The sequence below is a fragment of the Triticum aestivum genome, chromosome 4B (assembly GCF_018294505.1).
Source record: "Triticum aestivum cultivar Chinese Spring chromosome 4B, IWGSC CS RefSeq v2.1, whole genome shotgun sequence".
NCBI lineage: Eukaryota > Viridiplantae > Streptophyta > Magnoliopsida > Poales > Poaceae > Triticum > Triticum aestivum.
The window spans coordinates 644400811-644472899 of NC_057804.1; the positions used below are offsets into that span (position 1 = coordinate 644400811).

At 47.8% G+C, this 72089-nt stretch overlaps 2 protein-coding genes and 2 pseudogenes across 2 annotated transcripts; 1 reads left to right on the top strand and 3 right to left on the bottom strand.

Moving 5' to 3' along the window:
- Positions 1–5352: 5352 nt before the first annotated feature.
- Positions 5353–7998, top strand: LOC123093814 (post-GPI attachment to proteins factor 3). Its single transcript, XM_044515869.1, has 5 exons — positions 5353–5743; positions 6487–6748; positions 6853–7052; positions 7137–7324; positions 7469–7998. Exons 1-5 carry the CDS (start codon positions 5622–5624, stop codon positions 7753–7755), a joined length of 1059 nt encoding a protein of 352 aa, XP_044371804.1. The 5' UTR covers positions 5353–5621; the 3' UTR covers positions 7756–7998.
- A 789-nt stretch (positions 7999–8787) lies between these two features.
- Positions 8788–13746, bottom strand: LOC123093815 (cyclin-dependent kinase A-1). Its single transcript, XM_044515870.1, has 8 exons — positions 13531–13746; positions 13221–13405; positions 12762–12882; positions 9900–10073; positions 9559–9722; positions 9365–9452; positions 9196–9249; positions 8788–9117 (listed from the first exon to the last, which is right to left on the bottom strand). Exons 1-8 carry the CDS (start codon positions 13537–13539, stop codon positions 9028–9030), a joined length of 885 nt encoding a protein of 294 aa, XP_044371805.1. The 5' UTR covers positions 13540–13746; the 3' UTR covers positions 8788–9027.
- Positions 13747–26921: 13175 nt separating this feature from the next.
- Positions 26922–30943, bottom strand: LOC123089567 (eudesmanediol synthase-like; annotated as a pseudogene).
- A 4720-nt stretch (positions 30944–35663) lies between these two features.
- Positions 35664–38806, bottom strand: LOC123090335 (uncharacterized; annotated as a pseudogene).
- Between the last annotated feature and the right edge of the window lie 33283 nt (positions 38807–72089).

Sequence of the window (72089 nt, forward strand, 5' to 3'; positions counted from 1 at the left end):
TGGTTGAGATCCTAGAAATCTGAAGCAACTCAAGGACCCAAGGAGAGAGTTGGAGGTTTCACAAATTTTCATGTTTGGATTTATTTTAAATTTGAAAAGAGGATCAATTTGAATTTAATATTTTCTCTCCAATTATTTCCAATAATAAAAATAAATGAGAGAAGATAATACGACTTCTTCAACAGAAGAGAAACATTGGAGAAAGAATTTTAAAATCAAACTATTATTTTATTTGTATTTTATTTGCTATTTTATTTGAATTAGAGAAAACATGCATTTTTGAAAATTGCATTTTAGTCCAGAAAAATGTTCTTCTTGTCCTAAATATTAGGTTTGAACGGTGAAAATTGTTTCAGGAATTTTTAGAATTTTTTTATATTTTATTAAGATTTTCTCTACGGTGAAATTATAAAAAAAAACTTTTCCCAGACCGAACTGGGCCGAAGGCCCAGCCGGCCCAGCGCGCCGCCGCCTTCTCCTCCGTGCGGGAACCGGACTCGCGGGAGTCCGGGTTCGCCCCGCCACGCTGCCCGACCCCTCCTCCAAGTCGGAGGAGCCCCCCCTTTTTAAGGCGCCGCCCCACACCCTCCTCTCCTCGTCAAATGCCGCCGCCGCTGCTACTGTTAGTCGCCGCTGCCCCACCTGGCTGCGGCCCCACCGCCACATGTTGCGCTGCTCGCTGCCTCACCGGAGCCACCACCGTCGTCGATCCAATCCAATCAGCCGAGCCGCCGGTTTGTTTTTTTAGAACCGGTAAGAACGGCCTGGTTCGAACGGTTTTATTTACGATTTTTTCGATTTTTAGGGTTAGATCGGTTTAGTTTCCGTTTTAGTTTAATTAGTAAACGTTTTCTCGTTCGTTCGTTTTAACAAATGGTTTTCGTTCGTTTAGTTCTGTTAACGAAATGATGGCCGAGCGTTTCCACGATGACGGAGCGACGGCCAACGGCTTTGACCGCCGCCATCTCCATGAGTGGGAGGCGCGCCTTCTTCACGAGGCGGACTACCCGGCATCGCCCGACATGCATGTGTTGGGCTCGTGGAGGCTCGGTGCCGGAGGAGTCCCCGTACCCCCGCCGTGCCGAGATCGCGTAGATCCGGTTGGCGCTGCCAGAGGAAGCGCGTCAGCAGGCGAGGTACGCCCCCGACAGCACCAACCTCTGGACGACGTACTTCAAGCACCGCCACGCTGACCTGCTTGTGTCGACGAACGGCGCTCCGGCACCACGGGGGCCGCACAACTCCGACGGTGGCCGCCAGTGGTGGGTAGTCCCCGGGTGCACTCTCCACGCCGTCCTCGAGCACATCGAGGGCGACAACGCGCCGCGGATGGAGTACCTCCGCGCCATCCTTCTCGCGTCGGAACGATAGCTCGTGGCTGCCGAGGCGCATGGCGGGCGCGTCCTCGTCTTCCTCCGGCTCCCACTCCTCCGGCACCCCGAAGCCGCTCGTCGCCGTCAAGGCCGAGCCCCAAGAGACGTTGGAGCGTCGGCGCAGGGGCAACCTCGTCATAAACGAGGGTCACCGCCGCCAACCTTCTCCTCCTTCCTGCGGCCATCTTTGTCTGGTCAGGCCGAAGAAGGAGCCGGAGACGCCGCCTGCCGTCGTCAAACAGGAGCACCTCGCCATGGCCGCTGACCTCGAGACCGGCATGAAGTGGGCGCGAAATGACTATGTCCGGGAGGAACTGGAGCACCAGTGCCGCGGCCGCGATGAGGACGACATCGTCATCCTCGACGACACTTACGAGGAGGCGCCGTCGCCGTCCAACCCCGTCTGCCTTGGCGACCCAGGGCAGGGCTGCGGCGGGCGGCGGCATAGTTTTAGGGTTTAAATCATGTATTTTAAATTATGTACAAATATGAATGAATTTCGTCTAAATTTCATCCAAATACTTCAAATTTTAGCCAATACATGGGGGCTAACTTGGGGCGGCGGGTGGGAACCCGACCATCCCCACAAGAAAAATAACACCGGCTCGCCACCAGAAGGCACTATTTCAGCCCCTGAGAGTGTCGAACGAGTGGAGATGCTCTAAGGGCAACTCCAACGGGGCGACCCATTTCATCCGCCGCCGTCCGTTTGGGTCGGGGCAGACAAAAGTGGAAGCCCAACGCGCCAACCCAAACCCAAAACGCGTCCGCGCCGACACATTTGCGACCCAAATTTGCGCCCCAAATGCGTCGGCGCGGACGCGAAACGGACGCCACGTGCGCCTTCCCGATGTCCGCCGCGGCCCCACCTGACGGTCGCCCAACTACCCGCCCCCTCGCCGGTCAGCTTAATTTATGACCCCGGGCCCATGCGTCAGCGACGGCGGTCGTCCTTTTTAAGCCGACTATGTGGCGGGGCCGTCCTCATCCACTTCCCGTCCCCATATAGGCCACGCTCGCTCCCCCGTCGCCGGCAAGCAAACCCTAGCCACCCCAGCCACCCCAGCCGCCCAAATGGGGCTCTTCTCCGGCAGCAGCAGCAGCAAGTCGAAGGGCAAGGCCCCCGCCGTCCCCTTCCCCACGGAGTTCACCCCGCCTCCGCCTGCGCCGGCTCGCCGGCAGAGGCAGCGGGTAAACGTGCCCGTGCACCAGGCAAAGTGGCACTGGTGCCACCGCGTGCCGCTGCCGTACCCCGACGTGACGCTGCCGCACGACTGGCATCTGGATCAGGAAAGGATCCCAGTGCCGGCGGCGCCGCGGTCAGCTAGGGCGCACGCGGAGGAGGTGCGTCACCGGCGGGCGCTCCTGACGCCGGAGCAGCGCGGCGACGAGGCCTACGCCTACGACTCGCCCAACTGGGCGCGCTGGTTCGCCTTCGAGCACGAGGAGGCGAGGCGGCGCGGCGTGCGCGAGGTCGACCGCAGTGTGCCGCCGCCGCCGCTCATCATCAAGGAGGAAGACCAGGCGGCAGAGGACGCCTACCAGGCGGCCCTTGCGGCCGTCTACCGGGAAAGCAAGGAGGACGAGCGGCACAGGGCGGAGGCGGCAGAAGAAGAAGAAGCTCGGTACGAGGCGGCCATGGCATTGCTCTCTCCGCAGCCGGCGACTGCGTGGTGCTGCCGGTGGCCCCGCCGTCCCCTCCCCGCCGCCTCGCCGAAGCCAAACCGCGGCCGAAGCCGGAGCCCATCGAGCGCTACTCCTGGACAGGAGTAGTGCGCGAGTGGGTGAGGGCGCCGCCATTCTGGATGCAGGCCACGCTGGAGCAAGAGGTGGCGTACCTCGAGCACTGGCGGCAGATCCAGGTGGACAGGAGCGCCGCGAGGGCGAGTACCTCGAGATGCTCGAGCGCGACGCCGAGGAGGAGGCGCGCCAGGCCGCGGCGGCCCAGGCGGCGGCATTGCCAGCGCGGCACAGCCCGCGCCCGACATGGCCGCGCTCTGGAACACGGCGTTCAGCTGGGCCGGTCCGGCGCCGACGCTCATCGACCTCACTGACCCCGAGGACGACGACGACGATGCCTAGGGCAGCGCGCCGGCGCCTAGTTTGTAGTTTGTTTTTAATTTTCTTAAATGCTAATGTGGATGCGTGGACTCCCGCCGGCCTTCATGGGCGGCTTTAATGTTTAATTAATTCAATTTTTATGTTAAATATGCATGCATTTATATATTTCTTTTACGCCGTCAAAATGGGTCGCGTCAGTGTTGGGCGAACGCGCCGATCCAAACGCGGGAGCGGACGCCCGTGTCCGTCTGGCCGACCCAAACGGACAAAAAACAGACAAATGCGCCGTCTGTTTGGGTCGGCCCGTTGGAGTTGCTCTAAGGCCAACTCCACCACGCGACCCTATCCTATCCGCCCCCGTCCGTTTGGGGTAAAAGGGACAAAAGAGACGGCCCAGCGCGCGGGCGCAAACGGACTTTGTGTCCGCTTTGTGTCCGCTTTCGACCCATCCCCAGCCCAAACTTGCGCTGGTTTTGGGGTGAAACGGACAGCGCACGGACGGGCGGGACGCGCGCGCTTGTCCTCCCCTGGCCCGCCTGTCGGTGGGAGAAACCAAACCCCCCCCCCCCCCCCCCCCGCCCATTTGGCGCCATTTGCCTCCATCCCGGCACAATGACAAGCCATTTACTCTTACGCATTGTTGGACGCTCATCAACAATTGCCCCAAGTTCAAGGACCAATACCGTGAACTTCAAAGAAAAAGAGGCAAGAAGACGGCCAAGTTCGCCGGAAGTGGGGATGGCGAGGCATTGAAGAGGCCGAGGGACAAGACCAACTCCAAGGTGGACGACATACGTGACGCCTCATCCATGGCCTTGCATGAGACTTTGCATGGCATGATGTCCCAAAAGGATGTGAGGGACGAGAAGAAGCGGCAAAGCAAGGACGAGCAAATGAAGCAATACCTAGACCTTCAAAGACAGAAGCTTGAGAGGGAGGAGGCGGCCAAGAGGGGGAAGCTCGACATGGAGGAGGCGGCCCGGCAAAGGCAGCTCGACATGGAGGAGGCGGCCCGGCAAAGGCAGCTGGACATCGAGGCCGACAACGTCAAGGCCAGGCAGAGGCAGCTCGACATCGAGGCCACCAATGCCGCCACCAAAGCGAAGGAGGTGGCCCTTGCGATCATGAGCGTGGACTTGTCGAAGATGAGCGACAAGACGAGGGCTTGGTTCGAGGCCAGGCAGAAGAAGATGCTCGACGCCGAAGGCCTGAACTAGGTCATCCGATCGGCGTGGCCGTTCTTTTTTAGGCTGGCATGGGTGCCGCCCGCCCGTCGGGGCCGCTGGTAGTGTGCCGGCGAGAAAACATTCATTTTGGAGGCCGGCTGTGTTGCCGGCCGCTGGCTGTGTTGCCGGCGAGGAGAACTATTCGTTTTGGAGGCTGGCTGTGTTGCCGGCCGCTGGCTGATGCCGGCGATGGACGTGTAGGGCGGCGTGATGAACCGGGGACGCTGGCTGAATTAGTTTTTTAAGTGGATGCGGACAGGATGGGGCAAATGGATGCGGCCGCGCGTTGCGCGCACGGCCACCGCATCCCAGGACACGCCCGGACACGGCCCCAAACCCCTACCCAAACGGACAGAATTCGGACAAAACGGACGTTCGTTTGGGGTCGCCCGTTGGAGTTGCTCTAAGGACGTACGGAGGGGCATGTGAAATACAGCGAAACGCGAGGGGCGGCGTGCCCGGTATCCCCCTCGACCTGCGCTTGTCAGCTGGAGATTAGTTTGTTTATACGTTGCTCCACCTCCTCGCCGGTCTCGTGGGCGGCTGGGCCAGTGATGAACCAAACCAGATCCTGACACGCCAAGAAGGCGCACGGAGCACGCACGTCCATCCACAAAGCGGGCGGGTGGGGGGAGAGGAACGAAAACTCGAGTAAATATCCCGAACAAAACCTGTTGCCATCGCACATCGATCAGGGGGCCTCCGTCTAATCGTCCTCCCTGTCGATTTGCTCCCCCCCACACACGCGGAACAGAGAGAAAAACCATACCCACCACCCCCTAGCGCGCCTCGCCGCGCCAGTCAATCAACCATCCAGCCAGCCAACCAATCACCCCCATCCCCCTCCCCATCTCGCGTGGATTAATGGATCTCCGCCCCGCCCCGCTCTCCCTCTAGCTGCTGCTTCTGCTGCTCGCTACTCCGCGTCCGCCCCGCCCGACTCGGAGCCGCGCCGACGGACATGGGGCTCCGCGGGAGAGGGCCGCCGCTGCTGCTGCTGCTGCTTCTCGGCCTGGTGGTGGCCACGGCCTTGGCGGCGGACTCCGCCTCCGCCTCCGAGGGCGACGCCGATCCGCTCTACAGGTCAGCCTTCCTCCCTCCCCGAGATTTCCGCCCTCGTTCCCTCCTCGGCAGTTGGGGGCGGTTCGTGTCCCTCCCGTGTCGGACGCCGATTGCGTACGGTACAACAGTGTTCCGGACAAGCGATGCATCTTTCACCGGGTACTGTTGATTGCTTGATTAACATTGATACTGGTACACTGGTACTGCCGAGTTTTCTAGGGAACCGGAGCTTCAACTAGTAGTAGTTTTGTTAGTGATTAGAGCCGGGAATATTTGCCCGTCCTGTTGAGGGTGGGTGTCATGGGGACTGGAAGCTCCAGAGAGGACCAAGAATCATGGGGGGCCGTGGATGTATGCTTGCCTACTGCGGCTCGGCCCATGGTAAGGTTCGCGTGATCCGCAGCCGCCGATGCGAGATCTCGTGTTAAGATTTGATTACCAGCATTGGACCTGGAAACCTGTCTATAAACTAACTATCTCTTCAGAGATCGAATCTATCCCTATTCCTCTGTGGGGGGAACATTGGTTTGCAGCCACGCCATCTTTGAATTCAGTAATATATCTGAATTCCGAACTCAGCCATCATTCAGGAACATCAGCAGCAGCAAACAAAAACTCTGTACCATCATCTTTTCATCCCACTATTTGGCTTTGTGAAGATGTGCTGATTGTAGTTTGTTCATGCAGTTCAAGCTACTGACTTGGCCAGCAACCAACCAGCATGCTAGTAGTTACTCATGTTTTCCTTTCTTTCTTATTACCAGAGCTTGCTTCGAAGAATGTCAAAGGACCGGCACCCTGAAAGAGGATTCTGTCAAACACTGTATCGTGCCGACCGATGACCAGCCTGCTGACAAGGCATGGTACGCGCATGAGCCGTTGTACCTGCAGTGGAAGGAGTGGAACTGCAACAGCGAATGCCGATACCATTGCATGATGGAAAGAGAGCAGGAAAGGGAAGAGCTTGGGCTAGGGCCCGTCAAGTATCATGGCAAATGGCCTCTCAAACGTGCTTCTGTGTTTCAGGTACCTCTAGCTCCATGTTACTCTTTATGTCTTCATCAGTACCACAGTTAAAGAATTTTCTGTCTCATGTTCACTTACATGCTGGCTATTGCTTCATTTTTCAGGAACCTCTTTCTGCAGCTCTGTCTGCCCTGACTCTTCTCGTGCAATTTAACGGATGGCTATCGTTTTTCCTCTTGCTTTCTTACAAGCTACCTCTCAGGCCGGAAACTCATGCCACATACTACGAATACACCGGATTATGGCACATTAACGCGCTCTTGGCCATGAATTCATGGTTCTGGTGTGCCATATATCACAGTTGGTACGTTCAAGTCTAGCAGTCTACGTTTTCAGATATGTCGTCTGTCGACAGTTAATTAATCCAGCTTGGCCATCTCTGTTACAGTGATACTGCTTGGACAGAAAAGCTGTACTTGTCATCAGCTGCTGCTTTTCTTGGTTACTCCCTCATCTTGGTCATACTGCGAACTTCGAATCTGAGGGATGAAGCTTCAAGAGTGATGGTTGCAGCTCCAATTCTGGCTTTTGTGACAACCCACATTCTGTACCTCAACTTCTACGAACTCGACAAAGGTATTCCAAATTCATGATAACTTGTTTTGCTTCTGCACGATCATTGAGAAAACTATATGCAGTTAAATTCTGAGATTGGCACTTCCTGGTGATAGTGCTGGAAATTAAAAGACTTGGCTGTCCTAACCTCTTCTAATTCTGCAGGCCTGAACATGAAGGTTTGCACTGTTATTAGCGTTGCGCAGCTCCTTTTGTGGACAGTGTGGGCTGCCATTACAAGGCATCCTTCACGCCTGAAGGTCGTCTTCGTTGCTATCGGCGGTGTCCTCTCAATATACCTGGAAGCCCATGATGTCCCTCCGCGATGGGGATATGTTGATGGTCACGCAATCTGCCTCGCCATGGCTATCCCCCTGTCCTACCTCTGGTGGAGCTTCGCCAAGGAAGACGCCGAGATGCGCACGGCGGCAATTATGAAGAAGAAACGATAACGGGCTTCGCCAGACCAAATACTTGCATCTTTGGTGGTGAATCTGTGAAAACTTGTCTCCACTCATCCAATGTAAAGATGGGTTTTTCATTGTAAATTTAGGAGATCTCGTATGTGAATTACTGTTTTTTCCATGCTACTTTTTGCCTCAGCTCAGGAGGTTTACGTGGTTTGAAACTTGTGATAGCCCTTTGTATTTCTCTCATTTACAAGCCAATTGAGTGGTTTGTTTTCATCTCTTTTAGATGCACTGTACTGGAAGCAGTTCTGATCTGGATTCGATACCGTAACATGATCTTATGGACTGCATACAAGCACACTAAGGGCCTCTTTGATCCGTGGGATTCTCAAAATGCAGGAATAGAAAAATTCTAAAAATGCAGGAATAGAAAAACAAAAGAATAGTGTCATGTCCTCTTGTACCCTACGTGATTTGGAAGAATGTTTGATAACATAAGGAAAAAACAAAGGAATCCAACAGAGAGGTTTGAGTGGATGATTTTTCTTCTCCAAATGTACTACAAATGAATCCTATGGAAAACTCCGAAGGATTTCAATCCTACAAATCACACGACCATCGTAGGAAAAAAAATCCTAAAGATCCAAATCCTCCAAAAATGCTATGAAATTTCTTTGTATGAAAGGAGCCTTAAAAAGCGTCTACATTTATTACATATGTCAAATCGACGAAATTGTATTATTATTATTATTTTACCTGATTATGTAGACAAGGATTGCATTTAGACATGTACAAATCCACAGCGTGAGCTAATTTTGTTGTCCCCACGTAGGCTTTTTTCTAGAACGGCCACATAAAGACTGGTTAGGCTTAGCACTGAACTACATACAATCAACCTAAATGTGTAGAGATAGCTAAAGACGCAGCCCGTTGTACTCCCTCCGTCCCAAAATCCTTGTCTTAGATTTGTCTAAATACGGATGTATCAAGTCACGTTGACAAGAATTTTGGGACGGAGGGGGGTATAACTCTAAATATGTTTAAGTGTTGAGTAAACAAGAAAACTAAAAGAGAGGAGCAAAATAATGGATGCCTCATTGAAAAATGAACACATGACAATATTTACGTTGAACAAAATAGAGACCAAGATGGTAATCTATTTAGTAGCAATCCTGAGTGCACCTCAAACACACCAGATCTGAAATATTCAGTTGACAGACAAAAATGCCGAAAAGGGGAAGGCAGAGCGTTCACAAAAGGAATGAAACGAGCAGCTCAGCTCATACATATGCCAGTCACTACCACATAGCCAGCTCACTGTACCATCTCCATGTCCTTGAAGTACTCATGCTCAAGAGCCTGCCTAGCCGTGATCCTCTTGTTTGGCTCGAACCGAAGCATTTTCTGCAAAGAAACAAGAGGATATAATACAGTTACATTACATGATGTCCACGGTCGTAGATGGGTGTCTTCTTGACTTACCGAGAGAAGGTCCAGGCCAAGAGGTTCAAGATTGGGGACAACGGTTGCAAGGTCCTGGAGATCATCAGTGAAGGTTCCAAAAGGAATGTCAATGACATGGTATATATAGGCCATTATAAACGTACTTGCCATGAGCGTCTAACGGAAAGTTTAAGCGGTGGTCTCGCACCTCTGCCTGCCACCTGGGGAAGGCGGACTTGTAGTCTGGCAAGGAGCTCACGCCTGGCCAAGTTTGTTCATTTGGAGTGCCGAGTACCCTTCATTGGATAACCAGAACGCAACACACAAATCAGATGAGTAGGTAGGCAAGAAGTGCACTCAGAAGATGAGAAATTGAATAGGAGGGCGTGGCGAGATCCGAACCTGAATATCTTAAATAGTTCATCAATCTCAGAATCGCCAGGGAACAGTGGTTTCTGGTTCACCATTTCTGCAAAGATACAGCCCACTGACCACACGTCAACTGGTGTGGAATACTGCCTTGCTCCAAGAAGGATTTCAGGAGCTCTGTACCATAATGTTACTACCTGAAAATACTTGGTCAGTTGACGTGGCATGGAATTGGATAGATAGAAGTATGAGCTTGTTTAGATGCAAAATCACATGTACACAGTAAGAGCAAAATAGCATCAACAAATTTATGACAAAGATCGCCCAGGACAGTTTCCATGGCCCCATGTAAACAAGTAACAGAAGAAAAGTACCTCATGAGTAAATGTACGGACAGGAATTCCAAATGCCCTTGCTAAACCAAAGTCTGCAAGCTTCAGTGCATTAGTACGCCGGTCTATCAATAAATTCTGAGGTTTCAAATCTCGATGAAGAACTCTATGAGAATGACAGTAAGCAACGCCGCGGAGTATCTGATAGAGATATGACTGGAGAAAGAAGAAAACAGTCACATACTCACATACCACCAAGATGTAACCAGAAGTTAATGCATTTTCTGAGTCAAACATGAATATGCTTGAATGAAGGTGCAAAAACAGCAAAACAGGATGTAGCGCTTGCACTCATTCTACATTTATTACTCTCTGTATAAGAGTATAAGTATCTCAATAAAGTGATGTTGCATGAACTTGATGTTTACCAACACAACTCGGTTGATCTAAAATGTGTTGCAACAATTCATATTGTAAGCAAATTCTTAACATTACCTGCAAAACTATATGCCAACGAACAGGTAATACTAATCAGAGAATAATATGTCAAGAAATGTGCTAACTACTTTGATCAAAGGACCACAGACCATGGCTGTCAGAAGTGTTTGTTGAAGGGCACGGTGCCAGTTCTGTGTGCAGTAAGTTGTTACACAAAGACAGCAAGCATGACACAAATGGTGCCCACATGGAGATCATACAGTGCTGGGGTGATGGTGGTGGTGCCACACTGCCAATCATTTATAGCAACAAACTACCTACTGCTAAACAGTTAAGACATGTTTTATTTACAGCTTGCAGGAGTTACTGTGGAGTAAAGAGTGTTGCACAGTACATCTAGTTTGAGGAGATAGGCTCTGCTGGCCAGCTATCCTGTTCAGGTACTAGAGCCCATCGGCAGTCCTAGAAAGCAATACTGATTATCTGTTCCTATAGTGTAACCATGTTACCCAGAGCCATGTACTAACATTGTTGAAAGTTTGAGACAAGGTTAAAAAGAACTCCAACGTTCACTTTGAGATCTCAGAAATTCCCACATTAAGCAGATAAAATAGAGAAAGATTACAGCATTTATTTTGGTTGGCCCAGTTAATAACAGTGAAGACGATGCAACAAATATTGAAACGATTACATTTGTAGAAGAAATACGACCTACATTTCCAACAACAAACATGCATTTGTAAAGCAAACACAGCTCTGTTTTCAAACTATTTTTAAATTGGGAAGGATTAGCTAGTTCAAGAATAATAAAGTCGATTCTTACCACAACAATGTAGTTACAGGTACTGTAACTCTAAATTAAACATACATATATGCCCAAACATCACATGTGCATAAAACCTAAATACCAGTGACATTCAGTGCAACAAGTTCAACAATGAACTAATGTGCACGCATACAGACAAGGGTACCTCTGAGTCAGACATGAATATGCTTGAATGGAGGCAATAAAACCAGCAAAATAAGATGCAAGGCTTGCACTGGTGCTATATTTGTTACTCTCTGCTGTAACAGTGTAAGCCTCTTAATAAAGTAACATTACATGAACTTCATGTTTACCTATACAATTCGTTTGATCTAAAATGTGTTGCAAGTTGCAACAATTCATATTGTAAGGAAACTCTAACATTACCTGCAATACTATAATGCCAAGAAACAGGTAATACTAATCAGAAAACAATATGTCAAGAAATGCACCAACTACTTTGACCCAAAGACCACAGGCCATGGCTGTAAGAAGTGTTAGTTGAAGGACATAGTGCCAGTTCTGTGTGCAGTAAATAGTTACATAAAGACAGCAAGCATGACAGAAATGGTGCCCACATGGAGATCATACAGTACTGGGTTGATGGTGGTGGTGCCACACTGCCAATCATTTATAGCAACAAACCTACCGGTAACAGTGAACACATGTTTTATTTACAGCTTACAAGAGTTACTGTACAGCAAAGAGTGTTGTACAGTACATCTACTTTGAGGAGATGGGTTCCATTTGTGTGCCAGCTATCGTGTTCAGTACTAGAGCCCAAGGCAGTCCTAGAAAGCAATTGTATGTTCCTATAGTGTATCCATGTCACCCACAGCCATGCACTAACATTACTGAAACAAGGTTAAAAAGAGCTCCAAAGTTCACTTCGAGATCTCAGAAATTCCCACATTAAGCAGATAAGATTACAGCGTTTATTTTGGTTGGCCCAGTTTATAACAGTGAAGATAATCCAATAAACATTGAGATAGATTACATTTGTAAAAGAAATACAACTACATTTCCAACAACAAACATTGCATTTGTAAAGCAAACACAGCTCTGATTGCAAACTATTCATTTTTAACATCTGTTGGCACAGGAATTCAGCTAGTTCAAGACTAATAAAAGTCTGATCTTACCACAACAATGCAGGTACACAGTACCTCTAAAGTAAACAACACATATATGTCCAAACATCACATGTGCATATAACCTACATACAAGGGACATTCACTGCAATAAGTTCAACAATGAACTAGTACACACGCGAGACAGACAAGGTTGCTTTTCCCCAACTGTGCATACAGGTTTACGCTAAGTGTGGCCCTAGTGAACAGCAAAACGGGGACTGTCCTGCCATATAAAACACAGTGACATAAGAAGACAGGTGATACACCATATACATAGGGCACAAGGCATAATGTGGGTTCTGTATGTGCCTTGTCATGAATAATTGTACAACATATGAGAGCTAATAATTCTTTTACACGAAACAAGAAGGCACTCTTATTGTTCTACCACTCCCAGCACTACCAAGTTGTATGACATACATAATCATCGATCAGTAACAAACGGACAAACAAATGTTCAACCAACTAAATACGGAAAGCAATAGAACCAAGTCACGGTCATACGCACGACAATGTCACATTGCTCACCTTGATCAAGGCGGGACTCTTGGCAAACTCTGGACAGGAGTCCATGAACTTCTTCAGGTCCAGATCCAGGTACTCGAAGACGAGCCATATGCGCTTCTCGCTGTGGACAACGTCGTGCAGCCTGCAAGAGATGAATTAGCAAAACTTCTCAGCGTAGCAACAATGCATACCACCTACTAACACTCACCCTATAAATAGATGGATAAATAAATAGCAACATCACAGGCAGTACTAGCACATTTCATAGGTTCTAAATCCGCCTGTTCATTTACTGTTGCATAAAAGCGAAGGCCATCCGTCCCCATCTCCATCTCGACTTAATGCCCAGTTCAATCAATCAAATGATCAATGAATCAAGCAGTTAATCCGAGCTAGTTGAGGCAAACCAATGCCAAATCCTAGATAAATCCGGAGCAGGTAGGAACAGAGTGAATGCAAACAACAAACAAACAGACGCACTTGACGATGTTGCCGTGCTGCATCTCCTTGAGGAGCGAGATCTCGCGGATGGCGGTGGAGGGGACGCCCTCGTCCTCCTGCTCGAGGCGGATCTTCTTGAGCGCGATGGTCTCGTTGGTGGCCCGGTCCCGGGCCTTGTACACCACCCCGTACGTGCCCTCCCCGATCTTCTCCACCTTCTCGTACTGCGCAAACACACCACACGCGGTTGAGAAGACGAGAACAGAAAACGAGATCGGATCGGACGAGCCGAAACCCTCGCGCCGCGTCCGGACGGAGGCGGATCGCCCGTTCGCGCGGCGCCGGTTACCTGCTCCATCGGGGGGGTCGGCGTCCAATGCTACGGCGGCGCGGGCGGCGGGAATGGACGAGGAGGCGGGAGGCGGGAGAGGGGGGAAGCGGGGGAGGGGATCACGGGGAGGAGCGGCGGGGGAGAGCGGCTGCGGCGGGCGAAGCTGCTGCTGCCGCCATTGGGGGGGTGGGGGAGGGGTCGCGGCGTTGGGGGTTGGGCTGGTCCTCCTCGCTCGCTTCTGTTTCTCGCTTTTATCTGCTGTGTTGACCGGAGCCTGAAGCTTTTTCTCCTTCAGTCCACCCCTCCCTCCTTGGCTGGCTTTTGGTGCTTTTCTTATCAATCTTGGTAGGGTTTTGTGGGGGGTTTCTTTTTCTTGGGATGGATCTAGTGAGGCTCCTTCTATTTTTATTCATTCAAGTTGAATAAGATTAGGAAAATTTGGCGGAGTCTGAGCCGTGATGTCGTTGTTATCGTGTACCCTCGGAAAAAATTTGTTGTTGTTTATCGTCTCCTGGACCCTCTTATGTGCTACCATCTGCATTGTTAAGCATGATATGTCACGTCTTCTTGCTTGCATTGTCATGGCGTGTTGAACTTGTGCTCGGCTCCATTAGCAAGTAGGCATTATAAATTGATTGGATTTGCGTGGTTTTAGTGGGGTCTCGTGAGGCTGTTTTGTGCATTGTTATGTCGTATTGTTTTATTGATTGTTGGGGCCTTTTTGTGTTATTATCTGGGTTGTCAAGATGTCTACTGGATGGTGCCAGTAATGCATGTTACCTGTTCTTGCATTCATCGGTGGTGTATTGAATTTGTGCCCAGTTCGACTATAACACTCCTAGTAAGTGTTATAACTTGACTGGACCACGTTGTTCTAGCGGTGCCCGAAGCTTGGTAATCATTGGAGATGCCTCACGTGGAATTTGTCTTCTTTCTACAGATCGCTCCCCCTTCTTCATCTATTGCAAGGTGCGTCCTTCGTTCTCGCCGTAAAATGTCATATTATATGAATGACGAAAACTACAGTTTGGGTAACAACGACAAACAAAGTAACTCAATTACACTACTGAAACAAAACAAAAAGTCTGGCATCGACAATGCCATTGTTTTTTCCAGGAGCAGGCCAAGTTTCCTGCCATTACTTGCCAAAAAAAAGGGAACACTTGTGTATAGTATACATGTCTGGAAAGCGATGGTCACCAATATGTTAAGATGCTAGAAACTCACAATGCATTTTTGCAAAGTTTATCCAGGCCAAAGCCATTTCGGCAAACTGTCTAAACACAAGAATGTATTTACCTTGATTCGTAAATAGATAATCTTATAGGAAGTGTGCAATTAGATTATCTAATTTTCTAACGCTTACTGTTTTTTTTTGGCAAGGTGTAAATATTAATCATCAGAATTGTCATGGAAAATATATGGACAATAAATATTACTAACTTTGTCAGAATATTCCAATAGATACTAGTGATCAGTGAAGCATGGTATCCATTAGAGATTGCGTTAAGCGTATACAGGACGCCATCCATTTACATACGAGAAAGATTTGATGTATTTTGTTTGGTTAATTAATAGATTGTTGCTACAATAACTGTTTTGGCTCTGGGGAGCATATGCTCCCGGATGAACAATAAATTCAAAATAAATAGTAAATGAAATTGTTATTTTTATTTTTGTGTGTGGATGTTCATGTTAGTCTAACAAGCGTGCCTGACATTTTCATGAGAAAGGGGATAGCACTGCTTCGTCGATAAAAATAAAATAAAATAAAGTGTAACATTTAGAGGTAACTTTTGTTGTCGTTTTTTTTGCACATGTCAAAATGCTTAATCCTTTTAAAACAATTTGCGTGTAGCAATTCAGTGTGACAATGAACACATCTTTTTTTTCAATTTTTTGACATTTGCAAAAACATTTTTTGGCGGATAGGAGCATATGATCCCAAGCGACGAATTAGATTTCTGTAAAAAGAAAAGACCGTACAATAGATCACATGAAAACAAATTAGGTAGGTTTCACCATCGTCAATAGTTTCTTTTTTTAGTTTGAAAAAGTTGAAATCGATGTGAAATCAAATTCAGTTGACAAGTACGTCCAAGACCAGGCAACAAAGTGGCTTGCGTAAGCTAAAAAAAAGTGGCATGTGTTCGGCGAGGACTTGACTTGCATGTACAGACACCGTCTCTCTTTGTTAACTGATCACTACTGTAGTTCTATCAAGTAGGCGGAGTACTGGATGAGTGTATGCGCGTATGTATGAGCGTTTCCGTCTGTACTGATGTTCAAAAAAAAAGTAGGTGGAGTACTCACAGTAACGAACTAATGTGTGGGATTGTAAAGAGAGCACGTCCTTCCCACGGGTACGCCCGTGCATGTAGCAATTCCTTGAATTTTTTCCCCTCCGATCAATGAATATGCGTCCGTCCGGTCAATTCGAGAAGTCCGGCTGTCGATGCTTAACACCAAAAGAGAGCACATCCTTCCCACCCCACGGGGTACGCCCGTGTATGTGCGATCTGCATATGTAGCAACTCTTCAATTTCATTCTTAAAAGAAAAACTCTTCAATTTTATTTTATTTTTAAATGACTGTAAGGGCATCTCCAACAGCAACTGTAAATTTTCTTCAGCATCCGGCCATAGACAGGGGGATCAGTCCATGGACACAGATACGGGAGGTCGCCATCTAATACTGCCCGCATAGATTTCAAACACTTATTCAACAAACCAGAAGAAACTCATGCAAACACGACAAATTTCATATAAACCGGATGAAATTCATTACATTTTGGACATATTTTACTTAAATATCTAAAACTATGTGCACGTCCAGCCGCGTGGAGCTCCATTCCCACGACACAGATACACTACATTAGTCTATGGCCAGCCTAGTGGATCCCATTTGTCTTCCCCATGTCCGGCAACCCGCTTGCGGACCGCCGTGAGCCCCGGAGGTATATTCTTCCCCGTATATTCCCTATGTCAGGCTGCACCGCTCATCGGAGTGGCAAAGGGGGTGCTTCGGCCGGAGGGGATTGGGGGCTCCGCATCTGTGAAGCCCAGACGGGGGTCGACGATGGTTTGCGCTGAACCGGACAAGACACCGGCTTCGCTCGACATTGGCCTTCATGAGACCCAAGCGGCGGCGGCGGCGTCCCATCTTCTACTTCCCCTCGATGATGGCGGCGGGTGTGGACCAGACGTGCTAGATGCCGCGTCGCCGACAGGGCGCAGTCACGGACACGTTGACGGCGAATAGCGTGAGCAGCAGCATGGGAGGAGCGGTGCGGCACGACTTGTCCTCGGAGGCACGATGCCTATGCCGTTGTGGTCCACCGTGTGCCAGCATGGAGCAACATGCCACTCCTCGGCGAGTTGCTGAATGACGCGTCGACTAGGAGCTTCAACCGTCGTGAGCTGGCCTGCAGCCACCCGTACCGTCGACGGAGGCGGAGCAGAGAGTTGCCTGGCTCATATCCGATGGGCACGACGGCCCACTTAGCCAGCTAGTATGTTGGAGAACTCGTCCTCCTACTCGCCGGATGCCATGGAGCTTGTGGAGAAAATGATGTGCAAGGAGGAGATGGGAGGGAGTGTGGTGCAATTTTTGTCCGATGTCTGGGCATCGTTTAAATAGCACGGGAATGGCCGGAGCCAACCGGTGTTGTGTTTAATGACTGGCGGCTCGTGAATGGACGTGTGGCCAGAGTAGATTTCTCGGCACACGCGCGGGTTTTAAATGGAGGAAGGCGGACAGTCTGCAACTGTTTGAATGCAGTGAGGAGGCGTGTTCGACCGGACGAGTAGTGGGCAGTACTCTCTCGCCCAGTTCGCCGCTTCAATGCTGGCAGTGAAAGGTCGCGTCCGTCTGCGCCGCCCTCCCATCTGGTCAAATCGCGGGCATCAATGTCGCCCGCTGCATGCTCTGAACTGGCATGAATGCGACGCAGTAAGCGGCGCGATGCGTGAAATGAAAAATACGGGAGGGGTGGGGTGGAGGTTTGGGTAGGCCAGGGCGGTTAGAGACGAGCGTGGTTGCGGTCTGGACGCCCGCAAAGCCCCCACGTTTATCTCCGGTTTGCAGGAGAAAACACGTCCGGACCATCCTATAAAACAATACAAACCCGTGTGGAATAGCATAACACGTCCAAAACAGCGTTGTCCGAACGTTGCATATGCGGTCGGTTTGAGGGTCGTCGTTGGTTAGAGACGCCCTATTGTGTTCGCACGGACGCAGCGAGCACGCATGTACGCGTTGCGCCGGGAAAACGGGACGATGCACATGCTCGGAATGCATGTCCCGCGAGGCAGGCACGCCACCGTCACCACGCCACATCCATCCGCATGCCCCTGCGTGCGTGCGAGCTTCAGTTTTAGGGGCGCGTGGACGCGTGCGTGCATACAAAGACGTCTCGTCAGGCTCAGGCAAAAGGAAAAGGGCCGGAGCACCGCGCGCGCACCGAGGACGGAGCACGCACGGCACGGCACGGCAGTGCGCGCTTCGGTCTCCGCGCCCCTCGGACCAGGGAGCGGGTGCGCGCGTTATCCGCTTGGAAAACAGCGTCGCGCGCTGTCGGCGTGTCGGGTGGGGCGGCCGGTTTCCTCGTGCGTCGCCGCGCGCCGGCGCGGAGCAAGGAGACACCGGCCGGCCGGCGGGTTGGTGGCACGGCGAGGTCTGGTCGGCAGACGGCAGCGGCTAGGCAGTCGGCACCGCAACGCTGCGTGAAAAGAGGAGAGGAGGTGGACTGGGAGTGGGACTGCATTGCATGCATGGCGCATGTGACGCCCATCAGAGCGGACGAGACTTGCCTGCTCCCCTCACGTGCGTCCATCCGTGCTCCCGCATACGTGGCTTAATTTGATTGAACCAAAATAAGGCTCGGCCTCATCTTCTTAAAATCAGGGGGAGATGATTATATTAGAAAGGAAAAAGGAAAAAAGACAGCCATAAGATAAGGTGGAAGTACGGATGGGAGCGTGGAAAGGGAGCAGGCAAGCCGGATCCCATCAGAGCGAGCGATCGGCGCCCCTCGCGGACAGCAGTGCAGTGCAGTGCAGCACGCAGCGGCGTAAAGGTGGCTGGCCCCGACCCGACCCCGCCAAGTAAACAGCACGAGCACGAGGCGCCACAGCGGAAAGCCTCTCCTCTGCTCGTCCTCGGCTTTGCTTCGGCCAATTGGCCCTGGCCCCCTGCCCCCGAGCGCGCGGCCCGAGCGGCACCACCAGTCCACCCCGCCGTGTCGAGCGCCAGCCACGGTCAATGCAGGTCAAGGATGCTGCTTCGGTTCCTCCCGCACTTAGTGGAGTAGTTGCTCCCCATTAGAGCATATACAGCCGGATTAGACAAATCCGACCCTCAAACATCCACGGACACGTCCAATAACCGATCACGTCTCAAATAATGCACCACATCCGCATACTTAAAAAATAGAAATGTCAAATCCATATTATTACATGCAACACAACGATCTTTAAGCGGAGCTCGTCCAGCTCTGCCATGCCATGTCCGACGGCCGGCTGCGCCCCACAGAGCGTTGGTCCGGTTGCTGGCAAGGTTGAGTAGGGCATGGGACACGAGCTGGCTCACGAGACTCAAGGCGCTGCTGTCGCCCATGCATTACTCTTCCTCGCCGGAGCCCGGAACCCGAACGGTGTCGGTGGACGTCAGATCGATGATGGATCCGTCCTGGGACGAGCCGGCGACGTCCACCATGATGCGATTGCGGCACCCGAACTGCTGCACCATACGGGGTGCCGAAGAATGCAACTCCGCCTCGCCGACGTCCACCACCGCATGGGCTGCCGCCGTCTCCCGCGCCCGCTGCCTCGCACGGCGGGCACGCCTGTGCCATGTTCTCATCGAATGAGGCCCATGGCGTGTCCCGATGCTCGGCGCGCCAACGGAGGAGTTGCGCGTCCGGCACCGTGTTCAGATGCTAGATGAACCGCACCGCCTCCAGTGAGGCAGCGATGGCACACCTAGCGACGGATCCATGCAACATTTGGGTGGACACAATGGATTCCCCGATGGAAGGAATCTGAGCGCTGCCAGGCACGGGCCTCTTCCTGGGAGCTACGGAGCGCAAGACGGACGACCATCTCCTCCTCGGGGTTGTGTGGATGAGCTCGGGGTTGATAGATCTGGAGGCAAAGGACTCGGTTTGCTGTCCGTCATGCCGGAGACTGCCGAGAATCGCGGGAGCTGAGTTTGGGTGGTGGCGGGAGTGGAGGGGACTAGAGTGTGAAGTGGCTAGGGTTTGATCCGGCGAGCGGATGGGGCCGAATATATGTGAGGTCGGATGGGCCAGTGTGGGCCGAGTAAGACGTGGCGGACGCACCCGGGCGCACCATATCCGTCTTATATTTGGGCTGGATATGAGGGGACGGTCAGCCCAAACATTTGAGATGCGTTTAAGACGTTCGCCTGGGTCGAAATTTCATGACCGGCCAGTGACCGTATGACCCGCGCAGACGTTTGAGGCGGGTTCGGGCGCCCGACTGTAGATGCGCATGCTGTGTCGAGCCGAGGCAAGCCGCGAGTGCTGTCGAGAGTAGGATCCCATCATGTAGTGTGGTGCCACCCCGCACTGCCGTTGATGTGTCCTCCCCGAGGCGGCAAGGCGGGGCGTGATACCTAGTGGGAGACTAGTATAGGATCAGCTCTTTAGATGAGATCGTAGGGTCAACCTAAAATTTTCATATTTAGACAATCGAAAAAATTCTAAAAATAATTTACAACTTACCTACAGGTTATGTCTACAACTAAAAAAAACAGTTCAAAACTCAATCCACAATTAGAGATCCGAAAAGAAAAATTGAATATGAAGAATGTCAGCTTTAGGTGAACAGTTTTTGACACTATTCACGATTTTGTCTTTTTTGTTCCTCTAAGTGTAGTTTGAATTAGGAGCTGAAACTTTTTGAGTTTGTACATCAAAGATGGATGAGTGTCTCCAAATTTTTTTCATAATTTTTGAACATGTTTTGTGTCTTTAAAAAGATTGATCGCATCGATCTCATCTAAGAGCAGATCCTGTACAAGTTTTCCCCGTGATACCTATATACCTTTGCTTAATCCACATTGTCCACACATACGTACGCACGCTAGCTACATGATCATTGAGGATTCCAGCTATAAAAAACTCCCCACGTGTTTAGATCATGGGCAAATAGAGGCCACGGTATTGCAACATGACGACGTGCCAGAGAGTACTTGTATTTGTTTTAGCTGAAATGACTTTGTATTTAAGAAAGTACGTACCACCACTGCTAGTTTTTTTTTTTGAGAAGAACCACCACTGCTGAAATGGATGCTTACGAGAAACGAGGTCGGCTTGGGCTTTTTTTATTTTTGAAAGACGATGTCGGCTTGGTGGTACAAATGGGCCTTGCCGGTGTACTGGACCTGACAGTTCTAAGAATTCTGGTGGAAGCCCATATACTACTTGAGGCATATCGTTCTCCATATAATCGACCAATATGATTTCTCAATTTTTTTGACCAATTATGCTAAAAAAATCAAGAATTGATCAACAAAATATGGTTTTCATTGAATGCAATTTTTTTTATCTTACCAAGCTGACCACTTGGTAACAAAATATGGTTTTGTTCGCTTGGGTTGCAAGTTCCACACATGCGGCTGAACGTCTCCAGTTTTTTTAACACAGTATACACGCAAGCGCTTATATATATGCGCATACACTCACTCCTTTGAACGCACACACGCACATCCTATCCCTATGAGTATCTTCAAGAGACTGAGCAGGCATATCATCTCGAGATTTTACAAAGTCACCGTAGGCGCTTCATAGTCGACGGGAACGTCTCCTCCCACTGAACGAGCATCACCGGAAATCCTGAAATAAATTCAGGATAAGTGCGAGCACCAGGACTTGAACCCTGGTTGGTTGGGGATACCATTGTCCACCTAAACATCCAACCACAGATTGGTTCGCACTGAACGTCTCCAGCTGGAAGGATTAGTTGTAGCTCCTAAGTGCATGGAAGGATAAAAAAAGGTTTCATATGAGCTCGGTAAACCGTAAAATCTGGAAAAACATGAAAATAAATTCAAAAAAATCTGAATTTTTTTTCCACCATTTGACAAATGTTTTACATGCTTGCAAAATTTCATCACAAATAACATTCTTGGAAGTCATGACAAGAAAAAAAATTGATGCTTAAAAAAGTTACTTTTGGAGTGCTGATTTTTTTGCAATGCCTTGCACGAATGTCAATTCATGTTGAAACTTTGCAAGCATTGAAAACATTTGTCAAATGTTGTCACAAAAAAATTTAGAATTTTTTATTTTTTATTTGGATTTTACTGTTCACTCGAGCTCATACGAGCTCGAGTTGAGAAGGGCACTTTCGGTTCTACCCTCCTTATTAGTGTTTGTACTTTGGTGGTGGCTTACCATCGACGTTAACCATCGATCTCAATGAGTCGATCTCTGATCTTATCAGGATGCAGACAACGTGGTCGAGTTGCCCACTGGGTGATAGGAGGAAGAAATAACCCTAGAGGATGGTGAAAGGGGGATCCTCAGTGATAGGGGAGTTCTTTGATGGAGGGATTAATGAGATGCCGGAACGCCTCAATCTCAAGGAAGATGGGCTCGATGATGTCTTTGTCAGCGAGGCCGAGGCAAAGGAATTTGAGGAACATGCTAAGTGGCTAGCTATAGGGAAGTCGAATATAGACATGCTCGTCGGCTCGAGTTCAATGTTTGAAATCCTAAAGATTGCGTGGGACCATACTTAGCTACCGAAGTTTTAGGACATATAGGAGAAATTGTCCATCTTTTAGATGCAGTGTTTGAGGGACTGGAAGAAGCTGGTGCATCAAGGGCCATGGATTCTCGAAGAGATGCTCTTGCTAATTGAGGACCACAATGGTTGTTTAGAGGTGGTGGAGCTTAATCGCCTATATACGTGGGGAAACTATACAAAATATTAGAGTTGTATCGTCGGTGGGGGGGGAGGTCATTGACCAACTTGCTCGCCGTATTGGCCGGTTTTGGGGGGTGTAGACGAGTCCTTCTATGTTGCATGAGCTGAACTATGTGTGTGTACTCATTGCGAAAGATGTATCCAAATTTGTACCACTAAATGTGGTAGGAGAAGGACGCCGGTGGATGCAATTAAAGTACGAGAACATTTCGTTCTTATGTAATGTGTATGGTGTCATGAGATACAACCATGAATAATGCAGATATGAGGTATGGGAGGCGAAGAACATGCAACTTGGAAGGTGAATGATAACACGGAGGAGGACTATACCATACACGCTCCCGTCCAATGGGAACTCGTGCTCTAACGAGGTAGGGTACAAAGTAGAAGTGGCGGTCTTGGAATGAAAATGCCAATTATAAGGTCTTCACAAGAGGCATCACTGTGCTCACAGGAGGAGGAAGAGAATGACACCGCTACCAGCCCAGTGAAGAAAGGGGATGGAGTTACTGACAAGGCCCAGGAGAAGGGAGATGCACTAAGGAAGAAGCTTGACCAATTGATGTACCCAGTACGATGGGAGAACAAAATGGGGGAGGTTTAGATGGTGTTGGGGGCCCTCTGCTCACGACCTTCCCCCGCCATCATATATTTGGCAATGGGAGATGAAGAAGCAATGGTGATATGTATCACCAAAAAACTAGGAAACTTGGTATTCGCTGGGCCCAATGAATACCATGTGCTAGAAGTGTCGTGGGTTGGGGCGACCTCGCGACAGTTCATGAGCCATAAAATATTGCACAGGAATGTGCGTCGACGATCTTATGCATGGAGAAAACACAAGTAGCCAAGAATCACATGGAGGGCTCAGCAGGTACTCTGCATTATGATTGTGCATATGGAGAGGGGAGCAATGACATAAATGCACTACTAGGGAAAAGCCTATACACAGAAAGTTACTAGTAGCGAGGGTTAAAAACCCTCGCTACTGCTACTTACCAGTAGCGCATGTTTTTAAACCTCGCTACTACTAAGTTGATAGCAGTAGCGCGGGTTTTTAACCCTCGCTACTACTAAGCGATCTCTACCGTGCCCCCCGGGACATGCCATAGTAGTAGCGCGGGTTTTTAAAACCTCGCTACTACTAAGTTTGATAGCAGTATAGTTGGTTTTTAGCCCTCGCTACTACTAAGTGGTGCCATATTAGTAGCGAGGGGGTAAAAAACCGCGCTACTACTAAAGGTCCCATTTTCAAACTCTACCCCCCCCCCCCCCGCGGATTGCCTTTTCAGTTTTAAAAAAAATAAAAGAAAATGATGAAAATGTTAAAAAAATAAAAGAAAATAAGTTTCCCATGTGATATGTGGTCTAGTTGTTGGGAAAATTTGCAAATATGAATTTCGACTTTATTTGCAAAATCTCTCGAGAATTTGTAAAAATGGGCATAACTTTTGCATACTAACTCGGATGAAAAAGTTTTTTATATGAAAAATCATCTACTCGAAAAGTTACATCCAAATTTAACGGGGGTACCCCGTTAAACATTTTCAAAATCCTCAAAAACCTAACAAAAAAAGTTACGGGGCTTTTAAGATCTAGAGTGGAAAAAAACGAAACAATTTCAAACTGTGGTTAAACAATGGTCAAACTAATTATTCTAGAATATTAGTGTTACTAAATAATTGTTTTAGTTTTTTTTGAATTTTGGTCAAATCTGGTCAAACTGTGGTCAAACTAATTATTCAAGAAATATTAGTGTTACTAATCTTTTAGAACAATAGTTTCAAACTCAAATAGTGAAATGTGTGACTTAATGCTCAAGCTAAATTCCTGAGGTTAATAGGATTGACATCTTACTATTGTCAAGAAAACAATAAGTGCAGACTTGGAAACGAGGGAGAATAGAACCCGAAAGTTAAGCGTGCTTAGGCTGGAGTAGTGAGAGGATGGGTGACCGTCCAGGAAGTTAGATGATTTGGAATGATAAGGGGTGATTAGAGATTAAATTGAGCAGCGATGAGGGGTGATTAGAGATTTGAGGTTAAAATAATTCAGAAATTTGAAAATTAGGGAAAAAATCAAAATATTTTTTCGAAAAAATTCAAAAAAAAAACCCGCGCTGGTAGTAGTAGCGCGGGTTTTTACCCACGCTACTACTAAAGGACGAGTAGTAGCGCGGGTGGCACCCGCGCTACTGCTATACGTTAGCTGTAGCGCCGGCCCCCGCGCTACTAATAGGCCCAAAACCCGCGCTACTGCTAGGCTTTTCCCTAGTAGTGATGGTGGGCTTTGTGTTTACTAGTAGAGACCACTAGTTTTAGAGTTGATGAAGTGTTCCAAATATCACATTGGTATGGTTGTGAAGGAATGTGGTAAGGAACAATAAGAGAGAAAAATGGGTAATTGTACTTTTGCCACTAAGGATAAATGACTACATACTGCCCAAGAAGTAGTTATGTTGTCAACATTATGCCATCTTTCCCAAATCAATACTCTGTTTTATTACTTAATACTTGGATGATCCACAGGTATCACGATCAATAGTATGTCATCTTTCCCAAAGCAATATTCTGTTTTATTACTTAATACTTGGATGATCCAGAGGTATCACGATCAAAGAGTGCAAAGCTAATGAGGTTGAAACCCTCATTGACTTGTTGGGGATACAAGCGAAGTTTTATTTGTATTACAAAGCTGATGATTGGTGTGGGAATCAGTTCTAGGAATTGATATCTTAGTTTTTCACCGAGGGAAAGCTTGGTGCTACCGACAAACCCTTGTACTTGGGGGAAAATATTTTTTTGGCAAGATAAACTACATGGAGCAATAAACACTTCCCAGCACCACATCGGCTGGATTTGATAACCTAGATGTCTAGGGTAGAAGGAGCGGTACTTTAAGATCCAACTCACATCAAAAGAATCAGTAGATCCAATCCACCGACCAGAGGAGAGCAAGGAAGCCGATATGTAGAGACCTCTCGGGTGTGGTGTCCTCTGGGAAAGGAAGCGCTATAATAGATGATGTCCAACAAAACCTCTCATCGCACATGGTTGGTTCAAAAGCATTTGTGAAATAAGTGTCACACACGTAGGCCAATCTACACATGTTTGCAAAGTGATGGGACCTAGCATGATTGATGTGGCTCGTGACACACAGCCGCCTAGGAACACCCATGTGTGATGTGAGGTGTCACATTGCCGACGTGTATTATATATTGAGTGCATCTTTGTGAAGTTTGACTCACTGCACATGGTGAGTGTTCAACGAGCGTGTGCAATGCTCCTGGGTTTCTATAAACGTATTCACCCTCTAGTAACCCTAAGCCTTGTAAAGAAGACAATTCGAGGAAGTCAGGGTGTCCTCGATGGTCCCATTCTAGCTTCGGGTACAAAGGGCATGTAGGTGGGTCCTTGTGGTACCCATGTGTCCATACCACTCGCACTAGGGCCAGGTCGTGCCCCCTATACATGATAATTGGGAAATTCATCCTCGAAATTTGATGCAAAATGCATGTATTAACTATCCTCACTTCCATGACAATCTTCTATGATTTAGAAGATAAGGACTAGCATAGATAAGCATGTATGACAATGAGGAGTAAAAAAATGGACGTGCACCAAAACATGATCGATATTGGTTGTTTCGTAGGTATCAAAGCTTGAGTATGAAATGTGCATGACGCCTACATTACTATTTAGGAGGCATCCGATCCAAATAAACTACTCACATAACAGTGCCCCCACTCCCTGAATGATTGTTAAGGCGATTAGGCATCCTTAGATGAAAGAGTGGTCTTACATGATTGGTCCTTGTGTGTCACCACCTCCCACCTATCCTATACAATTGGTCAAGGTTGTCATTGTGAATTTATAGTCAAGGTGCACGGGGTCTTACCGTCTATCCGTTGGTACTCCACATCTTCATAGAGAATTCAATCTCAACGAGTCCATGTCGAAGACAATGGGGCAGTCATTACACCATCTGTGCAGGTTGCTACTCTAGTTAAGCACTTATCCGACAAATGAATTTCGCCACCTTATGACAATTAGCGTCACCACAGCTGTTTTTCAGGCTTCCATGCAAAGCTTATCACACTTCTCCTTCTGACCTTCCAGCACTGAGCATGTGTCAAACTCTATACATCGTTTTACACTTAGAGTCTATGTTTTTATTTGCATTCCAAAATTCATGGGGTTTGTATTGGTGCTTCTTGCTAATAGATCACATATATGCCTTTTATTTAAACCTGATATTGTTTTAGAGTTCCCAACTGTTTGAGCCATTCAATTTTTTGTTGAGAAGTTCTAGAGAGTGAACATACATGCAATTGAAACTTGTAGAAAACTCTCAGGCCTCGTGCATGGATTTAAGGCTCGTTAAAAAAGAAAATGTGTATTTGTACTTTAAACATGACGTCATAAGTTCAACTCGGTTTCATGTTTCAAGAAAAGGTAGACACAAAGATTATAACTTTATTAGATTACACAAAAGTGGAAATGTTGCCCACCATACAAACTAGCCGAAGTTAAGCAAATAAGAACATGAACAATCCATCAAACTTAATGAGTGATAATTTAAACGACATAGATGGGCTTGAGAAAGAGCGCGGCGATGAGACCCTTGAGGTCACCACCAAATGTGTAGCCGTCCCTGCCACCAAGGTATATAACCTCCAACGTCCTTGTCAGGTTCACCATCAATTGTGCCGCCGGCAACAGTGCGGGTTCTATCTCCATACATGCTCGGTTGATCATCCTCCACGCATCTTCGGCCAACGCCGAGATTGCCACGATAGCCTCCTGGCCCCCTACGAGGTTCTCCTTCATGTAGCACTCCACAGAGCTAGCCACATCCTTCTTGGTCTTTCCCAATTTGTAATAAGCGATGTCGTTGAGAAAGCGAGCGATCACTCCGCTTGCGCAGACAATGTCTGGGACGTCGGCTGCCTAGTCGAATGCCTCCTTGGTTGCAGTGTTTCCCACACCCATGAGTAGCACAAGGGCCAGTGTGGGGAAGCCTGACGACATGCGTGACACCTCTAGGTGCTCCTTGAAGCTCGGGGCATACTTTTCGTTGGACCATTTGGCCTCACGGAGGTAATACTCAGACGACGACTGAAACTGCATCCACGGAGAGAAACGTGAGATACTGAGATGTAGCATGACAAGTATAGCTTGAATAGTGCAGCTGTTAAACTCAGTGCAATTTATTTTCTTTTCAAAAGCTCTTATCGCTGTCTTTGCGTAAGATACACGGTATTTCTCATGTGGTCCCAAAGTATCCTCAAACTCTTTGAAGTTACCCAACAATCTGATGTAGAACATATGCAGGTATTTAGGCTGGTCACAATGGGCAAGAACATAAGCTAGTAACTTCACACTTCCCTAGACTATGTTACTACCTCCATAGTGGGTAGGAACATCTATGTAGTGTCATGCAACGATGTATTTATTAGGTTATAGACTCATTGTTTCTTGGAATGTGTGATGTTCCGGTAACTTAGCTAGTTACCACAAGCACCTCTCTCTTCATTAAATACGTGCCACATAAGCAAAGTTGTATTGGAGTGTGTGATGTTACTCCTAAGTTCCTCCCCACTGTGACCAGCCTTAGGTAGAATAGACACCGCGCTTGGGGTCCCATCTGCAATAAATAAGGAATTATGAATCTAGGAGAGTGCTATGAGCTCAGATCTTGATCAACGCAACTGGATAATTTCACAAGATTGATGGTTTAAATTTCTGATATAATTAAACTTAGCCACGTTAAGCTTTAGTTCAGCGATTGGCCTAAGTAAGCACTATTATTTTGCAAAAAATCCCACCTTTGTATAGCTTCATTGAGTTTATAGCAATCCTCCAGGGTCGCGTGGACATCGTAGGTGTCATCCATCAGGGATAGCAGACCGAACGTCTTTGCAAACATCAGCCGTGCGCGTGAGTACTCCTCCTCATGGAACACGCTGCATGTCCAGAAATAGTTCTCCACTAGACGATCCCGGGCATAGCTTAGCTTCACATTGTCATAAAGATCTCTCCACCACCTGCAGATTGCATCCATGTTAACCCAAATATCAAGTAACATATTGGTGCATATTGTTATAATTACTTTATGTTCCCTATTAGCTTGTTCTAATTCAAGTCTGTGTACTCCTTTGCGCTGCATTATGTTAGATGGCATCCCCAACGTTGTCTTTTACCTTACGTCATGAATTTTTGTGTTGTAAGACTTTGTTTGCTTTCCATTTATGGAATTTATATTATAAAGCCGAGCGCTCTTTGCACCTTTGTTCTAAAAACATATTGGTAGAAGTCAATAGGGAATAATTGCATCATTTAGTGCACTAGTTGTGTCGTACTCCTATTCCTATATCAAGGGAGAGGAAGAGGGAGGTGCAAGGGCCAGTGGTGGTGCTGCCATTCTTGGTGGAGATGATGCTACGTCGTGATCCACTAGGTGTGGCCATTGCTGGAGAGGAATCCATGGCAGACCGGAGGGACATGGGGAATAGGTGGAAATGAAGGAAATAAATGAGATGATGTTATGCTGACAGTTGGATCTCACTTGCCAATATTCGCAAAGTTCCTTTGTAGCTAAAATAAAACTGCAGTTTACTTTGTCACTAGGAACTAAAGATAGGATATGTCTACGTGTTATTAGATTGAGATTCCTTTTATGTCCGAGTTAATCTAGAAAAGTGAAATTTCAATTTAAGTTGGACTTTTCAGAAGGCTTCGATATAAGAAAAATCTTAAACGATTTACGACTAGCAAAACCGTTAGAGGAAAGAAAACAACATTACATAGAAAAGGGAAAAACATCAACTTACAAAGATAGAGCCCTAAGCTCCTTGAGGTGAAGGGACCTGACCAGTTCGAAGTCAAGTCGGGAGAGCTCCAACAGCGGGCCGTTGTTAGACTCGTCCTTCTCATACTCCTTTATGTAGTGCATTGTTTCCAACCGCCTGACGGTCCGTGGGAGAGGAATGTCGAGGGCACGTGAGACTTGTTCCGCCATTGGTGGCCTAAGCTTGTTTCTCATTGCCTCGAGGTGGTACCTCGAAAAGACGATCACGTCACTTAGTGCATCCTCACCAGGCGTCGCCAGGTGCGCTGCATTATAAAGGCTCAGAAGGCTCACTAGGTCACTGCATAGGCTTGTGCTGAAATTTCCTGTCTGATCTTTGAACTTGTCGAATATGTCTACACGCAGTCATGGAAGCTTGATCATATCAGTTCAGTTTCTAGGTGTGTGTTCTCACATTTGCTAGGTATGTAAGCCCGGCACAGATTTTTAGGTTTTCAATTTAACTAGCGAACCATGTATTATATGTCACAAAAAATACAACTTTAGATTCATCGTCAAACGAAATTTCTAAACATACATTTTTATGGCATAGTTACACATGTTTTGTTAGTTAATTCTAGACCTAAAATCCATGCCCCAGTTATAAACCCAATCCGAGGTATATATATAGAATGGTGTGTGCCTTTACGAAGTTAGCAAAACAATTAATGTATTGGTTGGTTGATTCATGGTATGTTTTTTCAAACCAAAGAGCAAATAACAAATATCAATCCTAAACAAACATGACAGAATACGATAGGTTGAAGATTTTGGGTTGATCTGAACAACAAAAGAGCAATAGCTAGATCCACAAAATTTTGTCTGAAGGCCAGACATAAATTTAGAGTGGCTTTGAGATCACTGAACTTTTCTAGAGTGGCCGGTGTACCGATAGAAATACAACTCACTATACATTGTTGGTTTGTTTTAAGAAATATACATACCTGCAGATACCCAGAACCCATGCTGCCTAAGTAGGCGAAACCGAAGAGCGGCGATGTGGAGGTCGTCAGAGCTAGCTGGAAACTCCGGCTCCTCGTTTAGCACATGCCTTAGTACCGTGCCAATCTCCCCACGGAAGTGGTTGTTGATGCCGAGCCGCTCGAGCGTTTCCACCAGTGTCACAGCATCAGCCACGCTCCTGTTTTTGCTGTCCTCTAACAGGGCGCGCACTTGGACCTTGAGTTGTTCCGCCCTCTCTCGCATCCTCATCTCTGAGCTCTATACATCGCACACATGAAATTCAACATTATAACTTTTCTCGTACAAAACCGACATCTTGTTGGTCAAACTTAAGTCCTAAAACACGTGCATGCCTTATTCACCGGAAAGTATGTAAAAGTGTATGTGACTAACCTGCGAGAGGGGAGGGTTGTAGGTGATGAAGAAGTCACCCCACACGCAGGGTTGGAAGGCGCCCATCTCCAGCTTATGAGGACCAGCGGCGGCAGGCTTGTTAGCAGCCATGTGTAATATGAGTATAAGCTTATACTTGCACAGTTGCACTGGTTGCAAATCTTGTACTTGCTCTATTAGTGTCTGTATATCTTGTCTTGTGCATGGCATGTTCTTGCTAGCGGTCTCTATTTATAGATCGAGGGAGCGAGCTAATCGAGTGCACCAACAGGTTCAACACTGCCGCAGCCTCGCAAATGAAACGAGGCAACGTTCTATTCTGTTGGGAGGGGGGGGGGGGGGGGGGGGGGGGGGCGCAATTATTGGATTCTCATTGATGTGTCAATTACTTATATTATATTGTACACGATTAGAACGAGATCATGGCAAGAGATCAGGGTGACAAGGACGACAATACAACAGGTTTGAAGCAAGCGGAGAGAAACAAACCTTACAGCAAATGGATGTACGCCGCGTATTCCAAGCTAAAAATGGTCGAGCTGGGCTCGAGGCACGCGGAACACGATGCGTGTGGTGTCCATCCACGCTCAAGCATCAGACCGCCCTCCCGAGCCGCCCCCCACGTGGGCGACAGGGATGCCCAAGATCCCATCGGCCGGACCTCCCCCACTCCTCCTCCTCTCTCGCCGCTGCCCAAGGGCGCAGCCAGGCGAAGCCTTGCCGTCGCCGGCGGCGGCGGGGACTCGGGCCCTCTCGCTCGGGTGGGGCTGGCGCGGGACAGCGCCCCCGGGCCGGAGCGTGGCGGGCGGGCCGGTCGCCATGGCGGGTGGTGGCGGTGCATCGGCGACCTCGCTTCCCCGCGGCAGGAGGTCTCGCGATCTGGTGCATCGCGGCCGCCAGGGACGGCGGCGGCGTGACCAGATCGGTTCGCGGCGGCGTGGCCGGATCTATGCCCATGCGTGGGCCTTGATCACTGGTCTGCCGTCGGCACGGTGGTGGGTGCGACTCGTCGGCAGCTGGGCAGATCCGCGGGATTCTACCCTTGTCTGGTCCTTGATAGAGCGGCCAACTCCGGGGGAAATCCTGGGTCTCCTTGAGATCGAACGATGGCGGTGCTTTTACGTCGTAGTCCCTCTTTAGGGCATTGTTTTGGAGTTTGCTCCGGTTGTAGGGACCAGCGACGTCGGCGGCGCACGTCTGGTGGAGCAACTGCCGATGAAAATCGCGCTGACTACGGTCATGGCGGACGATGGCGGCGTCTTTGATGTCGTTCCCTTGTCGAGGCATCGTCGTTGCAGTCTGCGTCATCAGGCTCGGGATGCTCCGGGGGAAATCCTAGATCTGGGTCTTCCGGATCGGACGATGATGGCGTTTTATCGCTTTCCCTCATGGGGGCACCGTTTTGGAGTAAGTGCTGGCTGGGGGGATGGTGGAGCGGTGCTTCATCTCACACATTGATGGCGCCGGATATCGGCGACATGGCGATGTGGAGGCTCAGCGTCGGATGCACGGAGATGGACTCGCACAGGAGGAGGTTGCTGTCCGGCGTCATGGTGACGTCGATGGAAGAGTGGCCAGACAAGGTAGAAGCCTCAATATGATCTGAAGACGGACATGTGGAAGATGGCGGCGACGACACACGTGTGCGTCTGACCGGATTGTGTCCCAGACCCGGTATGTGGCTCGGCTGGGGCTTCCGAATGAGTTTCGGCTTCCGGTTTTTGATATTAGACTTAGGTGAGTGGTTTGGGTAGTGGCCCAACTAGCACCCTTCATCATTTTGGATAGGAGTAATGGCATATGTTGCTAAGATGGTGGATTCAGGCACATTGTTATAATACTTTGTAAAGTCCTGAAGAATAATCAATAAAGTGGCCGTATGCAACTTTCAGATGTAGAGACCGGGGGTCATCCTTCTTTTCTAAAAAAAATCGCTCTCCCAGCTTCGCTGACTCACAAGCTACTTACGTCCATGAATGGTTTCTAGTTTGGCAACTCTGGTTTGATGGGTCAATTATTAGTTCATTATTCATGCCGGTGTGGAGAGTTGTGGCATGAGCAGTGAAAGAAATAGCGCGCTATAGCGTTTTGAGCAATGCATCGTTAAATAAATCAATGTATAATGTCTCGTTAATATTATGTTGTGGCATGATACAGCACGCAAATAGCATATTTGCAGGGCCATGCTATCTTTTTCCATTAGGCATGAGCCATGATACACAGCTGATCTGATTCTGATCACAAGCCTATGACTACGTTCTATTCTGTTGGGAGGGGGGGGGGGGGCGCAATTATTGGATTCTCGTTGATGTGTCAATTACTTATATTATATTGTACACGATTAGAACGAGATCATGGCAAGAGATCAGGGTGACAAGGACGACAATACAACAGGTTTGAAGCAAGCGGAGAGAAACAAACCTTACAGCAAATGAATGTACGCCGCGTATTCCAAGCTAAAAATGGTCGAGCTGGGCTCGAGGCACGCGGAACACGATGCGTGTGGTGTCCATCCACGCTCAAGCATCAGACCGCCCTCCCGAGCCGCCCCCCACGTGGGCGACAGGGAGGCCCCAGATCCCATCGGCCGGACCTCCCCCACTCCTCCTTCTCCTCTCTCGCCGCCGCCCAAGGGCGCAGCCAGACGAAGCCTTGCCGTCGCCGGCGGCGGCGGGGACTCGGGCCCTCTCGCTCGGGTGGGGCTGGCGCGGGACAGCGCCCCCGGGCCGGAGCGTGGCGGGCGGGCCGGTCGCCATGGCGGGTGGTGGCGGCGCATCGGCGACCTCGCTTCCCCGCGGCAGGAGGTCTCGCGATCTGGTGCGTCGTGGCCGCCAGGGACGGCGGCGGCGTGACCAGATCAGTTCGTGGCGGCGTGGCCGGATCTATGCCCATGCATGGGCCTTGATCGCTGGTCTGCCGTCGGCACGGTGGTGGGTGCGACTCGTCGGCAGCTGGGCAGATCCGCGGGATTCTACCCTTGTCTGGTCCTTGATAGAGCGGCCAACTCCGGGGGAAATCCTGGGTCTCCTTGAGATCGAACGATGGCGGTGCTTTTACGTCGTAGTCCCTCTTTAGGGCATTGTTTTGGAGTTTGCTCCGGTTGTAGGGACCAGCGACGTCGGCGGCGCACGTCTGGTGGAGCAACTGCCGATGAAAATCGCGCCGACTACGGTCATGGCGGACGATGGCGGCGTCTTTGATGTCGTTCCCTTGTCGAGGCATCGTCGTTGCAGTCTGCGTCATCAGGCTCGGGATGCTCCGGGGGAAACCCTAGATCTGGGTCTTCCGGATCGGACGATGATGGCGTTTTATCGCTTTCCCTCATGGGGGCATCGTTTTGGAGTAAGTGCTGGCTGCGGGATGGTGGAGCGGTGCTTCATCTCACACATTGATGGCGCCGGATATCGGCGGCATGGCACTGTGGAGGCTCAGCGTCCGATGCACGGAGATGGACTCGCACAGGAGGAGGTTGCTGTCCGGCGTCATGGTGACGTCGATGGAAGAGTGGCCAGACAAGGTAGAAGCCTCAATATGATCTGAAGACGGACCCGTGGAAGATGGCGGCGACGACACACGTGTGCGTCTGACCGGATTGTGCCCCAGACCCGGTATGTGGCTCGGCTGGGGCTTTCGAATGAGTTTCGGCTTCCGGTTTTTGATGTTAGACTTAGGTGAGTGGTTTGGGTAGTGGCCCAACTAGCACCCTTCATCATTTTGGATAGGAGTAATGGCATATGTTGCTAAGATGGTGGATTCAGGCACATTGTTATAATACTTTGTAAGGTCCTGAAGAATAATCAATAAAGTGGCCGTATGCAACTCCCAGATGTAGAGGCCGGGGTCATCCTCCTGTTCTAAAAAAAATCGCTCTCCCAGCTTCGCTGACTCACAAGCTACTTACGTCCATGAATGGTTTCTAGTTTGGCAACTCTGGTTTGATGGGTCAATTATTAGTTCATTATTCATGCCGGTGTGGAGAGTTGAGGCATGAGCAGTGAAAAAAATAGCGCGCTATAGCGTTTTGAGCAATGCATCGTTAAATAAATCAATGTACAATGTCTCGCTAATAGTATGCTGTGGCATGATACAGCACGCAAATAGCATATTTGCAGGGCCATGCTATCTTTTTCCATTAGGCATGAGCCTATGATACACAGCTGATCTGATTCTGATCACAATATCTTTGGAACATGTATTTGCCCATGTGTAGTGTCTAGTACTGCTTCTAGTGTCTGCGGGTGCGTGTCTTCTTTGATTCATAACTTGTGAATGCCACAGCGGATCTGATTCTGACCACAATCTATCTGGAACAGTAGTTTGCCGATGTGTAGTGTCCAGTACTGTTGTGCTGTGCTGTGTGTGTGTATTTGTGTAGAGTTAACTGTTCTTTGATGGGCCACTTAAGGATTTTCAGCACGTTCGGTATCAAGTAGGGCATGCCGACAGGCCGTGAAGGAGGCAGTGGACAGGCTGATGAATCAAGTTTTGCTACTTCAGAGATCACCTTCTGGCTTCTGCTCAACACACAGTGTCGGCGATGGATCGTCTACTGATGTGAAAATAGTTTATGAGCGGCGTGCCGTCCAAAGATTAAAGTTTCGCAAGTTTGGTGTGTTTTTCCTATTTAGTGCGCCTAACTTCCTTCGCTTTCATGAACGGATGTTTCCTCTCCGAGGACATTTCTAACCGATCTTCTAAAAGTTAGTGAAGTACAGGTGGAGTAAAGTTAATGGGGTAACTTTTTTACTTCACCGACGGTGGCCGCGCCTAGCCAACCCCTGTAGTTAGTGGAGTGAAAATAAAGTTGTGTAGATTTTGCGTCCTAGCCGCACGAACTTTAAACACTACATATTACATATTTTAAAAACATTCAAATTAAAACATGCATAGCATTTTCGTCATAACATAAAGTTTCATCATCGCGTTTTTCAAATTAAAACATGCGAAGTTCATTCAAAAGACATTACTTCAAACACAATGTTTGAGCCAAAATCATCGCAAACATAGCATATGTATATATTGTGGATCGAGCCAACCAATGGCATGCATTACCACTCCCTCGGCCACCACCACTCAAACGATGTCGTCAGCAAACAAATCAACTCCACCATCCTCTCAGCCACCATCACGACCGCCATCCTCTCGACCACCACCATCAACACCATCACCCCCTCGGCCACCACCATCAACACCATCCCCTTGGCCACCACCAACATTCTGCAGAGAGGCTTCCAAGATCTCTCCACGAGTGAGCTCCCAATACTTTCTTCCGATTTCATCCATTGTGTTTGGATTCATAAACATGATAGCGCGTTCTTCGGCCTTCTTGGCATCAGGAATCCTCTCCTCCTTAAGTGCAAGCCTACGCTCCTCTGCCTTTAACTTTCTCTCTTCGGCCGCCGACTTGGCCTTCCATTTCTCATCCTCCAGCGCCTTGAGCTCATTCCACCTTGCCATCTTCTCTTCTTCGTGTTCGGCCGCCAACATCTTCTTGGTCTCGATCATTGCCACAAGTTCTTCTTTGTAAGTGCCACCGAATGCATTTCTCTTCTTTCTATCTTTTGCAGTCTTATTTCCTTCCAGTCTATTGTTGGCATCTTCGTCAATCTCGTTGTCCTCCTCTACGGAAATGCTCAATCTTGATCTCTTTGGAGTGGTCTCTGCGATTCTTTGGATCCACTTCTCGTTTTCGCATAGCTCTTTGTAGCAATGATGCAACATGAAGGGCTTGTGGCCGAACTTGGTGTTTCTACGCTGAATAGCTCTTGGGCGTAGGGGCCATACTCCGCCACTTGCACACCGCTCGGTGGTGCATGATTCACTTGGTTGATGCAACCGAACCATCGGTTGCATTGGTCATGAATGGTGCTCCAACGATGCCCAAGAGAACCTTGAGTATGGCTTGATCCCACATCCACGGAGTTGTTGTAGTGGTCGGTAATTCTCTCCGAAAACATGGTCTTGGTTTGATCCATTCTGATCGTTGCATCCATGGACGTCACGCACCAAGCATCACAAAGAGTAGTATCCTCCTTTTGGTTGTAGTTTTGGGTGTGGCACATTGGCACCTTCGTGCTTGCTTCAGCACCTCCACAACCTCCTCTTCCTCGGCTACCACCTTTCGGCCTTCTCCTCTTCCCCGGTCACCTCTTGCTCCATGTCTTGGGTGGCCTCCAAATGATCCCAAAACGAGTCATAGTTGATCTCATCAAGTCCAACAGCAGCCGAGGACTCCAAGGAGGCGAGTAATTCGGCCGTGTTCATCTCCGCACTACAACAAACAAAGCAAACACTACCAACTATCACTACCGGCCACCAACAATCACTATCAGATACCTACACCACGCGAGATTTTTGTTTTTACCTTGTAGGCATTTCATCGAGCATGTGGCGTCCGCGATGCTTCTTGCCGGCTGCGGCGGCTGCCCGCGCCAGAGTAGCTGCACCAAGCGCCGGCCTAGGACGAGGCGCCACTTTGGCCTTCTTCATCTTCTTCTTCGCAGCCGCCTCAGCGAGCGCCTATGCTGCCGCCGTTGGCTTTCGAGCTCATTTGGCTCCGGCAGGTGCGGTAGGAGGGCAGCGGGCTGTTGCCGGAGAAGCAGTGGCCACCCTTGGAGGAGCTTTGATGTGGTGGTTTTTTTCATCCCCAAACTCTTCTTCGGCATGGCCGGCGGCACATGGATGATTTCCGGCGGTGATGACCCCTGGGGTGAGGGAAGGGTCCAGGCTATCCATTCTGGCTAGCCGGATAGTCATCTGTGGCGGTGGCGGGGCACATCAGCTCTGGCGGTGGGAGACAGGGCGGTGCGGTGTGGGAGAAAGAGAGAGAGGCGTTAGTTTTATTCGGCTGCCACGGGAGTGAGTAAAAATAAGGAGATTTGGGGGGATATTGGGAGTTGAAGTAAAAAAATTACTCCACTAAGCCGGATAGGGGACCGGCTAGGTGCGCCCTAAGGGAGTATAACCGAAGTTTTACTCCCTTATGGTCTTTTATGGGATCAGTTAGAAATGCCCTTAGTATTGCAGGAGGTCTAAACAAAAAATTATAGTCTTTTTTCTTTGGAAAAGAGGGGACATCCCTCGGCCTCTGCATCAAGTGATGCACACAGCCTTTAATTTCTTTTGTAGTAATTCGATGAGCAAATCCAATTCACCCCAAGTCGTCATTCTAAAAGATCTGGACGTGAACAATTCTACATCTCAATCTAAATGGTTTATATCAGCCACAAAAATAAAAATAAAAATTTAATGGTTCATATGTACACAAGTCCGGGAGTCCTCACCTAAGACATAATTTTCACCTATTGATCTCTCGGCACTCACCACTACTCTGGCAAATTATAGGTGATACACACCAAAATGTAAAATCTCTATTAGTGACTCTAGCATTGCTGACCGCTTCAACTGTCCTTGAGGGACTTTCCTAGGAATCCCTATCAGGGCATCTTCAACAGCAACCCGCAAATTTCTTTTTGCATCCGTCCGCTGATAGGGGACCAATCCACGGTCACGGATACAGGAGACCGTCATCCAAAGCTGATCGCATACATTTCAAACACTTTGGTAAAAAATCGGACGAAATTCATACAAACACGACGGATTTCATACATACCGGACGATATTCATGCAAACAAGCGGATTTTTGTTAGATTTCAAACATTTAGAAAAAAAAGTTCCGACCCGACACTAAACCTATCCTACGGCGGCGGCCGGCATTCAACCCCTTGTTGTCCTTCATCCTCGTCTCCATGACCATCGGCAATAAGACCGATGAACTGAAGTTGCGGTCTCCGGCGAGTAAGAGTAGAACACGGGAGACGGATCAGCCCACATGGGACACAAGGCCCTGCCGCCTCTCGTGCCCTAACCATCCTCGGGGGAGTCTGCGCCATGTTCGTCGACGGTGGACGTGAGGTCCACGATGAAAATGGTGGCGCCCGTGCTATCATCGTCCCACCGAGCCGCTGGATGTTCATCGCCGGCGCATAGGAGGCGCAGCTGGCGTTGTTCTCCTCCACGATCGCTTGGAGCAGCGCCTCCATGGCGACCGCTTCCTGGTGAGCGGCAGCTTGAGCGCGGACGATATCATAGATGGCATGCTGCTCCGCGACGAAGTTGGGGTTCACTGCGGCCATGGCCGCCACGGCCTCCTCGCTCGCACGCTCGTTGTAGATATGGCCCTCCGCTAGCCGATGCTGCTCCAGGAGGAACAAGTTGTACTGTCGTGGACTTAACATGGCAGATGCCCTTGTGAAAGGACTTAGGTGTGGAGTCATCACAACGTAGGTTAGCTTAAAGGGGTTGAACAGGACAAAGGACATGAGGTATACCCAAGTTCGGCCCCTCTCAACGAGGTAAAAGCCTACTCCTGCTCTTGTTTCGTATTGCTTGGGTGTCGATTACAAGGGAGTGATCATGCTTGACCTAGCTATCGATTGGTTATTTATTGAGTTAACCCGCCGCAGGGTCTCACCTTTATATACACACATTGAGGGCCCGGGGCTTACAAGAGTCCGAGGCGGATCACACACGTGATCAGCTCGGTTTCTAAGTTGTCTTGCCTTACCAGGCAAGTCATCATCAGGCGGCTTACACTTCCGGGCGTTGGTCCATCACCAGGCCTGCCTCTTAAGCCGTCGTCTTCCTGCTTCGTCTTCTTGGGCCTCTTGCATATTGAATCGCCAACGGTGTAACTCGGCCCTTCTTGGGCGGGTCACACTTCGAGGTTATATCCCCAACATTAGGGCCCAGATTGACTTGAACTTGTTCATGTCAATCTTTACTGCTTCAGTTGGCGAATAAAACACTATAACCCGCCATGACGTCACGAAACTGGATCATTGTAACCTGCCATGTCATCATGCACATTAAATATACAAAAAAACCCGTGACATCATAACGGATCTCTTCTATTAATTGGTCGTCCGAGAATCGAGGCGCCCACACTGTTGAGATAATCATGTTGTCTCCTCGATTTCCATGCATGCCATTTCACTGTTTCCTTATAAATAGGGACGGGGGTCCCCTCTTTTCACTTTTACCCCGCCCTTCTTTCTTCTTCCTCCTCCTCGCGCCGTCCACTGCCACTGGAGCTCCGCCACCCCACTAGACCTTCTTCAACAGCTCCATCCAGGCCGCTGCATCAACCTGATCGTGACCAGAGATCGCGGCGCCCCTCCGCTGTCCATCAACATCAATAGGTAAAGCTCTTTTCTTGACCCAGATCCACATTAGATTGAGCCTGTTCATAGGGTTTGTCAGAGTTCATCATGTTCGTTGGAGTTCATCTCAATTTATCCATCATACCACTTAGTTCAATCCAAAGAAACCATACCAAAACCTTGCGGCAGTAGTCGCGATATTTGCTTCAAATTGTATATGTATCCCCTCTTCCTGAGATTCAATCCCATACTGCATGTTCTTCCGTTGCCATGCTTTAGGTTTAGCAATTATTTTTCATATTTTGACTCACAATAGATCCAAAATCCTTGGCAGAAACCGCGGAACTTGTTTGTCCCATACTTAGGAAAATTTCCTCAATCTCAGATCTATAGATACCTGCCTTATTACTGTGGTTTAGGTGGCTCAAATGGTACCTTTATAACCCGCCACCTTCCAGCCGGCTTAATTATGAACTTGTGAACCCGCTAGCATCTGTCCAACTTTAATCATGTCTATATAACCCACTGGCACCTTGCCGGTTTAATCAAAACTGTTTATTTCCATTCCTCATAGTAGTTAATCTTGCACCCATAACCAGTTTTGGGCAGCAAACTTGCTTCCTTAACTATTAAGCGGTTTACCATCACAATATTAACCCGCCAATTCTTCACTCTCAGGCTTCAATCGGCAAAAAATGACTAAGACCACCACCTCTTGCGACTGGGTTGCTTCCACTGTCACTGAACAATCTCTACATGAGTATGTTGGGGTGGGTGTCTTACCAGCAAAAAACGTCATCCACTGGCGAGTTCCACGGGCTGAAATTAAGCCTCAACCTAAGGAAGGCGAAGTCATAGTCTTTGCAGACCACCTCCTCCGTGGTTTCTCACCACCCGGATCGAAATTCTTTCAGGATGTTCTGAACTTCTATCAGCTACACCCTCAAGATATTGGCCCCAACTCAGTTTCCAATATTTGCAACTTTCAAGTTTTCTGTGAGGTGTACCTTCAAGAAGAGCCCAGCGTCAGAGAATATTATTACTTGAACTGCCATACTGAGATGACAGACGGGCCTAGCCTTGAACTCGGTGGGATTTCAATCCAGAGGCGGAGGGATGTCGTCTTCCTTGCAGCTGCACTACCCAGTCATCCCAAGGACTGGAACCAGACTTGGTTCTATTGCCAAGACACCTCTCGAGCGGGTGAAAATCCTCTGCCGGGTTTCCACACCTGCCGGCTCAGCCCTAGGCATCCACTCCTCGACCGGATCATTGCTGCAGAGCAAGCCAAGTATGCGCCTACCTTTTCAAGAATAAGGGCCTTATTAGCCAATGTATTAACTTGTGTTGACCTGGTCTGATGCTGGGTCGCCTGGAGAATCTTGCCTTTGAGCCGCCGTAACGGCTTAATGTACCAATACACATGTGATGTGAAAGACCCATAGCGATATAATCAAACACGTCTTGAAGACCATGAAATCAATGAAATGACCAAGTCATTGCTCGGGGAGACCCTCGAAAACTGCAGCAAAACGGGGCTGAACCCATTCTGTGCTCTCAATCTGGCTCCGACGTAAGTATTTTATGTCATTCTTTTAACTCATTTATCACTTTCTCATAAACCGCACATCTTCTCATTGTCATTTGTGCTTTTAGGACGACTCTCCCTTCTGGAACAAGAAACTGCAGGATAAGCCGGCCAAAAAGGCCAAAGGAAAGTCCAAGGCTCCAAAAAAGACGAAAGGAAAGAAACAAGATGCTGATGACTTATTTGCCCTTGACAATGAGTCGGAGGTAGAACTCGATTCTCCTGGCTTTCTTTTTATGCAACTTATTGATGCTGACTCCTCTCAAGACGATGCGGAGACCAGCCATGCAGATGCAACAGAAGTAACCATAATCTCCTCCAACTCAGAAACTTTACCAAGACAAAAACCTCAGCGGGTCTCCCAAAAAGTAAGATTTTCTCATCCTCTTGCTTATTTGGACCCCAATTTTCTTTTGAAAAAACAGCAGCACGAGGCAAAGCGTACAACCCAGAGCAGTGATGGTGGAGACCTTGCAATTGGCTTACCCAACACACATGCCCCTCGCAAAGGCCGTAATGAGGTGCCTCAAAATCCATCCCTCTCCTTTCCAAAAGTGGGTCTCATTCGTCAACCACTTAATTCTTCTGACTCAAACTATCAGGGAACACCCCATTCATCATCTGGCGACTCTAGCGAGACCTAGATGCCTGCCTTCAAGATTGCCCAGGGATAAGAACTTTCATTTATTGGTCAATATTTTATGATGATATGCTCATACTCTTATATCTTTATCACAGAGGTATAGCCAAAGCGGGCAAGAAATTGAAAGTGGGTGGTCCTTCAAAGGACCCCAAAATTCGTGAACCGGAGAAGCAAGCGCCAGCAGTCTCAGGGGCTTCAACTCAAAATCCTGAAGGCCTTGCTCATGATCCGTCGCCACAGCCTTTGATCCAATGAACACTGAAGTTGACCCAGCCATCAAGCATGACTCGCCAAGTCCTAAACCGCCCAACCCTCCCACGCTTGCTGAAGAAATCCCTCTTGACAAGACCACTGAAGACGTCATCATCACTGGCACAGGGTATACAGAGCCAGGGAATCCTACTGTCTTGGCCAAACACAACGCCAAAGAAGAGCCGCTAGCAGAAGGAAAATTGAAGCTGGATCTGGAGAGTTATGCCGCCCTGGACACAAATGATATCCACGCGGGATATCTGAACCGCCTTCATACCAGCTGTGACCTGGAGGCTGGTTTAGTGAACCTTATGAAGGAACACTATGAGGTATATTACTAACTCCATATATATTTATATAGCCGCCGAGTCTAGAGGATAGGAAAAGGTTGAGTATGCTGTAGACTTAATAATAATCTTCAAGCTGTAACCTTTCAAGGCCGGCTTATCCTATCAAGATGAGCCGGGTCCTTCAAATATTAATCCTTGAATGGACTTTGTACAACTTTTTCAACCATGATCTCATAATAATAAGATGAACCAGACTGCTTCTCCAAGATCCGAATATGTCGCCCCCAAGGGCTGGCTTAACTTAACAAGATGAGTCGGGACTTATAGTCATTATACTTCGAAGAACTCCAGTATGTAGCCCCCACGGGTGGGTTTAAACTGACAATTTTGAACCAGGTCGTAAAGAATTTTTTTGAAACAACCCACATTAGCCCCCAAGTGGCAAGTATATTGCTTTCGATGTGCTTGGGACTTCAATTAATCTGCATCAAAAAACCTTGTCGTGGTATGTTGGAACCATTATCTCATTGTTGTCTTTTAGGCGAAGTTGAGTATGAAGGAGTCGCAAGTAGGCAACTTAAGGAAAAACATCAAGATGCAGCAAGCAGAAACTTCCCAAGCCAAGTCAGAATTGAAAACTTCTTTAGAAGAGATTGAAAATCTTAAAGCTGGCTTTGCTGAAGAGAGAACCGCTTGGGTAGCGGAGAAGGCTGCTCTAGCCAAGAAGGTCGAAGATGCAGAAAATGCTCTTAAGCCGGTAACTGATGAGTTGTCCGGCTCAGAACAACACATTAGTCAAATGATAGCCGCCATCTTCGGTAAGTATAATATGCACTTAAATCTGGTAAACCGCCTGGCTTTATATACCCAGTGTTAACTTGCCCGGCGATTTTGATATAACCTCTTAACAGGCCCCAAGAGCGCCAACCCTCGTCAAGACATGTTATTGAAGCTGAAGGCTATTTATTCTTTAACAAAACAGTTATACAGCGGCACTCTCCGCAGTCTGGTGGCCTTAGTGGGCAACAGAAAGCCACCAAGTCAAATCAAGGCTGTGCTGGATCACTTGTCCACTTTCCCAAGTCAGATTGAAGAGCAAAGACTATCAACCGCCCGAGCCGGAGCCATCGTAGTACTTGGCCGGGCCAAAGCCTGACAATCGGAGCTTGACCTGGAGGAGATAGCCACCGGTTGCCCAGAAGTTAAAGATGATCAGTCACCTTTTGAAGAGAAGGACTTCAATCACTGTGTCCAGGAGATGCGGCTCGTGGCCTGTAAGCTTGTTGAGGAGCTCAACTTAAACAGCTACTTGCCGGCTTACAACGAGAATAATCAGAAGATTAAGCCGCCAGCTCATAATGTCGTCAATCTTAGTCCCCCTCCGCGTAAGCATATCTTTGCTCCCGACGTTGATCATTCTGTTATACTCAATGATGAAGCCACTTTCACCGGCATCGATTGGACAACGGCTAATATTTAGATGATCGACGAAGAAGAACCGGCGTGGGATGATCCACAATCCTCAAGGCAGCCGGAAGAAAATTAATCAGAGTGATGATGATCCAGGTGGCTCTCAGGCCGGTTTAAAGGAGCGCATATACAAAAAACATTTGAAGTTGAAAACTTTTGCCGGCTCAAAGCAATGCCTTGATAGGATAGTTGAAAACAATGATCTGCCATGTCATGCCTTCGTGCATGTTAACCTTTTACTTTTGAGCCGCCAATTTAATCCTTATGATCTGCCTGATGTTCTCACCCATATAAGCCATGCCAGTACTCGTATTTCCATTTAAAGTTTTGCATGTACTGCACAAAGTTTAAACAACATATGCCCTGGCGACTTAACGTCAAAGCCAGGGCGGGTAACAACCCAAAGAGAATATAGTCTTATGCGATCACAGAAAAGACTAGACTTAAGGCCATTCAAGCCAAAACATATTGGCGACATAAGGTCGAAAGCTATGTCGGGTTACCAAACCTTGAATATTCATATAACAATTGAAAACATACTTGTAGATTTGGATCATACTGCTGGCTTACACCTCAATATCCAGTGCATGTAACAACCCAAACACTTCCAATCGCATGACCTCAATTGTTCAAACCAAAGCATACTGGCGACTTAAAGTTCATTAGCCAGGGCGGGTTACCAATCCCAAATACTCAACATGAGTCATACAGTCGGAGCTTCATGACCCGGATTGTCAAAAAATGCACTTCGCAGAAAAAAATCTTTAGGAGACACAAATCCAAAAGACTCAAAAGAAAGATTCAACAAATCTCAAATAATTGCCTAGCCGGCTTACCAAAGCACGACCAAACAAATTGGCTCGTAGGGCCATGTGCTTTCAAACGCCGCACAACCTTTGAGTTAATCCTAGCTCACTGTAATCCAGCTCTCACGTGACACAAGCCATCGTTTTAACCTTAACAAGTTCAGGGTCTTGAAAAAGATTGACTGTTAAGAGTTCGGTGGGTCACCTGGCGGAGTAGTAAGTTGCAAATAGGTAGGATAACTCAGGATTCGGAGTCCACGCCTGGTCAAGAGGGTATGAAAGCTAAACCCGGTGGGTTGGAAGCCCCCAAGTGACCTTATGAGCAAATAATAAAGACTCAAATACACAGAAATAAAACGACAGAGACCCTGAATTATCAGGGATGCTGGCTTTATTATATTGATCATAATATATATACTAACAAATGTATGTACAACGACGAGAGCCGGTGTCTCAGGTGTTATAAGGTCGAAGATGAGCAATATTCCAGGTCCGGCATGTCTCCTCCTCCGACTTGCGTGAATCCTTGTGTTCTCGTATATCAATGAGGTAATAAGACCAGTTGTTTAGATTCTTGCTGACCATAAAAGGTCCTTCCCAAGGTGGGGATAACTTGTGCATATCTGTTTGATCTTGGATCAGCCGGAGCACCAAGTCGCCTTCTTGAAATGCCCGTGTCTTAACTCTGCGGCTATGATAGAAATGGGTCTTGTTGATATATGGCCGAATGAGCCGCCGCAAGGTCACGCTTCTCATCCAAAGCATCGAGTGTGTTTTGTCATGCTATTTCATTATCTGCCTCAACATAAGCTGCCACACAAGGAGAGTCATGACGAATATCACTTGGAAGAACCGCCTCTGCCCCATACACCATGAAGAAAGGCGTATAGCCTGTTAACCTGTTGGGGGTGGTATTGATACTCCAGAGTACCGAAGGTAACTCCTCAACCCAACATCCCGACATTCGCTTCAAAGGAACCATAAGCCGGGGTTTTATGCCTCTTAAAATTTCGTGGTTAGCCCTCTCAGCCTGACCATTAGACTGCAGATGAGCCACAGAAGAAACATCAAGATGAATATGACCTCGTTGACATAACTCCTTCATAGCACCCTTAGACAAATTAGTGCCATTATCAGTAATGATACTACGAGGATAACCAAAATGGAAGATCAGCTTTTTAACAAACTGGACTGCAGTCGCTGCATTACACTTGCTGACCGGCTCTACTTCAACCCACTTGGTAAAATTGTCAACCTCCACCAAGAGGTGGGTTTTCTTATCTTTAGACCTTTTGACAGGTCCAACCATATCAAGCCCCCAAACTACAAATGACCAAGTAATTGGAATCATCCTCAACTCTTGAGCCGACACATGAGCCCGTCGAGAAAATTTCTAACAACTAGAACATTTACTGACGACATCCTCTGCATCAGCATGAGCTGTCAACCAATAAAACCGATGACAAAAAGCTTTGGCCACTAAAGATTTTGAGCCGGTGTGATGACCACAATCTGCTTCATGAATCTCCCGCAAGATCTCACGGCCCTCTTCGGGAGAAACACAACGCTGGAACACACCTGTTATGCTACAACGGTGTAACTCGCCATTGAAAATAGTCATAGAGTTAGACCGCCAGGTTATCTGGCTTGCCAAAGTTTGATCCTCAGGTAACTCACCCCGGGTCATATAAGCCAGGTAAGGCAGTGTCCAATATGGCATGGAGAGCCGCCACCAATTCTGCCTCCGGGTCAGTAATAGCCAAATCCTCCTCAGATGGTAATTTGACTGAGGGATAATGTAAGACATCAAGAAACACATTGGGAGGCACCGATATACATTGAGAACCAAACCGGCTTAAAGAATTAGTCACCTCATTCTTCCTTCGGTCCAGATGATCCACCTGGTAACCCTAGAAGTGACCGGCAATGTTATCAACCGCCTGGCGATAAGCCGCCATGAGCGTGTCTTTGGAATCCCATGTGCTTGAAACTTGCTGAGCCACCAGGTATGAGTTGCCAAAGCACCTGACCCATCTTAAATTCATCTCTTTGTCCATTCGAAGGCCGTGGAGTAAAGCCTCATATTCAGTTGTGTTGTTAGTACAAGGAAACATCAGCCTTAAAACATAACGAAATTTGCCACCTCGTGGGGAAGTCAAAATAACTCCATCCCCGAGCCTTCCAGTTGCGTAAACCCATCAAAGTGGATCGTCCAATGCGTGTTATCAGGCTATGTCTAGTCATTGATGAAATCCACCAGAGCCTGAGATTTGGCACATACTTCAGACCATGAGGTCCGAGTTCTATTGCCCACTTAGCAACCCGGCCTGTGGCCTCCCTGTTTTAAATAATGTCTCCTAACGGGGCAGAACTGACCACATTGATAGGATGACTAAGAAAATAATGTTTCAGCTTGCGACTCTCCATGAACACTCCATATACCAATCTCTGCCAATGTGGGTATCAATGTTTAGACTCAATCAACACCTCATTGACATAATAAGTCGGCCTTTGGACTGGGTACTTCTTACCTGTCTCCTTGAGCTCCACCATAATCGCCACACTGGCAACCTTAGTGTTAGCCACCACATACAGGAGCAAGGGTTCTTTCTCAATGGGAGCCGCAAGGATGGGCGGCTCAGCTAATTGCTTCTTGAGCTCCTCAAATTCCTTATCAGCAGTGCCACTATAGATAAAATGATCTATTTTCTTCATCATCTGGTATAAAGGAATCGCCTTCTCGCCCAGGCGGCATATGAACCGGCTCAAGGCTGCAATATGACCCGCCAGGTGCTGGATGTCATTAACACACACCGGCTTAGCCAATGAAGTAATAGCCTTAATTTTCTCCGGGTTAGCTTCATTACCTCTATCTGAGACCAGAAAACCCAAGAGCTCGGTACACCCGGCATGTTAGAAGGCTTCCATGCAAAGATGTCCCGATTCTCAAGGATGAACTCAATGAGCATGCTTTCCTATTTAGGATCCATGTTAGCCCCTATTATAAACTGGTTAGATGAGTCATCAGGGACAAACTCAACCTGCTTAGTATCATCAGCTGACCTAAACTTCAACAAAGGGCCTTGCTCTGCGGTGGGCTTCTTCAAAGGGGTCATATCATCCGAGTCAACATTATCCTTATAAACTTAAGCTCCTCAGTAGCACATGCTAATTCAGCATAGGCAGCATCTCCTTCCTCACATTCCAATGCAGTTTTTCGATCACCATGGACTGTAATCGTGCCCTTACACCCTGGCATTTTAAGCTGCAAATATACATAATAAGGCCGCGCCATAAACTTTGCGTAAGCCGGCCGTCCAAACAAGGCATGATAAGGGCTCTTGATTTTAACCACTTCAAACCATAATGTCTCTGCTTTGTAATCATAGTTATCACCAAAAGCCACTTCCAAGGCAATCTTCCTCACTGGATATGCCGACTTACCAGGTACCACACCATTAAAGACTATAGAAGACGGCTTAAGTTCCTTATCAGTCAAATTCATTCGGTGAAAGGTATCATAATAAAGGATATTGATGCTAATGCCACCATCCATGAGCACTTTAGTGATTTTGTAACCCCCAACTTGAGGGGCTACCACCAATGCCAGTTGACCCGGATTGTCAACCCATGGCGGGTGATCCTCTTGACTCCATGTGATTGGTTGCTCTGACCACCGCAAATATTGAGGTACTGCCGTCTCAGTTGCACTGACAACGCGTTTATGAACCTTCTGATCTCATTTGCAAAGACTGGTGGTAAAAACATGATACTGACCCATGTTGAGTTGCTTTGGATTACTCTGGTACCCTGACCAGACTGTTGGTTATAACCACCCTGGTTGCCCTATCCTTGATATCCAAAACTTGATCCGCCACCGCCAAAGACGAGCCCGCATGAGCCGGATCCCGACCCGCCAGGCGAGCCATTATTGCTACCATGATTCTGACGGAAGTTGGAATTCTTGTATTCTCACATAATGAAACAATCCTTCCAAGCGTAAGCCACTGGTTTATTAGGCAGACTATGTTTTGGGCAAGGTTCGTTCATCATCGTCTCAAGATTAAACCTTGGCCCTCCAAAGGCCTGCTTACCATTGCCATTACGACGCTGGTTTTTATATCCAGTGTTGGTGTTAGCTACCAGATCTGACCCGCCATCAGGTTGTCTGCGCTTACCACTGTCACCCTGGTTGTGACCATTATGCCCTGTCACGTTCTGCTCCGGACCCTTACCATTACCACTCTTTTTCCCTTGTTGGATTTTTCATCATCTGATCAGGGATCTTTGGTAGTGTTAGAGTCGGCATATTTGATGAGAGCCGCCATGAGCTCCCCCATGTCACTACAGTGACGCTTAAGCCGCACAAGTTTTTGCTTGAGGGGGGGGGGGTAATGTGAAAATTCTTCTCCAGAATTAGAACAGCAGAGCCTGCCGCAATGCTATCCGATGAGTGGATAATAGCCAAGACCCAGCGAACCCAATGGTGGGCCAACTCATCCTCCCTTTGCACGCAGTTTTCTAGGTCAATAATCGACAGAGGCTGCTTACATGTTCCCTTAAAGTTCTGAATGAAGCACGCCTTCAACTCAGCCCATGAATTAATGAAATTGGCGGGTAATCCTTTGAAACAGGTATGAGCCGGTCCATCCAACATCATGGTGAAGTACTTGGCACATACAACATCATTAACATCCAACATCTCCATAGCTAGTTCATAGCTTTCAATCCAAGCCTCAGGTGGAAGATCAACTGTGTAGTTAGGCACCTTACGAGGACCCTTAAAATCCTTGGGTAATCGCTCATTGCATAGTGCCGACACTAGACACGGCACACCAACTGTCCTAGAAGTCATCCCAGCTGCAACTGTTGCCGAAGGGTGCACTGGAGACTGATGATGAGCCCCCAACTGAGCTTTCAATTCCGCCTCACGATGGGCTCTCGCCTGATCCACAAGGGCCTAAGAATTATTATCATCACAGGGTGGGTTATGTCCATGGGGCGGTTCATCATTACAAGGCGGGTTACGACGTCGTTCATTGCTGGAAACCGCCGGCGACTCAATGCGCCAGCTATAGTTCGACTTGGGCGGGGAGTTGAATGAACATGCTCACGGCTATATGAATAAGACGCCTGCTGTGCTACAGCCATCTGAAGAAGGTCTACCGTGTTCTGGGTCTCTATCGCCGTTGAAGACTCGCCCTCGATCGGGATAGCTGCCAGCCATGTAGCCGCGGCTATCATGTTATCCACCTAGTTAGAATACTGGCCAGAGGGTGTTGGAACCCATTGAGGCTGGGTCAAATACCTTTGAGGCAGGTCTCGCACATGAGGTTGAGCCGCCGCTCCGGTCCCTGGTGCCTCAGCAACCCGGGTTATCGCGGGCGGGTTACTCATTCCTACCCTGGGCGTGTTAAAAAGATTCTGCCCCTCAAACTACAAAGGCAGACGGCTCTGGTGCGTCCTTCGAAATAACATCATTGGATGCATTCTGATCTAGAATTAGTCGGAAAGTTTCTGCTCTTATCCGCTGCACCTCGGCCTCCATCGAAGCTCGCACCATCGCCATCCTGGCGTTCTCTGCATTAAGATCCTCTTGTGCTTTGGCCACCTCATCTGGCACCTTTGCAACTTCTGCATTATGCCGTGCTTGATTCGTCGGAGTCACCTTCGTAGCTAACAGAGTCGCCAAAGTGCCCAAGAGCTCAGATAAGATTTGAGCCGGCAGCCGAGTTGAACCGCCCGCTCCAGCTGTTGATGTAGCAGTTGAACCAGATGTCATAGCAGCAGCTGTTGACGAGTTCAGGACCGGTTGCGTACCAACCATAAAAATAGCAGCCATGCTCGGCGGCTCATAGGGGTTTGGAATACTGTCACCATCATAATAGCCCCAAGCCCGCCATCCTGAACCTGATAGATTGATTTGGTTTCTCTGGGCGACGACTCATCACCTGAATAGATGGCTGTCTCTCCATCAGATGCAGAACCTTCCTCAAGATCCGCCCCATAAGCAAAGCTAGCAAAGGAATGCTTTCGACCATGCTGATCCCTGGCGGGTTACACGCGTCGAGCCGTCTCAGTGATGTCAATACAGGCGCCTGGCTCATGCTCTGACTCACTGATCTTGCTGATGTGAAGACGTGAATTCCGCCAAAGGGAACTCGATACCCGTACTCGATTGAGTCAGCCTCGGGGCCCCAGCCGACGTCGTTGATCTAGATCTTACCGCGGTGACTCTTGGTGATCCGGCCCACGGCGTATCCCTTGATCCCTAAGAATTTGCCCTTCAAGAAGTCGAAACCACCATGCTCTGGCCCCATGGTGGGCGCCAACTGTCATGGACTTAACACGGCAGATGCCCTTGTGAAAGGACTTAGGTGTGGAGCCATCACAATGTAGGTTAGCTTAAATGGGTTGAACGGGACAAAGGACATGATGTATACCCAAGTTCGGCCCCTCTCAACGAGGTAAAAGCCTACTCCTGCTCTTGTTTCGTATTGCTTGGGTATCGATTACAAGGGAGCGATCACGCTTGACCTAGCTATCAATTGGTTGTTTCTTGAGTTGACCCGCCACCGGGTCTCACCTTTATATACACAAGTTGAGGCCCCGGGGCTTACAAGAGTCCGAGCCGGACCATACATCATGACCAGCTCGTTTTCTAAGTCTCCTTGCCTTACCAGGCAAGTCATCATCGGGCGGCTTACACTTTCGGGCCTTGGGCCATCACCAGGCCTGCCTCTTAAGTCGTCGTCTTCCTGCTTTGTTTTCTTGGGCCTCTTGCATATTGAATTGCCAACGGTGTAACTCGGCCCCTCCTGGGCAGGTCACACCTCGGGGTTATATCCCCAACATGTACCATTGTTCCTCTTGCACTTGCTGGACCACCGACATAGGAACCAACGTAGGTTGCACCTCCGCCATGATGATGTTGTAGTGCGCCCGCGCCTGCTCCATGATGAAGTCATCGTGCACGGGCGTGGGGTCCAGTGCGGTGTTTTCGGAGACCGTCTGCATCATGGGGTCGTCCTTGTCATCATAGATCTCATGCAATCTAGCTGGCAAGCGGGCCTCGATCCGCCTAGCACGGTGGCTCTGCCAGGTGGTGGCAAGGGCGACCTCGTCATGCTTCATCTCCATGGAAAGGCTCTCCCACAGAGCTTTGCTGCCTATTGCAGATGCGCTGCAAGGAGGAGGATGGGGAGTGGCTTGTGTTATGGTGTGGAGTAGGCCAGGTGTGGTCGCCTTTACATAGCGTATTCCGGTGAGGCCATGAGTCCAGGTGCATCAATGCGCGGCGCTGGAGTGGGTTTCTTGGCCGACAAGCCAGCTTAATGGCGGCATACGGACGGGCGAAGCAGTGAATGGGCATCATAGATATTTGTCTCGTCCCATTCAGTAACGCATCACTGGCATTAAATAGGCGAGGCACCGAGGATGCGGTGCAGGCGGCGCTCTTGGACGGCGTGCCGCTTCAATGGCAGAGCGAGTGAGAGGTCGCATCCTCTTTGGTCAACTTTAATGTGGAGCGGATCTCACTACAGCGACATGAATGGGGCAGCTGGCGCTGGGCGGGAACTCACGCGGGCGAGGGCGAGGGGGTTTGGGTGGGCCAAGGTGGTCAAAAGCGGGCGTGGGTGCTGTCTGGACGCCTGCAAAGGCCCCCCCCACACGTTTGTCTCAGGTTTGCGGGAGAAAGTGCGTCCGGACCGCCCTGCGAATCGATATAGGCTTGCATTGGATGGCTTTCGCGGTCCAGAAAGTGTGGTCCGGATGCACGCGGGTGGTTTGAGGGTCGCCGTTGGAGATGCCCTTAGTGATCCTAGGTCGGTAATGACCAAGATCCAACATAGGGTCAAGCCTTGGCAGGGCCGGTGGCTCTCCAAGGCGACTCGCATTATGTTGATGAACTCATCCTTATCGAGCTTGCTCATGTTTATCATGAGCTTTTATAGCCTCCATGAAACCCTCCAACACAAGATTGAGAAATTTCAATACAAAATCTTTTGGGCTAGCGAGGGGAATAAGGAAAAATACCACATGGTCAGTTGGACTAACATTTGTAAACCTATTGACCAGGGTGGTCTCGGGATCATGTCATCCAAGAATATGAATATCACACTTCTGACCAAATGGCAGTGAAAAATTGCCTAGAACGAGGGAGGGCTATGGTTAGATATTGTCATGGTGAAATATCTTAGAGGTCAACCTCTTGCGTTCTGGCAGATGGGTCCCAGTTCTAGCAATCCATAATCTAGCTACTCCACGTCCTCCGTGTTGGGTCCTTGATCTCAGTTGGGTCTGGGTTGTCAACCCTTTTTTTGGTTTGATCATTGGGTGGGCGACCACCCCTTTGCCACTCAGTTCCCGAAGTTATTCTCCATTTGTGTAGTTTCTCAGATATCTTACTGATCTAGGGAGCCTTGATTTCTGGCATGCCTTCGATGACGTTGAGCAGGAAACCTGGGAAGATCTACTACATCATATAGCTCTTCACACCCCCAGCCTAGAACCGTACCTGTAAGTGCACCTAGTGCCCCTTAGTGATTTTCGTGTATTGAAGACTTATAGGTTAAGGGTCTAATGCGTTTATGAGTGTACATAGGTCTATAAGTCTATGAGGAGTTTGATATTTACAGAGAAATTCGACCCCTAAAAATGAAGTTCTTCGACTGAAGACTTTGGTATTCTGAATACTTTCTGAAGATTTTGAAAGTGAAGAAATTGGTGTGACCTCGAAGACTTGGTATTCATTTGAGGAACATGAAGCGTGAAGACTTTTGTTTTCGTAGTTTCGTTTTCTCTTTCTTGAGTCATAGGAAACACCGTACTGTTAAAGGGGGTCAAGGAAATACTAAGGAAAAATTTCCATGTGATGCTCAACTCAAAATCCTACACCTACCAATCCCTTCGAGTGAAGCCATTGGAAATCTCATACAGTTCAGTCAATTTCTTCAGTGACAGAGACGAAGTTCTTCTGGTCGCTGAGGAATTTGTTCTGACTGAGGAGTTAGGAATTCACTAGTGCGGATTGCCTACACAGTGAGGAACATGATAGCCCTGAGGAATTTGAACCTCAAATTTCCGACAGTTGCTGTGCTGCGCGCCAGCTGTCCCAAAATATCTTATCTACCTAACGGTCATATCATTGAAGGGAATTTATGTCTTATCATGTCAGGCTGCTCCCTAGGCTATAAATAGCCGCCCCCTACAACCACTAGCTGGTTGGCTGCTCCGAGAGAAACTGACACTTGTCAATTGAGAGCATCCCATCCTCCGAGGACTTTGAGTGAAAATCATCAAGTGAGGAAAACCCAAACCCAAACACCTACAAACCCAAAGTGATTGAGCATCACTGAAGAGATTGATCCTGTGTGGATCCGACACTTGTTACCTTTGATGACTGTGCTTCTTCCAGACGGTTAGGCGTCATGGTCTAGAGCATCCAAGAGGAATAGTGGATCGCCGAGTGACCGAGTTTGTGAAGGTTTGGAAATCGCCTGAAGACTTACCACGAGTGATTGGACGAGGTCTATGTGACCTTAGTTCAAGGATAATACAGTGAGGACTTGGTGTCCTGAGCTGCGTGCTTAGGACTAGGTGTCCGGCACTGTGTGTCCTCGAGTTTAAATACTCAGCCGCTCCAACCAGACGTGCAACTGAGACAGGAGTTGGAACTGGTCTACCAAATCATTGTCTTCACCAACTTTACTGGTTCTATTTCCTCAAATCTTTCATTTCCTCATTACTATGTTAAGTGCTTCATCATATCTATGTTTGAAGACTTTGACTGAAGACTTCCTAAATTTCCTCAGTTCAATTTCTTCAGTCTGTTTGTCTTCATCTTGTGTTATCCTGTGATTACGCTTTGTGTACTCTGTACTTGTCTTCATTTCATCATGATGACTATGCCTGTATTCTGGTATGCTTATTTCTGAGTACTTATTCTGCTGCAAGTAGTTCTTCGCTAAGGAATTTCCTCACCGGCAAATTCCTCAGTGAAGAATTCATAAAAATCGCCTATTCACCCCCCTCTAGTCGATATAACGCACTTTCAATTGGTATCAGAGCAAGGTACTCCCTTGTTCTATGTGATTTTGGTTTAACCACCTGGAGTTTTAGTTATGTCGACCGCAGGTATGATCAAGGTCTCTGCTGGCTGTCCTACCTTCGATGGGACAGACTACCCCTACTGGAAGAATAAGATGCGAATGCATCTTGAGGCAATTGATAACGATCTGTGGTATGTTGTGGAAAATGGTGTTCCCTCTGTCTCACCCTCACTGAACGCTACCGATGTGAAGAGATTCAAGCAACTCGATTCTCAAGCGAAGGATATCATATGTGGCCATCTGAGCAAAGGATAGTATGGAAGAGTGAGTGCTTTGGAAACTGCTAAGCTTATCTGGGATAGGCTGTCCAAAGTAAATGAAGGAGTCTCAACTCAGCATGACTCTCGAGTTGATGTTCTTCGCAATCTCTTCAACCGCTTCAAAAGACAAGACAATGAAAATGTTCAACAAACCTTCGATCGCCTCATTGACATCTCAAATGAGCTTCAAGTGCTTGGTGCCACTGACATCACTGACCATGAGGTGGTGAAGAAATTGTTGAGATCGCTTGATTCCTCATTTGATACTCTAGCATTGATGATACAAGAATGTGCTGATTACAAGTCACTTGATCCCGCTAATATCCTTGAGAGGCTAAATACTCATGAGTTCCAGCTTGCTGAAAAGAGAGATCTCTATGGTTCGAGCTATGGCAGATCACGTGCCCTGAAGGCCAAGGCAGTGTCGGAATCTGAATGTGAAGATTCTAGTAGCAGCCCTGGTGATCCTGAAGAATTGAGCCAGGAGCTAGCACTACTCGTGAAGAAGTTCAGAAATTCTCAAGACGTGGCCGCTTTGGAAAATCCTCAAGGAGCAGTGATTCTTCATCCAGTGACTACAAGAGGAGGCTATGCCACAAATGCAAGAAACCTGGTCACTATATTCAAGATTGTCCTCAGTGGGAAAAGGAATTAAAGAAGAAGAAATGCAAGGATTACAGTTCTGATGACGCTAAGAAGAAGAAGAAATCGTCAAAATCTTCATCATCAAAATCCTCGAAGTCTTCATCTCACAAGAAGAGCAGCTCCAAGAAGGCTCGGGCATTCATTGGCAAGGAAATGGACTCTGAGGCTGAATCTTAGGAACATGAGGAAGAGGAGGCATCTGAGGAGTTCGAGTCTGGTGTGGCGAGTCTGGCTCTCGCTACTGCATTCGTCAGCAAGTCTATCTTCAACTCTGAAGAAAATGACCTCACCAGCAAGCTAATGAAGATAATGATGACTACGCTCCCACCTATTGCTTCATGGCAAAGGGTGCCAAGGTACTCAAATATACCTCCTCTGAATCTAGTGAGAATGAATCTGATGAAAACCTCAAGCCCAACTACTCTAAACTTGCTAAGATTGCTGTAAAACAACAAAGGGCGTTTGAAAAGGTTCAAAACATGCTAGACAAAAGTGATGATATGCCGGGTGAAGAAATGGATCGCACTAAAGCCTTGACTGAAAATCTTCAAAGACTTCAATCTAGGTTTGACAGCCTTCAAGGTCATCATAACACTCTCTTATCTGATCATGAGAAGCTTTCTTATGAATTTCTTCAAAGAAAGCAAGATCTTGAGAAGCTAAGAGTGAGTTATGAAGATCTTCAGAAGGAGCGCGATTCATTGCTTGCTCAACAAATTAGCGCTGCTCAGGAAGAATTTGTTCCTCCATGCTTAAAGTGCATTGAACATGAATCCGCTAATTCTTCACCTGAATGTTCAAATGCTTCTAATGTTACAAATTCTTCAACTGCCTCTGCTATTACTAATCTCATCTGAGGATATTGCTAGTATCACTGACAATGCAGGGCTGAAAGAATTGTACATGACAGGCATGTACAAAAGCCTCAAAGGGCATCAGACTCTTTGTGATGTGCTTAAAAAGCAGATCCTCAATAGGAACCCTAGGAAAGAGGGTATTGCCTTTGAGAGGAAAATCAATGCTGATGGTACATATTGGAAGCCTGAGCAGTACCCCAAAACCTCATGGGTTGCTGCAAAGGGACCACCAGTTGATCCATCTAACTTATCTGGCTTTACATGCGAATCTCCTCATTCTTCTGATGAGTCATTTGACTCCAACTATAAACTGTTCAAAAATCAGAATGGTGAAGTATTTGCTAGATATGTTGGCACTAACTGCAGGAACGGTTCCCCTATGAAGAAAATCTGGGTTCCCAAAAGGTGCCTTGAAAGTCTTCAGGCAAATGTCCTCATGACACCACCTGTGAAGAGTAGGAACCCCAGATCAAACTCTTCATATGGACCAAATTCTTCATATGGATCCAAGTCCTCATACAGACCAAATTCCTCATATGGATCAAATTCCTCAAAAGGATCAAAGTCCTCACATGATTATCATCATGCTAACAAATCTATTTCGCAGGGTAGAGCTAAGGGCTATGAATATGTGCATTATTCCTCAAACCATTATGTTCATAAGTCCTCGAAGAATTTCTCTGCTTATTCATATGCTTACCCTAACCCCTCTTATGTGAAACGAAATGGTCTGGCCTCTTTGCCACCATTCTCATATGGAGCTCGTAGAGTGATGAACTCTTTGCCACCCCTTCAGATGTGGGTGGTGAAGAAAAAGAACTAATCTCTTCTGCAGGGTTAGGTCTCCAGACGTGCTTTAACGTCTGAAGAATTTGCTGGGGGCCTAACAAAAATGCCTGAAAGGACGTAGGCTAATCATGAAGAAATGAACTGTCATTTCACACGTCCTCATACTGCTATATCTGTTTTACTGCTTGATGAAATTCATCTGATGAATTTGATATCATATTCTTCACTAATGAAGTATATGAGTTTGTAAGCTGCACTAATTCATCTGCAGGACGATCAACCCAAAGCCACTGAGTGGGTCCTCGATAGTGGATGTACAAATCACATGACTGGTGACAAGAATCTATTGATGGATGCTCCCTTATCACCATCGCATCTGAAGCATATCATCTTCGCTGACAAAGGAAAAAGTCAGGTATTGGGTCTAGGTAAGGTTGCGATCACAAAGGATCGACACATGGACAAAGTCATGCTTGTTGAGTCCTTAGGATACAACCTTATGTCTGTCTCAATGCTTTGTGATGTTGATATGGTTGTTATCTTTGGCAAGTATCGTTGTGTTGTGGTTATGGAAGCTGACAATTCCAAAGTCTTCGAAGGCTTTAGGAGAGGAGACTTGTATATTGTTGATTTCTCTACAGGACCGCAACCAGCCGTGTGCCTACTTGCAAAAGCTTCAGAAGGCTGGCTATGGCATCGACGACTTGGTCACGCAGGCATGAGGAATTTGCACACGCTTGTGAAGAAGAAGCATGTCATTGGCATTGAGAATGTCAAATTCCTCAAGGATCACTTGTGTGGAGCCTGTGAACCTGGAAAAATGACCAAGGCCAAGCATCCAGCGAAGACTATCATGACCACTACTGGACCATTCGAATTTCTTCACATGGACCTCTTTGGTCCTAATCATTACTCGGCAGTCACTAATGATGCATCTCTATATGGCTTTGTTATTGTTGATGATTACTCTCGTTACACATGGGTACACATTGTTACTTACAAACATGAAGTGGAGGAAGTCTTCAAACAATTTTCCTCGAGGGCTTCAACAAACTTTGGTGTGAAGATCAAGCACATCAGGAGTGACAATGGAACTGAGTTCAAGAATTCCGGTCTTGATGACTATCTTGATGAACTTGGTATTACTCATGAGTTATCTGCTCCTTATACTCCTCAGCAAAATGGCATCATGGAGCACAAGAACAGAACTCTTGTTGAGATGGCTCGCACTATGCTTGATGAGTACAAGACACCTCATCTCTTCTGGATTGAGGCAATTTACACTACGTGCCACATCATCAACAGGGTATATCTTCACAAATTCTTCAATAAGTCTGCCTATGAACTCCTCACTGACAAGAAACCGAGTGTGAGTTATTTCAAAGTCTTCGGTGCTAAATGTTGGATTATAGATCCTCATCACAATGCTAAATTTGCAGCAAAAGCACATGAAGGTTTTATGCTTGGTTATGGAAAGGACTCGCACACCTACAGAGTCTTCAACAATGTTCTTCACAAGATTGTTGAAACTGTAGATGTGCGGTTCGATGAAACTAATGGCTCGCAAAGAGAGAACCTACCTTCTATGATAGATGAACCAGCACCTGAGGATTCTATCAAGTTCAAGGCGACTGAAGATGTCATTCCTACTGAAGAATCTGCTGAAGAATTCATTCCAGAACATGAAGAACGTCGAGCTAATGCACCTGAAGAAAATGCTGAAGAAAATGGTGCTGAAGAAAATGCTGATCAAATTCCTCGACAACAACCAGCTCATCCTCACGTTGCAAAAGAAGTGCAAGTTGAAAAGATCATCGATGACATTGAAGCACCAGGTCCTCTCACACGCTCAAAAGCTTCACATTTATCTAACTTCCGTGGGCACTATGCTTTTGTCTCTATCACAGAGCCCACTAAGGTAGATGAAGCATTTCTGGAGCCTGAGTGGATTCAGGCCATGCAAGAAGAATTACATCAGTTCGAGCGCAACAATGTCTGGGAACTGGTCAAACGTCCAGATCCTCGCAAGCATAATATCATTGGCACAAAGTGGATCTACCGCAACAAGCAAGATGAAAATGGCCTTGTGGTGAGGAATAAGGCACGACTTGTAGCTCAAGGCTACACACAGGTTGAAGGAATTGATTTCGATGAAACTTTTGCACCTGTTGCTAGACTTGAGGCTATTCGCATATTACTTGCTTATGCTAACCATCATGATATCACTTTATATCAAATGGATGTGAAAAGTGCATTCCTCAATGGTAAGCTTGAGGAAGAAGTATATGTTGCTCAACCCCCAGGTTTTGAAGATCCAAAGAATCCTGACAAAGTCTTCAGACTCAACAAGGCCCTCTATGGCCTCAAGCAGGCCCCTCGGGCGTGGTATGACACTTTGAAGGAATTCCTCATGAAGAATGGCTTCACACCCGGTTCACTCGACCCTACTCTCTTTACTAAATCTTATGATGGTGAATTATTTGTTTGCCAAATATACGTTGATGATATTATCTTTGGCTGTACTAACCAACGTTATAGTGATGAATTTGCCTATATGATGAGTGAAGAATATCAAATGTCTATGATGGGAGAGTTGAAATTCTTCTTAGGTCTTCAAATTCGTCAACAGTGCAATGGCATATTTATATCTCAGGAGAAATACCTCAAGGATGTTCTGAGGAAATTCGGCATGCAAGATTGCAAAGGCGTCAAAATTCCTATGCCCACAAATGGCCATCTATGCACTGATGAAAATGGTATTGACTTTGATCACAAGGTATACCGCTCCATGATTGGTTCTTTATTGTACTTATGTGCATCTAGGCCAGATATAATGCTTAGTGTTTGCATGTGTGCCCGATTTCAAGCTACACCGAAGGAATCACACCATAAGGTTGTGAAGCATATTCTTTGATATCTAGCTCACACACCAACACTAGGATTATGGTACCCCAAGGGCTCTGTTTTTGATCTCATTGGATATTCTGACTCTAACTATGCTGGTGATCGTGTGGAGCGCAAGTCAACATCTGGTACTTGTCATTTCCTCGGACGATCTTTGGTCTGTTGGTCCTCGAAGAAACAGAACTGCGTATCATTGTCTACTACGGAAGCTGAGTACATTGCTGCTGGTTCTTGCTGTGCTCAGTTGCTGTGGATGAAGCAAACTCTCAAGGATTATGGCATCAGCATGAAGAATGTGCCGCTCTACTGTGACAATGAGAGTGCCATCAAGATTGCTCACAACCCAGTTCAGCACTCGAAGACAAAGCACATTCAGATTCGTCATCATTTTCTTCGTGATCATGTGTTGAAGGGCGACATTTCTATTGAGCATCTGAAGACTGAAGAACAGCTAGCCGATATCTTCACAAAGCCCTTGTATGAGAAGAAATTTAGCAAGTTGCGGTGTGAGCTAAATATCTTAGAATCTTCGAATGTTCTTTGAATAGGACACTCATCCTAACACTTATGCAAAATTGATGACCTAGATGTGCAACACATGAAGAAACGCTTTTCTTCAATCAATGAAGAATAACACTCTAAGTGTGAAGAAATTAATGAAGAATTTGATTCTCAGAACCCTACGACAATTGTACGCGGTGTCTGAAATCATGATGGAGATTGATATGATGAGAATAGACCCGGGGGCCATAGGTTTCACTAGAGGCTTCTCTCAAGAGCATAAGTATTCTACGGTGGGTGAACAAATTACTGTTGGGCAATTGACAGAATTGAGCATAGTTATGAGTATATCTAGGTATGATCATGAATATAGGCATCACGTCCAAGACAAGTAGACCGAAACAATTCTGCATCTACTACTATTACTCCACTCATCGACCGCTATCCAGCATGCATCTAGAGTATTAATTTAAAAACAAAGTAACGCCTTAAGCAAGATGACATGATGTAGAGGAATAAATTCATGCAATATGATAAATACCCCATCTTGTTATCCTCAATGGCAACAATACAATACGTGCCTTGCAACCCTTTCTGTCACTGGGTAAGGGCACCGCAAGATTGAACCCAAAGCTATGCACTTCTCCCATTGCAAGAACTACCAATCTAGTTGGCCAAACCAAACGGATAATTCGAAGAGACTTGCAAAGATAACCAATCATACATAAAAGAATTCAGAGAAGATTCAAATATTATTCATAGATAAGCTGGATCATAAACCCACAATTCATCGATCTCAACAAACACACCGCGAAAAGAAGATTACATCGAATAGATCTCCATGAGAGAGGGGGAGAACATTGTATTGAGATCCAAAAAGAGAGAAGAAGCCATCTAGCTACTAACTATGGACCCGAAGGTCTGAGGTAAACTACTCACACTTCATCGGAGGGGCTATGGTGATGATGTAGAAGCCTTCCGTGGTGGATGCCCCCTTCGGCGGAGCTCCGGAACAGGCCCCAAGATGGGATCTCATGGATACAGGAAGTTGCGGTAGTGGAATTAGGTTTTTGGCTCCTGTTCTGATCGTTTGGGGGTACGTAGGTATATCTAGGAGGAAGGAGTACGTCGGTGGAGCGACAGGGGGCCCACGAAGCAGGGGGGCGCGCCCTAGGGGGGGGGGCGCCCCCACCCTCGTGACCGCCTCTTTTGTTCCTTGGAGTAGGGTCCAAGTCCCCTGGATCACGTTCGGTGAGAAAATCGCGTTTCCGAAGGTTTCATTCCGTTTGGACTCCGTTTGATATTCTGTTTCTTCGAAACACTGAGATAGGCAAAAAACAGCAATTCTGGGCTGGGCCTCCGGTTAATAGGTTAGTCCCAAAAATAATATAAAAGTGGAAAATAAAGCCCAATATAGTCCAAAACAGTAGATAAAGTAGCATGGAGCAATAAAAAATTATAGATACGTTGGAGATGTATCACTGCTTCATCAGAGCAGATTGATGAAGAAATTGAAGTGGATGCTATCCCTTCAACACCTGTTGTCTCCTCGCCCATGCCTCAGTTCACAGCTGAAGAGGCTGGCGTTGAAGAAATGGAAGATGAAGACGTGGATATTGGGTGCACTACGCTAGTGATGAATGATGACTTTTGGGAAAGTCAGCACCCCAATTCTCCACTCTTCACCCCTTTACAGCAAATACCTCAGTCCCCTGCACCAACCGTTCAAATGGGCTCTGAAGAAACTCACCCCACTTCATCTGTACGTGAAGAAATTCCAGCCACTAGTGCTGAAGAAACTGCTGCTGCTGATCACTTGAACACGCAGACTGCCATTGAAGAGGAACCAGAAATTCCTCAGCCTGAAGAACCTGAGATTGCGATTCCTGAAGTCGTGATGCAACTCACTGACACTCCATTGCCAAAGCCAAAGGATCCATTCTCAAGGAAGCAAAAGTTTAAGGCTGAAGATTTCTTCGGCGAGCATGTGTTCTTCACAGATTACAACCCCTATGATTCTGCTCGCATAAGGAAGATGCGTTTCTGGACGGCCAGCCAGGCCAATTTCTATTCCTCTGTGCTGTTCAACAAAGACAAAGTCTTCGATCATGCACACATTCCTCATGTGGACATGGAATCTCTGCCGGGCTTCGAGCCAGTCCTCAGTGTTCTTCACGACGCTGGACTGTTAAATTTCTACACTGACATATGTGATTGGAATGAAGAACACATTCTTCAATTCTTTGCGGCGCTGCACATCACAGGAAGTTCTGAAGATGTGAACTCATGGGTGCTGGACTGGATGTCTGAAAACACTCACTACAAGGCACCAGCTACTGAATTGCTTCGTGCCCTACCACTCAGTCCTCCCCTTGAAGGTGCTCATTGCGTCTACAGTGAACCTGATCTTATAAATCACTACATGCAAGTTTTGATGAAGCCTTTGAAGCCAGGGCAGGCCCTACGAACCAAATTCCTCGTCAAGGAATTACTGTATGTGCTTCGGACTGTCTATCGCATTCTGTCGAAGACATTGAGTCCTATCAAAGGCCACGACTCAAATGATGAAGAAGTCGTTGGCATCATGAAGAATCTGATTTTCAATATCATTCATGGCGTTCCCGTCAACTTCCATGATTTCTTCATGAGGACTCTGGCCAATGTCGCTATGTCACCTTTTGAGCTGAAGCCTTATGCACCTTGGATTATGAGATTCATCAGAACAAGGTCTTCACTCAATTACAAAGCTGATACTCTGAATCACTACAGCTACTTGCCTCCGATTGAAGTCCTCAAACAAACATTTTCCTCACCTGATGACAAAGGCAAGGCAACTGCTGTTATAGATGAAGGCATTCGTCCATTGGATGGTCAATTTCGCAAGGCTGCATCCTACTCCACCAATGATGACTCTGCCTGTCAGGACCCCGATTCCAAGTCACATCGATCTAGCCGGTAACACCTCATATCACTTTGCGGACTCACGCACGGTATTCCCACGGGTGTTGCCTTACCATGGCCCGGGACCGTTTGCGCCTTTTGGCTCACGTATATGATAGTGTCGCTAGCATCCATATGACAGAGAACCCGGGCCGACATGGCTAGTCGTGAACCCAAAGCGGCACTAACCCATGGGGACATGCATACATGAATCACATCGAGCATGTCGGTCAGCAGCGTGTGAATCTGGGATGTAGCACTGGGCTAACAGGACTCCGACAACGCGGGCTGTAGCAGGCTAGGCAGGACTCCGGATGTCACCGCGTGACATTTCCCTGAAGGGACAGACACAGGAACAAAATGAAACACATGCCGGCCAGTCAAGTGTCCTGAGCAGTAGTGCTGGGCTAGCAGGACTCCGGTGAACCGGGCTGTAGCGGACTACTATGGCTCAAGGAAGAACTAGACTACATTTCCCCATAAGAGAGGCTGCCAAGGATAAACAACTAGATTGTCGGATCCCACACATACCAAGCATTTCAAACATACACACAATATGCTCGATATGTGTAAATACAACATGGCATCACAACATAACTCTACGACTCAAAGTATTTATTCATTAGGCTCCGAGGAGCCAAGATATTACAAACATGGGTCTCATGACCCAACATTCAAAGCATACAAGTCAAAGCACATGCGGAAGCTTAACATGTCTGAGTACAGACATCTACAAATGAAAAAGGCTTAGAAGCCTGACTATCTACCAGGTCCTGCCGAGGGCACAAGATCGTAGCTGAGGTAACAAGCTAAACGTCAAAGTCCACGCGGAACTACTAGCGAGACTGACGTCTCTCTGCAAAACATAAAATAAGCAAACGTGAGTACAAATGTACTCAGCAATACTTACATCAGAACTAACTACATATGCATCATTATCAACAAAGGGGTGGTGGGGTTTAACTGCAGCAAGCCAACTTTGACTCGGTGGCTATCCTGAACTATGACCGCAAGTAACTCTTTTGAGGTGGCGCACACGAGTCCACATATTCACCAAATCAATACACCACTATGGATCCGCTCCCGTCTTCCTACGAGAACGCCATCCATAGCACTCGCGCTTATCTTGCGCATTTTAGAGTATCCACTTTCACTTGTCTATGAACTGTACAGGCAACCCAGAAGTCCTTTTCCGCGGACACGGCTATTCGAATAGATCATATTAACCCTGCAGGGGGTGTACTTCTTCACACACGGTCTCGCCACTTACCACCATGTACATGTCGTGTATCTCGGCAACCTTCAAGCGGAAGCCTGGCGAGGGAGTCGGCCACGACCTGACTAACCACACAAGTCTCTCATCCAGGTTTATCGCCTATTCGGGTTCCATCCGCAAGGAGATCCGGCCGGGGTGTCGCTCACAGCCCCAAACAATGTGAGCAGGGTTCCCGAGACACCAAACGGGCGCCCGGTACACCGTGCCACGGTGTATCTACCGCAAGATAGCCCACCCCTAGGGTCAGCGCTACGCACGGCCCCCAACACATATCCTACAAACACCAGAAACTAGTTGCAACTCCTAGACAGAGATCGAGGCGATTAATAAGCCGAGAGGGGACGAGTTACCGGAACCCAATGTGTGGTAGTAAATGTTTCATGGATCACAAACACAGAACTCAGTTCCTGAGGACGGCTGCAATGAGACAACCAACCATGTACTCCTACATGGCCTCTCACCGCTACCTTTACCAAATTGTGTTCACACACTTAGCTCTCAACAGTAGGACATGTTCACACACCTCTGATTCATCCTCGATGAATCAGACCTGACTCAACTCTAAGCAGTAGCAGGCATGACAAACAAGCATGAATGAGTAGGCACAACAGGTCTCAAACAACTCCTACTCATGCTAGTGGGTTTCATCTATTTACTGTGGAATGACAGGTCATGCAGAGGATAAAGGGGTTCAGCTACCGCAGCAAGTAACAGATAAATCGTTGTTGTCCTAATGCAGTAAAAGAGAGCAGGAGCGAGAGAGTGGGATTGTATCGGAATGAACAAGGGGGTTTTGCTTGCCTGGCACTTCTGAAGATAATATAGTTCTTCATTGGTGTCATCGATCTCGTCGTCGGAACATCGTTTACTGAGAGGGGACAGTTACCGGCAAACACAGAAGGACACAATCAATGCAATGCGACAAAATGATGCATGCTATGACATGGCAATATGATGTGTGATAGGTCTAATGCAACTTGGGACAGAAAGGTTTGAGTCCATTTGAACCAAGGATTCAAATGATCACCCAAAATAATAAGTGATATAAGTGCATTAGCTTGTTTCACCTAAACAGCAAGGTTAAAGTATTCTGACATGCATGAAACTAGTACAGATGGAAAGATTGGATTTTTCTGATCATTTTTCATATATAAATTATTTCATTTGGAGTTACAGTTGAATTTCTATGATTTTTAGAAGTTTTGGGCATTTTCTGAATTTCCTGAATTAAAAATAAATCCAGAAAAGGTAATACTGTGTCAGCATTAGGTAATGCTGACCTCAGCAGGTCAACAGGGGCTGGTCCGGGTCAAACCTGACGTGTGGGGTCCACACGTCAGTGTAACAGGGCAGGAACAGAGGCTGACCAATGGGTCCAGGTCAACACTGAGGTGGCAAGGTCAAACTATCCAGTGGGCCACGGGCATTAACTTAATTTAAGCAGGGTACTAACCCTGCGGTTAATTTAGGTGTGGGGCCCAACTGTCTGTGACTCCAGGGTTTGATTAGGAGGTGGTTCACGCCTAATTAACCTTGCCACGTCAGCACAGCCGGGGTTAGACCGTCGACGACCATCCAGCGCGGCGGAGGCACGCCGGAAACGCGCTACAGGCATCGGCTGCACGTGCCGAGGGCACCAGGGCGTAGCCCTTGCTTGCCCGCATCAAGGAGCAGGGGAGTTGGATGTGGGGGTCGTCGGAATCGTGCCGGCGACGAGCTTGTGCGGCGGCCGGAGCTACGGGTTCGAGCGGCGCAACGCTATGTTGTACGGGAGAGAGAGGTGAGCAGCGCTATGGCTTCCTAGGAGCACGCTGAGCACAACTACGTGCTTGGTTGGGTTAGGCGAGGTTGCCAGCTGCGGCGGTGACGAGCTCTCGGGCTCAACGGAGCCCGCGGTTAGTGGAAGAAATCGGCAACGTGGAGAGAGGGGTTCGGTGCGGGGGCTCACAGCAAGGCTTACGGAGGGGTTGGCAGGCGCGGGGATGGCCGGTGGGCAGCGAATCAACACCGAGGATCTCCGGGCATCGAGGTTGAAGAAGACGTCGGGGACGGCGTTTGGGTGCTTCCCCGGTTGCTTGGCTTGGCGTGGATGAAGAAGACGACGATGCGGAGCTAAAGGTCTCATCAGCAGGGCGAGGGGTGGCCGGTGGCCACGGGTATGGCGATCGGCGTCGGCGAGCTCGCTTGGTCGAGCTCATGTTCTTGCGGGAGAGAGGGGAAAAAAGTGAGCATAGGAAGAGGGAGAAAGTCCAGGGCGTCCAGGCGTTTCCACGACCCAAGACGAGGACGTAGGAGGCGTCGACAACGCGAAGCAGGAGGTGGCCGCTCGGCGCATGCGCTCGCTGTCCTGCCTCTGCCTACTGGCAGAGGTAGGGGACGACTGTCAGCGGCGCTGGGCTGGGCCAGCCAGGTGGGCTGGCCAGCTGGGCTGCGACAGGTGAGGCTAGGTGAGGTCCCTTTTCTATTTTTCTTCTATTTTCTATTTTTCTGCTACTGTTTTGGCTTTAGTAAAAATACCAAAGCATTTTGTAAAATGCTGCAATAATTTGTGGACACTCTATGGATTATTCTAGTGGCCCACATTTAAATTCAGCATTATTTGAGCATTTAAATTATTTATAGTGTTTAACTGCCCAAATTCAAATATGATATGATTTAATTCAAAAATCCATGAATGACCTTGAAACATGTGCATCATTTTTGTCAGAGGTTTTAACCTTTTCTAAAAATGATGAACATTTTTAAAGGCATTTTGGGTTTATTGAAAAGACTTATGGTTGACCCTATTTGATTTAATTTTGGTGCTAGGGTTTGTCATCCCCCATTTCAAGTTTTCTGGAAAAGTAAACATGATGCAACACTCTAATGCAAGCACTAAGCATTACCAGAACTGGGGATGTGACAAATCACCCCCGCTAAACAAGAATCTCGTCCCGAGATTCAAGACGTGAGGTAGGAAGACAAAGGGGGCACAAGACTAACACAATCTTCATGATCCAAATGTCTTTCTCGAGGATGTTGGTTCATTGCATCACCTTGATCTTGACTTCTTGCTTTGGGAACTACATCCAACATGACAATGAGTAGGAAGGTAGAATTTTAGAAGAATTAATCTTCCTGAGGTTCGAGCAAATTAGGATCAAATCACGGAATGAGACATAGCAACATCTCTCGAGTTGAGACACGAAGCATACATCTAGAGGGATAGGGTAAAACAGATGACGGAGGTTCACTACGTAGACACAATTCCACACTTAAGAAGGTGGTGAACGGTTGTCCACGTAGCGAGGAGAAACTGCCATGATCCCATAATGGGGCACCTTGGAGGAGGTGACTCGAAAAGCTATTCCCTTAGGTGGCAAAAAGAATTACTTTTGATACAAAGATCTTTGAAATTCTTTATACCAGCCTAAGGCAATCACAAATGATCGTGTGAGCGAATTCGAAAGAATGGCATAATCATACCAGAATGGATGATGTGGACTACCTTGTTGAAGACAACGCAATGGATGATTTTTTCTTATCATCGGAAATGGATGGGACCCATGGTAAGTCCACTTTTGAGGATGATCCTAGACATCAATTACTGAGAGGGGTAGCCCATGAAAATTGGCACAATGGCGATGCAAGCTGGGAACGAAATGCAATTGTTGGGAATGTTTCAACCATCATATCTGCCTGAGATTCAGATCTGGTTGGTAACAGGACATTTCAGACAGCATTCTGAAAAGGAAAGGTTGCAACACAAATCGACGAGATGATGTTGCGAGATTCTCGGGAGATGGACTATGGTAGTAACACTAGTAGAAAAAGGGTCAAATGTGAAGCACATTAGTGCCGGTTTGATTTTGGCCCGGTACTAATGGTACCATTAGTGCCGGTTCGAACGGATTTGCATTAATGCCGGTTCGTGTTGAACCTTTAGTACCGGTTCGTGGCACGAACCGGTACTAAAGGGTTGGTGGCAGGCTGGTGTCAGGCCGGGGCCCCTCGATCACCTTTAGTACCGGTTCGTGGCATGAACCGGTACTAAAGGTCTAACTTTTAGTACCGGTTCGTGGCACGAACCGGTACTAAAGGGGTCTGACCTATAGTACCGGTTTGTGACACAAACCGGCACTATAGGGCAATTTTCAAAAAGTGTAGGGAAAATGTCAAACGGCTATAACTTTTGCATACGATGTCGGAAAAAACGTATAATATATCAAAAAATTCAGCACGAAAATCCGCATCCGATGGAGACCGCCTATGGCCTGTTTGGAATTTTTTAGAATCCTCAAATTCCAAAAGGAAAAAAAGATATGGTTAAATTTTAGTTTTTTTAAATTTTTTTGGTTAAATCTGGTCAAACTACTTATTCAAGAAGTATTAATGTTACTACATAATTATTCAAGAATATTAGTGTTACTAAATAATTATTTCAATTTTTTGAATTTTGGTCAAATCTGGTCAAACTATGGTCAAACTGTGGTCAAACTATGGTCAAACTTATTCAAAAAATATTAGCGTTACTAAATAATTACTTTTTTTAGAATAATAGTTTCAAACTCAAATGGTGAAATGTGTGACTTCATGCTCAAGCTAAACTCCTGAGGGTTAATAGGATTGACATCTTACTATTATCAAGAAAACAACAAGTGCAGACTCGGAAGCAAAGGAGAATAGAACCTGAAAGTTAAGCGTGCTCGGGCTAGAGTAATGAGAGGGATCGGTGACCGGCCGGGAAGTTAGATGATTTAGAATGAGTGATCCACACTTGAGCAGTTAAGAGAGGTGATTAGAGACTAAATCATCAAATAATTCAGAAAAATTAAAAATAAAAAAAATCGAAAAAAAAATTTCAAATTTTTTTTTCAAAAAAACCCTTTAGTACCGGTTGGTAACACCAACCGGTAATAAAGGTCCCCCATACCAGGGCTCACGCCACGTGGTGGCACTTTAGCGCCGGTTCGTGCCGAACCGGTACTAAAGGGGGGGGGGCCTTTAGTGCCCGCCCTTTAGTGCCGGTTATGGAACCGGCACTAAAGGCCCTTCCGAACCGGCGCTAAAGCTCCGTTTTCTACTAGTGGGATGGAACTTTCCTTGGCGTGGAAGGCAAGCTTGGCGGTACGGATATGTAGATCTCCTACCATTGTAACCGACTCTGTGTAACCCTAACCTATCCGGTGTCTATATAAACCGGAGGGTTTTAGTCCGTAGGACGAACAACAATCATACCATAGGCTAGCTTCTAGGGTTTAGCCTCCTTGATCTCGTGGTAGATCTACTCTTGTACTACCCATATCATCAATATTAATCAAGCAGGAGTAGGGTATTACCTCCATCGAGAGGGCCCGAACCTGGGTAAAAACATCGTGTCCCTTGTCTCCTGTTACCATCCGCCTAGACGCACAGTTCGGGACCCCCTACCCGAGATCCACCGGTTTTGACACCGACATTGGTGCTTTCATTGAGAGTTCCTCTGTGTCGTCACCGATAGGCCCGATGGCTCCTTCGATCATCAACAACGACGCGGCCCAGGGTGAGACTTTTCTCCCCGGACAGATCTTCGTGTTCGGCGGCTTTGCACTACGGGCCAATTCGCTTGGCCATCTGGAGTAGATCGAAAGCTACGCCCCTGTCCATCAGGTCAGATTTGGAAGTTTGAACTATACGGCCGATATCCGCGGAGACTTGATCTTTGACGGATTCGAGCCGCAGCCAAGCGTGCCACACTGTCTCGATGTGCATGATCTAGCTCTGCAACCGAACAGTGCCCTGGAGGCCGCACCAGCATCCGCTCCGACCCTTAATCCGGAGCCGGATTCCCCGATCGAGGATGAGTGGTTGGACACCGCCTCGGGGGCTACAATCTCTATGGCGATTGAGCCGAACTCTATCCCTGTCCTTTGCGAAGACCTTGACTCCAGGGTGCCGGACTCCTCTCTGGACTCCGAACCCTCCGCGCCCCTACCAATCGAATCCGATTGGGCGCCCGTTATGGAGTTCACTGCCGCAGACATCTTTCAGCACTCGCCCTTTGGCGGCATTATGAATGCGCTAAAGTCTCTCTCTTTATCCGGAGAGCCCTGGCCGGACTACAGACAGGAAGGTTGGGATACGGTCGACGAAATTCAACGCCCACCCACCACCCACTTAGTAGCCACTGTCGATGATTTAACCAACATGCTCGACTTCGACTCCGAAGACGTCGACGGTATGGACAACGACGCCGGAGACGACCAAGACCCAGCGCCTACAGGGCACTGGAAGGGCACCTCGTCATATGACATATACATGGTGGAAATCCCAAAAGATGGGAACGGCGATGGAACAACGGAGGATGACCCCTCCAAGAAACAGATGAAGCGCCGACGTCAGAGGCGCCGCTCTAAATCCCGCCACAATAAAAACGGTGATTCCGGCACGGGAGATATTAACACCCCGGGCAGTGCCGAAGAGAACCCCCTCCAGCAGGACTCAGCGCAGGAGGAGGGAGAAGCAAGTCCACACGACAGTGCGGCAGAAAGAGAGGTCGAGGACGATAATTATGCGCCTCCCTCCGAAGATGAGGCAAGCCTCGACGACAAAAAATTTGTCGTGCCTGAGGATCCCGCCGAACAGGAGCGTTTCCAACGCAGTCTTATAGCCACGGCAAGCAGCCTCAAGAAAAAGCAGCAACAACTTAGAGCTGATCAAGACCTGCTAGCTGACAGATGGACTGAAGTCCTTGCAGCCGAAGAGTATGAACTCGAACGCCCCTCCAAAAGCTACCCCAAACGCAGGCCATTGCCTCGATTAAAGGAGGAAGCACCCAAGTTACCAGCGCACGACAAGGCAGACCGGCCACCCCGTGGCCGCGACAGAGAAGCCTCTCAGCCCTCCACTCAAGCCACACCCCGACGCCGCTCAAAAAATACCAAGGCACGGGAAAACACGCTGGAC

What these genes read in the sequence shown, in the direction of transcription:
- LOC123093814 (XM_044515869.1), top strand. Translation starts at nt 5,622, where the DNA reads ATGGGGCTCCGCGGGAGAGGGCCGCCGCTGCTGCTGCTGCTGCTTCTC. An exon ending in GACGCCGATCCGCTCTACAG is followed by an intron (nt 5,744 to 6,486) that starts GTCAGCCTTCCT and finishes TCTTATTACCAG; the next exon opens with AGCTTGCTTCGAAGAATGTC. An exon ending in TGTGCCATATATCACAGTTG is followed by an intron (nt 7,053 to 7,136) that starts GTACGTTCAAGT and finishes TCTCTGTTACAG; the next exon opens with TGATACTGCTTGGACAGAAA.
- LOC123093815 (XM_044515870.1), bottom strand. An exon ending in TCCCCAGGTGGCAGGCAGAG is followed by an intron (nt 9,250 to 9,364) that starts GTGCGAGACCAC and finishes GATGATCTCCAG; the next exon opens with GACCTTGCAACCGTTGTCCC. An exon ending in TTGGCCTGGACCTTCTCTCG is followed by an intron (nt 9,118 to 9,195) that starts GTAAGTCAAGAA and finishes GTTTCTTTGCAG; the next exon opens with AAAATGCTTCGGTTCGAGCC.